General features: G+C 40.5%; 3 protein-coding genes across 16 annotated transcripts in view; 2 read left to right on the top strand and 1 right to left on the bottom strand.

The window, feature by feature from the left end:
* LDLRAD4 (low density lipoprotein receptor class A domain containing 4) overlaps positions 1-7600 on the top strand; it is a 276972-nt gene extending 269372 nt beyond the window's left edge. For 3 of the 5 annotated variants that reach the window (XM_027885363.1, XM_027885367.1, XM_027885365.1), the window contains 2 exons: positions 4600-4653; positions 5931-7600. In XM_027885363.1, the coding sequence (XP_027741164.1) occupies positions 4600-4653; positions 5931-6473 (597 nt within the window). In that variant the 3' untranslated portion in view covers positions 6474-7600. The remainder of the gene's footprint in view (positions 1-4599; positions 4654-5930) is intronic. The other 2 variants (XM_027885364.1, XM_027885366.1) reach the window with 1 other exon arrangement.
* Positions 7601-28187: 20587 nt separating this feature from the next.
* Positions 28188-45215, bottom strand: FAM210A (family with sequence similarity 210 member A). 8 transcript variants are annotated; one of them, XM_027885380.1, is made up of 6 exons: positions 45032-45152; positions 33144-33267; positions 31835-32301; positions 29577-29688; positions 28315-28500; positions 28188-28281 (listed from the first exon to the last, which is right to left on the bottom strand). In XM_027885380.1, the coding sequence occupies exons 3-6, from the start codon at positions 32275-32277 to the stop codon at positions 28201-28203; spliced, it is 822 nt and encodes a 273-aa protein (XP_027741181.1). In that variant the 5' UTR covers positions 32278-32301; positions 33144-33267; positions 45032-45152; the 3' UTR covers positions 28188-28200. The 8 variants fall into 8 exon arrangements, with proteins under 8 accessions (XP_027741181.1, XP_027741180.1, XP_027741179.1 ...); XM_027885379.1 differs by having other exon boundaries at positions 28188-28347; positions 28381-28500; XM_027885378.1 differs by lacking the exon at positions 45032-45152 and adding an exon at positions 45197-45215 and having other exon boundaries at positions 28188-28500.
* A 500-nt stretch (positions 45216-45715) lies between these two features.
* RNMT (RNA guanine-7 methyltransferase) lies at positions 45716-62058 on the top strand. 3 transcript variants are annotated; one of them, XM_027885370.1, is made up of 11 exons: positions 45716-45831; positions 47194-47476; positions 49613-49745; positions 51220-51342; positions 52228-52343; positions 53729-53910; positions 54498-54662; positions 55768-55885; positions 56890-56991; positions 58393-58426; positions 60261-62058. In XM_027885370.1, exons 2-11 carry the CDS (start codon positions 47237-47239, stop codon positions 60296-60298), a joined length of 1251 nt encoding a protein of 416 aa, XP_027741171.1. In that variant the 5' UTR covers positions 45716-45831; positions 47194-47236; the 3' UTR covers positions 60299-62058. The 3 variants fall into 3 exon arrangements, with proteins under 3 accessions (XP_027741171.1, XP_027741172.1, XP_027741170.1); XM_027885371.1 differs by lacking the exon at positions 45716-45831 and adding an exon at positions 46025-46270; XM_027885369.1 differs by lacking the exon at positions 45716-45831 and adding an exon at positions 46025-46299.
* The last annotated feature ends 8773 nt before the right edge of the window (positions 62059-70831 follow it).

The following is a 70831-nucleotide window of genomic DNA, read 5'->3' as shown; positions in this document are numbered from 1 at the left end:
TTTTTAACAAGGCAGTGCTTAAACGTGGTGTACTGTACCACCTAGGGCCAAAATAGGAAACTACACTGCTGTCTGAAACATTTCATTTGCAAAAGAAGCATGTATATTTGTGTGTGTACATTAATATATGAAAAAACCAATAAAATAAAAATCTGAGGGAGAAAAGAGGGACCTTCTTAATGATTTTTAATGCATTTTAAACAATGGAAAATTTACTTTTGTTTCTCAGGAAACATAATTTCAGGCAGACTTCTGTTTCTCAGGAACTTTAAAGTGCAGAAAGCCTGAAAATCTCCTTAACAGTCAGTAAAAAAAAAAAAAAAGTTTGCATTATATGGAATTGTCATGGTTTAACCTCAGGTGACAACTAAGCACCACATAGCCATTTGCTCCCAGCAAGAATCAGGAAGGTAAAAATGAGAAAATCTGTGGGTTAAGATAAAGGCAGTTTAATGGGTAAAGCAAAAGCTGTGTACACAAGCAAAGCAGAACAAGGACTTTGTTCACCATCTCCCATGTGCAGGCCAGTGTTTGTCCACCTCCAGGACAGCAAGGCTCCATGATGTGTAGTGGTGACTTGGGAAGACAAATGCTATTAGTCAGAGTCCTCCCCTTCCTTCTTCTTCTCCCATTTCTGTATGCTCAGCATGATGCCATATGGTGTGGAATGTCCCTTTGGTCAGTTTGGGTCAGCTGTCCTGGCTGTGTCCCCTCCCAACTCCTAGTGTACTCCCAGCCCTCCTCGCTGGCGGGTCGGGGTGGGGTGGTGAGCAGAAAAAGCCTTCACACTGTGTAAGTGCAGACACATCCCTGTGTTATCAGCATAATTTTTCTCACAAATCCAAAGCATGGCCTCACACTACTGTGAAGAAAGTTATCCCTGCTGAAATAAGGGATCCTTTTACTTTATTATAGTTTGAGAAAATTTTCTTTCTAAGTGTAAATTTTTAGCTATAATGTCTCAAGAGTTAAAAATTGTTCTTCTGTTAAGTGTCTTTCCTGCTCAGCTGAGGCAGTTAGGTGTGTGCTCCAGTGTTTAAAAATGTCCTCAAAAAGTCATCTTCCTAGACTGTTTAATTCTAGAGGCTCTGAACCTCTGTAAAATACAACATAGCAAATTATCTTAGGCTTATGCAGTCTCCTAAGCTCTATATACTGAGCTAAATAATCATCACCATAAGATAATTCTCCATAATTAACTAATCACTCAGCTGGATTTATTAAATGATGCTGTTACTTAAAACCTAATCACAAAATTAATTTCTGTAAATTGTTATGAAACCCAAAAATGGCAAAGGTCAGCAGAAGACATAGGTGGATCCCTAAGATTGTTCTTGCTCGGTGTTATTTGTAGGTGCTAGGATTTTCATTCCAAAGCCTAACAATGTTAAATATTAATATGGTATAGATAATAAATGTATAAGCTTTCTTTCCCTGTTACTTCTAAATATTGAAGCTCATGCCTGAAGACTTTTAGTCTCTTTAAGAAGGAGCAAGTTGAGGCAGCTAGCTACTGAGTAACTATAAGAAGCAGGTAAATGAGGTACTGCCCACATCAAAAAATGGGTAAATTGCTTTTGCTCAGGTTTAGTCTTTATTTGTGCAAACCTGAGAGCTACTTGTACAAATCTCTGGGCATTTGGTGTGAGGAGAACTGCCAGCAACTGAATGTGGGAGCTGGGAAGTGCCTTGTCGGCACAATGCTGGGTGGTGTGGTACTGGGGCTGGAAGTGTGTGCCAGGCCTGATGGCTGGTTAGCTGTGGTGCCAATCCATATTGCTTGTGCCTGCTTTTGTCTTGCTCACAGGGCGAGAAGTAGGATGAGAAAACGGGGGAAAGAAGTTGAAAGTAGTTTTTTTAATCGTTAGACCATTCTACCTTGGTATTTTGAGACGGAAAGAGAGAAACAATATGAGGAAATATAAGTACAAATGCTGTCAGTTCTCATATGATTTTCACTGATCTGAATGCAGGGAAGTATTTTAGCTGTCAAATGAAGGTTTGTAAGTAAAGAGACAAGGAAAAAGCAAGAAATAGCACTTACCCTCAGTGTAAGTCACCCCAGATTGTTCATGGTAGGTGCATCACATTATTTCTTAAATCTGCATCTTGGGAGAAAAAAGGGCAGGCATATATTTTCCTTCTGCAACACTTTCTTCTCCTCTCAGCCCCTCTACATCACCCCAAGAATAGTGGAGTAGATGGGTGCCTGCCTTTGGGTTAGATTGTATCTACCCAGTGCAGAGGAGGAAGGATTTCCCTGAAATCCTTTAAGGTAGGTAGTAAGTCTCATGTGGGAGATGCAGCAATTTCAAGAGGACAGAGATTCCTATGTTGGGTCAATTAGTCTGGACTTAGTGATGAGCAAATGCTGTACTGTGGCACTGGACCGACCATGTATGCATGGTGAGGTTGGTCTGCATGTGCTGTGTGAGCCTGGTATTTTTGAAGTGTGGGCATGCCAAGCACATGTTATCCAGCCATCTGCCTGGGGAGTTCTGGCTCCTGGGATAAGATTTTACTGGGGGTTGGCTACTGCCAAATGATCTGCTGCTCTATGCAGAGGAAACCTTAAGGAAGGGGGTAGATACAGGTAGTCTGTGTGACATACTGTCACAGAAACCATGTTGTTACACATCCTTGCCATCCTAGGGATCTCACAGCCTTGGAGTTCAGCTGCATCCCAAGCTGCCTTCTCAAGTAGTTATCCCAGAGTGGGAGTAGTCTCAGGCTCCTTTGGTCTGATACTCTTCGTGTGACTATCCCAGTGCCCTGGACACACTCTGTGAGGTCCTTATACCAGCTGCAGTGCCTCCTCTACTGGGATTCAGGCATCAGCAGTAGAAATAACAGACAACTCCTCACTTCCAGCAAGTTGTTTCTGTTAGGCATGTCTGGTACCAGATCTGAGTGCCTTGGCTCAGCGAGCAGATCCCCATTCCAATCACCACGCAAGGAGTTTTTCTCCATATGCTGCACCCTCTCCCTTGGCTCTTCTTACTCTCCTGTCTTTGGGGAGATGGGCCCTAGGATGGGAGTTGTCATTTCCACATCAGGAACTGCTTTTCGTAAGGGAATTTAACTAATGTGAGTGGTGGAGGTAGATCTTATTTCATTCTGGGTTGGGTCATTGATTTTGCGTTTTTTTTTTCCTCTCTTCTGAGCTTGAACACATTAAAGGTGAGACTAAGACCGTTGCACTAAGCATAATGCTACACACTGTCATAGTTTTCAAACCATCCCTGAGGAATCTGCTCTTGGGCTGTGTATGGCCTGGAATTCAGTGGCAGTTAATTGAGAACTTCAGCTTTGACTAATATGTCTTACTAATAGTTGCAACAGGCTTGAAGCCTGTTGGGTCAACTGCTGATAACCTGATTGTCTTTACTTGTGCAGACATACCCTCAGATATTTCAAAACGAGGGCATCTGGGTGATGGAGAAATGGAAAAGAAGGTGGGTAGAAGTATATATATATATACTTTCGTACCAGGCCCTTTGCAAAGGAGAATACTTGGGGAAGTTGCAAATAATTGCAATTGTCAGCCTCCCTCTACCTCTGCTCTCTAAAGCTACAGAAGAGGAGTGTACCAGTTTTGTTATTCAGAGCATTTCCCTTAACAGCTGAATCCTGTGGGAGATTCCTCTTAGAGCAGCTTTCCTCTTTGGTGGACTCTCCTGACAAGATCACAGACGGCTTTTGGTCTCTGAGTGTCATGATGAACATCTAGTTGGGTCTATTTTTATGTCTGAAATATGTTGAAAGATGGTATGGTGAGAAGCAGCAGTACAGTACTCTATACATGGTAATGCTTTTGGGGACAGTATGCATCTTCCTTCCAGTTCTTGAAATTTCTTTTATCTGTAAAACTTGAATTAGCATTAAGAAAATAGTCATGACCGTACATTATTTTGATTTTCTCTTTGTGCACCAAGATTGGAGTTCTGGGCTTTATAGTTGCTCTGATGTGTCCTTTTCAGCTTCAAAATTTTCCAATAATACATTCTTTGCAGGAGTTACTGCTACTCTAAACAATTAATTAAGAAAAAAAATGGTACACCTTAAGCTGTTTTCCCTTATTGACATACTGTTCTTCACCCTTTTATTCTACCCTGAGCGCTGGTATGATGTCAAAACACCATTCTGAGGCATGAGAGAGAAAATACTTTGCCTGAGAAGGTAGAGAAGTTGTTGAAGAGGGGAAATGGTGGCTGAAACCTCAGCTGCTTAACTATCCTTTGTCATGGGAATTGAGCAACTGACAGTGTTACCAGATGATACCTGGGTTTAGCATGACTGTCACTTCCCCTAAGATTAGAGACACCAGGTTTTGTTGTGAACTGTTTTGCCCCTGGTGTGTAATTGGGATCCTGGCTGGCAGGTCAGCTTTGTCAGACCTGCCAGCCTTGCTGACGTGGCCTCATCATGGGTTGGAGGTGACAGGTACCTGCTCAGCATGTAAGTGCTGAAGTATCTCCTGTCATCTCCGCTTGTTGCCACGTTCTTCTAGCTGTGACCAGCTTGCTGCATTCATATTGGGGCAAGATGGTGATGTGATATATTAATTTTCCTCTTTTGTTGTTTTCTTCCACATTTCAGGAAGGGTGCTTGTGGCCTTCAGAAAGCTCGGTTTCGCGCCAGGGTGCTTCAGAGGTACTGACAGATTTCTGACTATCTTCACCAATGTGCTTTCCCTTTCTCCTGTAATGTGTATTTGGTTCCTTTCAAAAATATGCACCTGCTTTTTAAAGAAAGCTTTTTCAGTGCAGTTCATGTAGTCGTGTGAGCCTTTCTTAGCTCACATTTCATAAATACCTGAGACCTTTTCATTAAAACAGTGAAATTCTGCCTGCCTGACACCTCATTTCCATCAACAGCTACCTGTGTCATAGTAGGTATTCCCAAGTAAGTGATGGAGGTGTGTCTCTTTTATGCAGTGGCTCAGCAATTTGAGATCCATTGGAAGCTGGGAGACTAGTTGCTCTTGTCCCAGAATTTTTCTTAGATTTACAACACATATTCAATCACCAGTGTCTCCCATCTTCCAGCTACTATAGATCCCTGGTCTGTGTAATAATTTGTGGGTGTGTTTTGCTCTGAGTGATCCAGTGTCCTGTGACAAACAGCAGAACTTTCTGATGGTTGACCCTTCATCGGAGAGGGTCATGGGCTGAGAACCAACTTGGATCCAAAAAAGAGAAGAGCAGTTTGGTAGATCTGGCTCTGAGAAGCTGATGTGTGTGTGGATCTGGGACAGAGCAAGTGAGGAGCAGTAGCACCTCACAGAAGTCTTGAATTCTTCCTTTTGTAAAGCCTGATCTTCTCCAGGGTTTAATATACATAGGGCATTTTTTGCATTCACAGTGCAGAGGCTTTGTAGGTCCTCTCCAGGGGCTGAGTTCTGGCTGAGAACTGAGGGGAAGAAGGACACCTGATATACTCTGGTAGTGAAGGCGTGAGATATGCTGGGCCTTTACAAAATGTACTGAAATGACCATCTGAATTCTTTGCTAATGTGTAGGGTATTACATTAACTCTGAGTAGGAGATGGAGGCTCAGACTGCAGCTGAAATTCAGTACTGGGACATGGTTGTAGAACTAGTCAATTGTCAAGACTAGAGAGAGTTTATTTCCTTTGTTTAGAAGCAGAATAACTTGCTTTCGCTCTGGATGTTTTAATGTCAGAAGGTGTGTTGGGTCTTGGTCTTCCTTCGTGAAGCTGTTCTCAAGTGTGTTAGCTCCTTCCTGCACCTCCTACCTGTTCTCATGCATGCATGTGGCAGCACGTGTGCACAGTATCTGCTGGGTTTGATCTCTAAGACGGGTGGCAAAGAGAAGCATTCTGCGTTTTATTGGTTCTTTGTAAATATGGAGCAGCCACAGCGCTTTGCTCAGATGCGGAGTCACGTGTGTCTCTCTTCCCATTTCAGATCATGTATGCTCCAAGGTCCAGGGACAGGTTTACCACCCCATCTTTTATTCAGCGGGACCGTTTCAGTCACTTCCAGCCCACTTACCCGTACATGCAGCATGAGATTGACCTCCCTCCAACCATCTCCCTCTCTGATGGGGAAGAGCCACCACCATACCAAGGCCCATGCACCCTGCAGCTCCGGGACCCAGAACAGCAGATGGAGCTCAACCGGGAATCCGTCAGGGCACCACCCAACCGAACCATTTTTGATAGCGACTTGATAGACATCTCGATGTACAATGGGGGCCCCTGCCCACCGAGCAGCAATTCGGGCATAAGTGCAACCAACTATAGCAGTAATGGAAGGATGGAGGGACCACCCCCGACATACAGCGAGGTCATGGGGCATTACCCAGGCTCCTCTTTTTTCCATCACCAGCACAGCAACGTGCCTCCTTCCTCGCAGAGGGGGAGCAGACTTCAGTTTCAGCAGAACAATTCAGAGAGCACAATAGTCCCCAGCAAAGGCCAAGACCGGAAACCAGGAAACCTGGTCTAAAGTTACTCGCCCAGGTGCATTTGAGCTGAAGACAGGAGATCCAAGCAGGGTGGTGGAGGAAGACCCCCCATGCTCCGGTGCACAATGTTGTTACGTTTCACGTGGTACAACTTAGTAAAACCAAACGTGCAAACCAGTTCTTTGTTTCTGATTCCTTTCAGGGGAATTGCATGCAAAGCAGATTGAAAGAAATACAAACTTCCATTCAGTTTGTCTATGAGCAGTGTTTCGGGGGAGAGGGGGGGATATATTATTTTTTTTTAATAAACTATTTCAATTATTTAATTCTAAAAGTTAACTTAGCACAGAAATGAGGCTTGTACAGCCTGTTTTATACTCACTGAATGGCTGAAGGAAGAAGGTGGTTTTGCTAGATAAATGGGGGAAGAATTGGCCAGTTTGCTTTTTTTTTTTTTTCTCCCATGGTGTGGATTTTTTTTAATATGAAACAAAATTCCTGTTCTGTGTGCCAAGGTATAAAGTTGAGAACTTAGATGAATGCAAGGAATTAATTTGTGTTGTGATAAATGTGTTTTAAAAGGTTGCACTATCTTAATGTTTTAAAAAAATATATTATGAGGGAACTGTTTTATGTGAAGTTCTTCTATATGTTGTCTTTTCACCTGTGGAATAATGATAGAGCTCCAGAAGTAATCTGGAGGAGTTTCCCCCCGCCCTATCCCCGGGTTTGTTAGAAAATGGGGACAGGACTTAGCCTAACATCTCTTGACTTTTACAAATCAAGAAATACAGGGACAGTTGTCTTTGCAATAATTTGCGTTCAAATAACAGTGCATCAGTGAAGTGTCTTGGAAACTTTTGGATGGAAGAAGACAAATATGAAATCCCAGCATTTTCCATCACTTAAGGTTTAGCTATTTTGCAGTGTAAACTATTTCTTTTGTAAATGGCAAAACAAAAAATCCCAGATGTGTTAATTTGTATTGATTCTAACTAAGTGCTGCCATTCTATTCCTTTTCATAATGCAGTATCACCAGTACTTAACCGTTTTAGAAATTTTTGTCCTCACTGTAGCCTGAAATGTATTTAGTTACATATCATGACATTATGCAATAAATTGTTTGAAAATGCAGGGTGGGTTTTTTCCCCTGCAACGCTGTTAAAATACGTGAGACTGTTGTGCTTTTCGCTCTCCATTTCATCCTTTTAGATGCTGACGTTCAGTTCTGGAGATCCATCCTGTTGAAGTGAAGGGGGACTTTGTATCTAAAACTCCCCGTGCTGTTTCTGCAGCAGCACCGAGAGCCTCCATGACAGTGTTACCGACTTCTGTGGCATCCCTGGCAGTGATGTGGGAGCGCCAGTTATTTCTCACTGCAGACTCGTTTGCTCTGGGCCCTGTTGCAGAAACCCTTCTCCGTGCGTGTCATCTGTCTGACGCCAGCAGGACTGCACTCGTGGGTAAAGATGACTCACATGTTAACCAAGTGTCTGTAAGCCCTGATTTTGCTATAACTGGTCTGAAGAGTAGTTGGAAAATGTTACCTTGCCTGTATCGTGGCGTCTGGGGTATTCCTCCACCGGCTGTTTCCATGTGGAAGCACACACGATGCCGGAAGGCGGTTGACAAATGGTGATAGTGGTGTGACAAGCACATGAAAAAGCACAAATTGCACTTAAAATGCATTTCGGAAATGGATTTAAAGTAAGAATCTTTAGAGTCTTAGCTTGAATAGTTTCTAATACATAGGTGTATGTGTGTCATAGACCTTTCCACTTTGAGATCTTTCACTTTTTTCTAATTTCCTGAGCCTTGTGCTTGGTTTCGGGCAGCAGCTGCTGAGTGCCCAGAGGGCACCGTGGAGGAGTGGAGGAGTATTGTGCCCTGGTCCCATGGCTGGAGGCTGAATTTCTGTGGGACTTCTGTACACCGGGGGCTCTGATAACTGAAGTGCATCTTTGATCTATGCAGAGTTTTAATGCCAAAACAGTGTGTGTGTCTGTGTGTGTGTGTGTTTTATGGGCCTCAGTGTAGATTTGTTTTCTTCATAAGATAATTTGGTTTTATTCTAGTTTAGAAAATGTTTGTGTAACTGAGTATGCAGCTCCATTTGTCTCTGTAATTGTTATTTTGGTCTGAGTCATGCTGGTAATGCAGAGTAAAGCTGCCTTTTAATGTGTGTATTATTTGAAGGGAGAGATAGAGATCATGTGATGGGGTTCACGTATTTTTTTTTTTCCACTCAGACCCACAGGACAGGTGATGGTCAGTCAGCTGGGGCTCTCATCGTGTCTGGTTCCTGGGAATAAAAGCTGTGAAATTAGATTTTTGCAAACAACCTATAAGCATAGTTCTTAGTTAAAAACAAACAAAAGAAACCAAACAAAAAAAACAACAACAACAAAAAAAAACTGAACAGAAGACAAAAGCAGCAAATGTTGGTTTTGGTCTTCAGTGACTTTTGTCACTTCGGGAGCGAGCCTTTAAGCCAGAGAATGTGTGTGCCTACACAGATTCTGTGCTGTTGCCTAAATGAGGATTATTTAGCCGAGAAGCCTTCAGGTGAAAACAGCTGGAACTCAGTTGTCATGGCAGAGCACACCTGGACTGGGCCCTGGGCTTGGGCTGGTTGAGTATACCAACTTTTCCCCATGTGCAAATCTCAGCAAGGTGAGCCTTGAAGTTCCTTCAAAGTCACCTCTTGGAAATGTACTTTCTTTGAAGATAGCCCTTTGCCCTCCTTTGCCATCTCTGCATGCCAGTGGTTTTATGCACTTCCCATTAACATTGTCCAGTATGCTGTCTCTTTATTTTTCTTGGCTGAGAAAATTTTTCTTTGCATGAAAAATGTAACCTGTTTCAGTTCCGTAGAAAAGATTAGTTTAAAAATAACTTAGTATTTGCTCACCTAATAGTTGCATTTCCTCTTGCATCATCTCATTCTCATCATAGAATATGCTGGGTTGGAAGGGACATCCATCAGGATCATTGAATCCAACTCCTGGCCCTGCATAGGGCACCTCGAGAATCCCACCATGTGCCTGAGGGCGTTGTCCAAACGCTTCTTGAACTCTGTGAGGCTTGTTGCTGTGACCACTGCCCCGGGGAGCCCTTTCCAGTGCTCAACCACCCTCTGGGTGAAAAACCTTTCCTTGATATCCAACCTAAGCCTCCCCTGACTCAGTTTCATGCCATTTCATCAGGTCCTGTCACTGGTCACAAGAGTGAAGAGTGCCTGCCCTTCTGCATCCCCTCATGAGGATGCTGAAGACTGCAATTGAGGTCTCCCCTCAGTTTCCTCCAGGCTGAGCAGCCGCTCCTCATACGGCTTCCCCTCAAGACCCTTCACCGTCTTTGTGGCCCTCCTTTGAATACTCTCTAATAGCTTAATGTCATATTCTGCTTTTCCAGATGTAATGTACAGACAGGATACCTCTCAGCTCTGGAAGTGTAGTCACATGTTGACTTGCTGTAAGTGAGCTTGCAACCTGCTACTTCTGTTCTGGGGCCTCTTGTATTATAGGATTAAATATGCTATTTTCTGATGAATATTAGTGCTCTCCAGTAGGAGGGCTGTCAATAATGTAACATTGAATCAGTCTTTTTCTATAATTTTTTCTGTTGCAGTGGGAGAGAATCTGCCCTTGCTAACAGAACAGAATGGTAAAAGGAATACCAGAATTAGATAGCACCATCGATCTTTACAGGCTTAGAAATTGGAGAGCTCTGAAGATGGGTAATTCTATGAAGCATTTATGGAAGATGCCCTTTGAAAATATGCAGAATTAATAGATAGTATTCCAGAGCAACTCAAATGAAACTTTGTATAAATTATAAAGATTTCTGCAAACACTGTAGTATTAATTGTGTAGATTTTACCTCCATACAGGTGTTTTGATTAATGTATCTCATGCACAAAACCTACATTATATGTGTGGAGTTTTCTATGTGATAGATAATACTTGCCTGAATTCTGGTTGAACCTTCTAACTTTTGCCCAGTAACCCGTGTTCCCAAAATTCAGAACAATGATGTCCCTACTTCAGAAATTTTCAGGTTAAAAGATTCTTTCTTCTTTAAAATGTACTTTTATGAAATAAAGCATTGTGACCTCTATCCTACTGTAAAGGTTAATTTTTCTCTTAACGTGGCTTGGCATGGCTCCCTCCTTGGTGCTAAATATGCCCCATCTTTGGTGTTTTCTTACAATCTATCAGGGCTAGAAAAGGCAGGAGGTTTAGCAACAGAACAAAAAGGTTTCTCTCCCAGTTTACCAATGGAGCACTCAGCACTTAGCTCTAATTCTGTATATACATTTAGCACAGTTGTGGTTGGGTTTGTCTCAGTGCTGTACAAGCAGGCCATGTGTATGTGATGCTGCTTAAAAGGTATGAGTGAGGGTTGTGGAAAGTGGTACCCAGCCAACAGTGCAGTGTTCAGATCCCTTTCCTCTAGTGTGTGGCATGTGCAGAATTCATGGTGCTTTGCACAGTAGGTTGTTTTTGTCAGGGAGGATCTAAAGTTACTCCTGGTCTTGTCACTGATGAACTCTGCACTTAACCCAGTCTCAGTCTGATAGGACTTTATTACAGTATGATTTTTCCTTTTAAGTATGTAAAGTCAAACACATGCCCCATGTACAAGTTCTTGATGGCTACTGAGGAAGATATCTGCATTCCTGCAGTTGTGGAATCTGCAGGAACCATGGGGTCAAGCTGTGTTTCATTTGGCTCTCTATTATTGCTTGTCCACTTCTCCCACCAGTTTTTCCCAGCTCGAAGCTGCTTCTCTTATGCCAAATTTCTGAATGTTCATGTTGCAGACTTGACATTTTTTAAAAAACTGTCACTGAGATTTTATTTTTTTCTTATGTGAATGTGGTGCGAGGAAGGGTAAGGAGCAAAATTACATTGTTTATCAGATATTGCACTTTCTTTGCAATAGGGAAGAAAGCCTTGTCCTGCTGGAGAGTCCCATGTGTAAGTGTCTGAAACGGCGCTGTCTGAAGCAGCTGTTTCTAACCCTGCCAGGTATTGAGAAATTGGACCTTAAAAGTGATGCTCTGATCTGAAAGAAATGTTTGAATGGTTTGGAGAAGATTGATTGCTAACCTTTTTCTGACGCTTGAGTCCTGAATGTTCATGTAACTAAGGTAACTCGATTTTGTAGGCAAAGAAAAAAGTATGCTGTTAAAAATAGATATACTCCAGAATTTTTCTTTGCCTTTTTTTTTTTTTTTCCTCCTCTCGCTTTCCCCGAGGATAAACAATAGGCTTGCTGGTACATTTGAAAGTATTTAACGTATTTGGGATTATTCACAAGTTCTGTTTTTTACCTTTAAATCATGTCCGTGCACATGTGTGTGTTTACATACATATATGCATGCAAACTTGCCCCCTGGATGGTCTCTGTGCTAGTTGCTGTTCCATAATCACCTTCCAGAAGTGCTTAATGGCTATATAGTGTGCTCTCAGGAGTGTGTCTTCATCAGTGGGGGAGTTTCTTGCTGTACCAGTTCTTTCCTGTCACCTGGTGCACCAGTGCAACTTCTACCCAACAGCTCTTTGCTTTTGGGTGAGCTTCAAAAGCTCCTCGTGCTTTGTGATAACCCTAATGTAGACCTCGTGTATTGATGTACAGGAAGGAAATGCACTTAATGTAGTCTAAATCTCAGAAGCATGTTTTTTCAAGCCTAGCTGATGCTGAGAACTGAGTGATCCTTCTGTACAGTGGGTTCAGAGGAAGGCTGGCTTTTGATTACATGTTTGCTTTTTAGATAAAGGCTGTTGCACATAATTTAATTACACATATCTGGTCTTTTCCTGCACTGTGTTGCCTGCTTGCCAACCAGTGCAATTACAGCTTTTCTCCTAAACTAGCCCCAAATGTATCAATTGTTTCAGTCCCTGGAAAGAGAGACTCTTACTGAGTTCTCCGAGACGTGTTGAGGCCTTTTAGAGCATGGAGAAGTCACTTGTGAGGATGTGTTGAACTTAGAGAGTTTTCCTATCTGAAGATTGTTCCACATGTTTTGTTAGGAAATTCAAGTTTTGAGACTCTGCCCACTGAAAATATTGGTTGGTAAGATATTTCTTTTTATGTATACTTAATATATTGTTTGCCAGCCTGTGCTCAGTAATCAGGGGTGAAAATTACCTTTTGAGCCACCTCTGATTGCCATTGTTGCGCTGGCAAAAGTCCCATTGGGCACTCTTGCACCAGCAAGAAAAGAGTAATGTTCTTGGTACAGCTCTGGGGAATTAACAGAAGCTGCACCACTAAGTTCATCCTCCAAAACTAACATCAGACCTGCATTGCCTCCTCCCAACGAGCTGTAGCTGTAGGTGTTTCAATGAAATGCTTTGCCACACTAGTGAGTACCACAGACACACAGTGGAGGAGCCTGCTTGGTTGGTCCTTGAAATCACAACCACTGGCATCAAAAATATTTCAGGGCTGCTTGAAAAGGAAAACCAAGGATGATTTTGTATTGAGAAGTGTTGCAAACTCTCCTGGCTTTTCCTTCTGCCTTGCTGGTATCCCTCCCATTTTTAGACTGAACACAAACAACCTGGATATTGCTAGCATTGCTTTCCTGCTATAAAAGAGCTTGCCTTTTTATGTTGGTTAACAATAAAAAAGCAAAACTGTAACCTAGATATACTTCCCCTTTCCTCTGACAGCTGTGTGCTCTGACTGCCAGAGGTGACGCTGTCACTTCTTTGCTATATTGCTGCTGCTGCTGTTTTAAGTGGTTTGGTGTGTGAGCTTTCTGAAACAACATGGTGTGTGTAGGATCTCGTGGGTGACAAAGCTGTCTCTCTTCTTCTTCCCTTCCCTCCTTGATTTGTGCTTGTCTGTCTGCTGTGGTAGGTTTATTAATAAATTATATATATCCTTATTAGATATAATTTTGAGGAGGTTTGCATGTCTGTAGTTTGTAAGCAACTAAGGTGCCTCATGTTCAGGTCTGAGCAGATAGGAATCCCCTTGCACTTGAGAGGGCCTGATGCAAAGCTGGCTGAAGTTGGTAGGAAGACTTGCCAACTTCAGGGGGCTTTGGATTAGGCCTTATGCTCCCACCTTTGTTGTGCCTCACTTAAAATGGTGCTTTTTTAGTTGTCTGTCTTTTTTCTGTTTTGTTTTTTTTTTTTTTTCCTTGTATGGTGCTGTGTATAACTTGAATATATTATGCACATATCCTACCCAATGGGTAGAACAAACATACAAAAATAGATGTTGTTAATACTGTAAAATAATGTATAGATTATACCAATTTTAACACAAAAAAATGGCATAAACTTTGTGAATGCCAACTTCTGGGCTTGGTTCTTTTTTTGTAAGAAAATCTGCAAATGAATGCATACAAATGACAAAAAGTCTATGTATTTTATTTTCCTATTAAATATCAATATAATATCATAAGGTAAAAAGGTTGAACAAATCCTTTTTGACTAGCCTGTGTATAGTGATTGGTTGTTTGATGCATCTTTGCTGTGAAGATTTGTTCTTTTTTTTTTTTTTTTAATGTGTCACTTTAAAAAAAAAAGGAAAAAACACAAAACAAACAAAACCTCCACAGCTTTAACCTTGCAACTAGATGCTTCTTGTATTGGTTGTCGCCTTGCTATTGCTGAGTTGGATCAATATTAGTTACTACTTCTCCAGCAGACATCTTATTTATTACTATCCATGATTACATTTTTTTATTTTGGTTTTTAACTTAGAAATGGAGTAAAACCTTTCAAATCTTTTTATCCACATCCTAGATTTGAAGTGAAGCTCATATAAGTGGGAACTGACCCAAACCATCCCTGCAAAATCAAAAGTAGGCCAATGAGAGTTCTGTGACAACAGCCAGCCCTTGCTCTGTGCCCATGACTGGTGTGTGATCCTGCCACTACAGACTGTCTTCAGGCTTGGTGTGTAGCTGTGAATTGTACTGCTGCAGGGTGTGAGCCTTAAGGGTGGACAAGAACAGCCACAGTCGGTAGCGAGCTGAATGCAGGGTTTGAGTGTGAGCTTCGAGTCAGCAGCTCTGCTGCTCTCTTGGCCTCTGACAGCAATGGCTTATCCCAGGTTCATATTTAAGATTAAAGAGAAATGCTTAGACCTGTTCAAACCCAACCCAGGAGGTGGTGTGGAAAGCAATTTTACACTTTAGCTTTCTGCCAGGCTCCCTTGGCAATTTTGTGCTCCCCCGGCATCTCCCTGCATTTGGCTGTCCATCCCTGTGTCCCCTCACGCTCTTCAATAAAGCAAATACCTCAGGAAAACTCAACATGAAGTTCTAGTGTAGAGACTTGCAGATGCTGTACTTATTTTTCTAAACTGTTTGTTCTAACTATCCCAGGACAGTAGTTGATATAAAAGTTTATTGGTCCGAGACAGACTAGTCCTCTCACAGATGGATACTGACAAATCTTTCATAGATACTCATGTCTGTATGTAGCTTTTTTATACTTGTCAGGCTTTAACCACAGACATAAGGTAGCAGCATCTTGGATTATGTTTGAGATGCTGTTTTTGTTTGGTTTTTCAGATGACTAGCTAAATGCTAAATGCTGTGCTAAAACTCAGGGGGCCCTGCCTGGGCCCAGTGAAGTCAGTAGTGAGGCTTCCTCTGGTTTGAGTGGGCTTTCAGTCCAGTCCATCACCCTGGAGGATGGTGCCTTGGAGCACAGTCCTTCACTGCTTCCCTGTCCACCTGAGACATCAGCTACACCTTTGTCTGTAAATATCTTTTTAAAAGCCCTCACAGGAGTCCTGTATCTGAATGTTGAGCATGGTTGTTTTGGTTTGTTTGGTTTATTTTTTTTTCAAATGTCCAAGTTTTTTATGGCCAGTTCTGCATCATCAAGCTCTTACAGGTAGCTTGTATCCACCCCTCTGTGTGTTGAGCTGTTCTGTCAATGTACCATAGGTAAATATGCATATTTCATTATTGTCACTTGTTAATTCATTTATTGTTTGTCAGGACATGGAGTAATTGTTTTGGAAGTATGCCTTGCCTGGCCACCTTCACGTTTCTGTTTGCACTGCAGTACCACTTCTGTGCATGAAGGAAATAAAACAAACTAAAAACCCCCAGCCTTGACTAGGAAGACTGTACAGAGCAAACCTCCTGCTGGAGGAATCTAGCGTAGGATTTATCATAACAAAACTTGCATATTGAGTGGACCAAACATGAGCATGTCTCCTTTTAGAGGCACTAATTTGCTTTGAAGCTGCAGTGGAAAGAGCAGACTATTATGTGTATTCACAGCTGTGTTCACGCTTTTCCATTTACCACAAAGCATAGCAGGCAGCCAAGATTTTAAAAGAACTATAAGCAGAAGTTAAGAGAGCCTCAGGCATCATAGACATGGACAGCAAAAAATAATAATAATAATAATAATTTTAAAAAGTCTCTTTACTATTCTTTAACTAAGCTTTTCTACTTAATAGTATAAAGACTATACATAAGCATTGATAGGGGGTTTATCTTTGTATAACTATCAACTGCCCAATGCTGTTGTGCTCAGAGCATTTCATGAGGGTATGTACATCAGTCAGGCTGTTACACTCAAAATTAACCATCAGATGCCTGTTTTTAGAGTGTTACCCTTTCTTTGTTGTTTCTTGCTAGTTATTTTACAGTGTAAAATGCTTTATTGCTGTATGGATTTTTTTTTTTTTCTATCTCCAACCTTGTGGCTTTCAAGATCACATTTTCAACACATCTCTTATTTTTGTCCATTTTCTTTCAAGCTATTCTGAAATATGTACAGCACTATCAAAAATATTTAATCTTTCTTTAAAATTTTATTGTAAAAACAAAGCTGTTAAAAACAGTCTTTTTACAACTGTGTTGGAATTTCTCAATAGCTGTTCATGTGATGCTATGACAAACCTGGCTTGCTTTGTTTTTATTTTTTAAAAAAATTATTTTCTGTTTAACACAATTAATTTGTTGCTTATTTTCCACTGTAACTCCCAGTTATATACAGGAAAAGATTTCAACTGTTGTGTATCTGACTCTTTTAATTGAGCAAATGGTGATGTCCTAGTTTTTAGACCTAAGGTCTGTTCATTGCAATACTTTTAAAGGAAGATGTTGCTCTAAGTGCTGTTGTTAGTTTTAAATACAGATTTTATGCTTGTTCTTAATATGCTGTGGTTAAACCATGGCACAAAGTTATTAAAAATTATTAAATGCATTTGTCTCCTGTTGAATTTGTTTTCTCCTTGAAGTGAAAAAACAAAAAGGTTGAAACACTAGGGTGGCCTTCTGTAAAATTAGTGCTCGTCTTTTTCCCTTGCTAGTTTGCTGCTGGCAACCAGGTAGCTGATAATTAAGGAATCAGAGGGTGGACTCAGTCCTTGATGCCTGATGAAGGTTTTGGATCAGTGTTCTGCCCCTCAAAGTTTGGTGATTAATGCTGGGATGGTTTCAGGCATTTCTGCCCTACCTCTCTGCCATAGGATGGGCCGCAGCAGGAGACAGACAGCCTGTCAGCTGTTGTGGTTCAGTCTAGGCACTTAATCTAAGCCACTCGTGATTTCAGTTCCTTTAAGATAACAATTCCACCTCAATGTCATTTAAAGTCCTGGCTGTTGGTGGCTGCCTCTGGCACAGCAGTGCTGACTGACCAGCTGGGGGATAAGTGGTGGCCCCAAATCATTCGAGTTGCAAAAATTCATTAAGAAATGAAGATGCAAAATATGTTTTGTGGGAGGGGGATTTACAACCTGGTTTAAGAAACCTGGGGCAGGCTTTGGCCAGTGCTTAAAATAAGAGCAGTTGTGGTCCAGTAATGGGAGGAAGAGAGGGATGATAAGGTTAGAAGGAAACTAGATGAAAGGGTCCTGTGAAACATCCAAAGACTTGTCTTTGGTAATACAGGTAGATCAAATTATCCTTGGCTGCTACCTGTCACTTTGCCATAATAAAGCCTAACAAAACTGGGAAAGAGCAGGTAATTTCTGTTTGTAAGTGTAAAGTGATGCTTTATTTGGCATGATTATTAAGGAAATAATTACCTTGTTTTATGTTTTATACCTGCACTTGCTGGAGTTTGATCTCTTGGTTGCTGAGATGTGATGCTGAGTGGGATGCTGGAGCTTTCTTGCAGTTCTTTTCCGGGAAGAGATCTGCTGTGGGAACTGTGTCCCAGCCCACTTCTGATACCCTGCTATGGAGCAGCCTCTGTAATACACTCTGGAACCGGGGAGGGTGGGGGGTGGGTTTCTCTTTGCTGCTGTTCTTTTTAAACACCTTAGTTCTTTAAATGTTACAGTACTTATTTTTGGTTCAGAAGAAACCATTCTTTTTCGTGTAACCACCCTGAGCTCGTTCTTCTCAATCTACAGCATTTTAATTCTTTAATATTTAGAAAATTGTTAGTTCCTTAGTCCTCAGAAGTGCTCCAAATCTCCAAGCTTCTGCTCCTCCTCTACTGTCTGAACCCTGAACTCCCTGGAAACTGCATTTTTTGAACCTGCTTTGATCTTTTACTTAATCTGGTTTTAATTGTATTTATATTTGGTTTATAATATGCCATTCTGTTTGATTGTGTTTTAATATCTCTGCCAGTGGTTGCAACTCGGAGCTCAGTTATAAATGGGATGTCTTATCTCAGTAGGGTTACTTTTTTCTGCTAAAAGATTAATACAGTGGCTGCTGCAGTCCTGTGAAACCTCTAGGTCTGCCTTCCAGGCTCCCAGCAGTATCGCGTCTCATTACAAACACCCTGTTTTTAACATCCCAAACCCTTTTCTTCCGAAGACCCCTCTGTAATGAGACTTCGTTTCTTAGACAAAAATTAATTAGGCTTCTCTCATTATCACTGTTTTGATCGGTTGTGCTTTAAATGAGTTCTAATTAAAATGCACATTTTAAAACCCTTACTGCTGAACTCTAATAGCTCGCTTCTACTGCAGTGATGCCCTGCTTTTGTGCAGTTTGCATTGTGCTGCTTTTGCAGAAGTCTAGCACTGACTAAGAAAAAAACTTGCATGGTTTTTTTCTTACTTGTTTTCTACATTTTTTTTTTCCAGACTGACTGCCAAATGATTGCTCCTGAGAGCCTGAGAATGGGGATTAGAGCTGAAATACTGAATTCCTTGCATGTGGTAAAATTGATGAGCTGAGTTTCTCAGTGTCCTGTGTAGTCAGTAACACTACTTGACCCCAGAACGTTCCAAAACATAAGGGAGAAGCCAAATGCTGTATTTGCTACTATTTAACTGCAAATTTCTGCCTGCCTTAGGTGTTCCAAGTTGCCTTTAATACATTATTTAAGTTGGCAGGACTGCATGATCCATCCCAGTGATAACTGCCACATGCTGAGCTGGGGGCAGCTTTACTGGAATGCCACTGGATGTGCTACCACGGCTAGAGGGGGACATGTTGAAGGCTGGCTGTCCCTAATAAAGGGACTGACGTGTAAGCCGGGAAATGCTGACAGTAAAATATTGTGTATCCTGTAATGGTTTCCACTACGAAGTGTGTTGCAGAACAGCAGCAGAAATGTGCTAAAACTGCTTCAAAGATGAGGAAACGCGCGTTGAGAAGTACGTGCCAGATCTCAGTGCAGCCTATGACCGTGCTAGGAATACCCTTTCTGTCGCCACTGTTCTCAGTCCCTCCTCCACCTGTGAGGTGCAGTTTTCCTCTGCTCACTTCTAGCATGCACATACACCTGCCTCATACAGAGCTGTTTTTCTGTTTGGCCGATAGTCTCAGGGCTTAGAGCCAGCATCCAGGACAGAGCCACCCCTTGACCTGAGAAAGAGGGCACCTTTTTCATGGAGGCCAAAATGCCACCCTTGAGCCCCGGGAGCTCTCATCAATGCCAACACCAGATCACTCCAGATTAATTTAACATTTGCAGACATTAGAGTGATTGACAGTCGAGTTGAGTGGAAAATTCCAGTTTAATCCTACTCTCTCTGTGTGCCACAGACATGGGCTCAGACAGCTTGACCTACATTTAACCCTGGGCAGCAAGAACTCTTACGGGAAAAGAAATAAAGTCGTTTTCATCTCAAAGCAGTGAGAATATTACTGCTTTTTACATGTCCCTGTGTATATGCATACACATGTGATTGTGTTACAATGCTGTGAATATTTCATAAGCTGACCCAAGTTTGCCCTAGTTGACTTTACTTGGTGAAGAAGACATAAAAGTCAGATTAAAAGCATGAATGTGCTTGCATAGCCTTTTGGCAAGGTTTATGGCAACAGCAAAATGTATAGGAGCTAGTTTTTTCCTGACAATTTGGTTAGGATTGCAAGTGCTATAAAATTTGCTTACAGCTGCAAACTTCATAGCTCGCAGGGAAAAAGCTGATGAGCTGGTAACTTCCACTAATGTTTTGTCAGGAAAAGCCTAACAGGTAAGGCTTGACTGACGCACTGCAAAGTCAGTCTGCTTCCTTTGGCCCCGCTGCTTCTGCAGATCAAAATGCTGATAGCAACTTCTGTATTTGTTTTGGGAAGTCACTGGTGCAGTATTGTGTGTCACAGGCTTTCAGTGAGAGGTGCATTGGCAAACATTAAAAGCCGTTTGACTGAGTGATAACTACATTAACTACTCAACGTGCAAGCCCACTCACCTTTTACAATTATGCTGTATATTCTGCTGATATTATGCCTTTAGATAAGATAATATGCATGCTAGCTCCAGGCTCTTCACTGTTAAATTGTGCTCTGTCAGGAAAATGGTATCAGGTATGCTAAAATCGCAATCTGACAGTAGCACAGGAGAAGTAAAGTGCCTGTCTGCAGTAAAACTGTACTGGAGAGTAAATCGTGCAGCTGTAGTTAGAGTGCTGCTTGTACACTGACAGTTTGACTTTTTTTTTTGAAGGAAAGTGGCTGGTTTTGGGTACATTCTGTGCAGAGGTGTGCAAATCACTTAAAGAGAGGATTAGTGCACAACAATCCAGCAATAGAAAATATACTTTTAGTGACATTGGGCAGAACTTTGAGTACTCCTTGTATAAAATATACTGCTTTATCTTTATTTTCATGGCTTTTCTAATCTGATCAGGATAAAAATTAAATGCAGGTCTTTGGTGAACTGAATCATTAGTCAGCCAAGGCAGAGAAATTTCCCTTCCTCCACTCAAATTCATCCAAAGTGTCTCCTCCTGCATTAAAACACAGCTGCCACATTTGGGCTGAAGGCCACAGCTGTGTGCAGGCACCTGCTTTTGGGGGAAAGGTGCTCCAAGCCGGCACTCAGGGAGCTCCTGGATAAAGGACAGCGCTGTTGGTACAAATGCGCTGGTGGGAGGTGCTTGTCAGTGCCAGCTGAGGGTACTTGGTGCCGCTTACTGCAGAGTCTATTAAGCCTGAAGGGCAAGTGAAGCATCACTTCTCATCTCTAACTTCTCTCATGTTGTTTCAGATCCACATCCTTACGAGCTCTCTGGCAACTCTTTTGGCATTTATGGACAAATCCATATGAAATAACAAAAAAAACCCCCCCTGGTAAACTTGCAGCTTGTGTATTTAGAACCTAGTGGTAGATCTGCATTTTGTCTCCCTCTGCTTTGAGATCCCAAAGGGGTGGTCATCAGTAAGCACGAGGGCCAGGCCAAGGCAGAGTTCATAAAGAGCCTGCGCTGTCTCTCTGTGCCCGCTTTAGGTCACAGAGGCTGCCCAGACACCCCGCCACAATCCCTAGTGCTGGATCTGTTCCACTACTAGTCACCCAGCAGTACAGTTTTGATTCACATTATATGTAGGAGCACAACTGCATTCCAGATGGATTCAAGCACAGCATCTCAAGTGGAACTGCATCCGTTTTATGACTTTAGTCTGATTTCAAGAGTATATAAGATCCTTGATTCAGGATGAGATTAAAGGTAAGGAGTACACAGACTATTTGATACTGTAATGATTCAGTCTGACAATGGAGTTGTCTCAAAAACTGTAGCATGTTCAAGCATTTTGAGACCATACTGCATCGTACACATTAGGAAGCCATGGCACATGTAATCTGGTACTAAGTATGCTAAACCTGGATTTACCCCCTTGGGGGACAAACTTTATCAAAACAGTGTTTAGCATCAGTCTAGCCCTTCAGCTACTCCAGTCACCTAACACAGCAATATCAAAATACAGTTCATGAGTTACCCCTAGAATCACAGAATTGTAGAATAGTTTGGAAGAGACCTCTGAGATTATCAAGTCCAACTATTGCCACTGCCAAGTCCACCACTAAACTGTGCCCCTGAACGCCACATCTACACATTGTTTAAACAATACCTTCAGGCATGGTGACTTGACCACTTCCTGGGCATCCTGTTTCATCCTAGGGAAAGCTGGAGCCCAGAGGTTACAAATGAGATTGCCTGCATCACCCATTGTTATCTCCTTGAGCACTGGGACGCAGGGGATTGCCTGAACCTTTGTTTTCCTATATTGGACTGTTCTTTATGGCAGGGACAAGATTTAGAGAAGTGGGGTTCCACCTCCAGAGGTGGGAATTGTCACAACCACTGTTACCCTTGGGCAGAGAGAGCTGCACTTGCTGCTGTGTCAATGAGGAGCAAGTGCTGTCTGAGCTCAGAGGAGCTCATGACTCATGTCACGAGGATGTCTCCTGTCTGGCACCTCCAAAGCACAGAGCAGTTTCAGTTATACCAATTCTGCACAGAAAAAGCAGCAGATTTGCAGAATGATTTTTTTTTTTTTACAGTACCTTAAAAACAAAACCACAACCTTAAGAATTTTTTTTTTAAACAGTGCTGGAGAATTTAAAAGACCTACAGTCTCCTCTGCTTGGCAGTTTAGTCTCTTTCTGGCCACTTGGCCAGACCCAGAAGCAGCTAGAAATCTTTAATTATGTCTCTTTATGAAACTCTTCTCCTGTTGTATTAAGTCTGGGATTTTTGTTTGGTTTTTTGTGGTTTTTTTGGTGTTTTGTTTTTTTTTTTGTTCCTAAACAAGCCTGAGTATCCTCCCTTGTGTTCCCTCCTCTGTGATTGTCCAATCAATACATCAAACTCAAGCCCAAACTTGACACTACATGTTGCCCTGCAGGCTTATGAAATCAAGGTATATCCTTTCTACTTAAGAAGATCATAAAAACAGCAGCTAATTGTCAGGGGATAATTACAATTCCCTAATTATTATTGTTGCTGATGGTAAGTGATGAATAAGGATGGATGCGGTGCAATGCTCTAAGCTGACACCCTGAAGGGGACACAATCAAAAGAATGTGCTTCACCTTTGGCTGCAGCCCCATCTTGGGCCACTATTTTGGCTCTGGCCTGATACTGGGTCACAGCTTTGTTTCCAGCCATCCTCAGGAGGCTTGACTGCACCTTCAGCTTGGTATTTAATTTCAGCTGTGGTTGGCTCTGTTCAGGCCATTATTTTGACTGGCCCCATTTTCACCTTCAGCTCCAGCCATTGCTCAGGCCAAACTTTCAGCTCATGTTGGGCAGAAACTTCAACTCCAGCCTGATGCCAGGCCATGACTTTGGCACCATCCCCCTGTCAGGCTGTGACTTTGATTTTGATCCTATCATCTCAGGCCATTATTTTGACTCTGTGTCTGCCAGGTTGTAAATTCAGCTCCAGCCCAATATTGGGCTGCAGTTTCCACTCAGCTCCATCTTTGTCTGCAACTTTTGCTCCTGCCTGTTTCAGGCCAGTACTTGGGCTTCAGCTTTGGCTCTGGCTGCATAACATGCTGTGAGTTCAGCTCCAGCTCCAGCTCCTGCTCCAGCCCTATCATCTTGGGCCACAGCTTCATTTCCAAGTTCTGTAACTTCAGCTCTGGCTCCTTGTTGGATGGTGATCTTGGCTCTGGTCCCATCTCAGGCTGTGACTTCAGGTCTGATCTCTGTTGTGAGTTGTGAGTAAAGATCAGGAGCCATCTTGGGCCATCACCATGTTTCCTACCCCATCTTCAGCAATCATCACAGCTCCAGCCCCCATCCTGAGTCACAACTTTGATTCTGGCCCCATCTTGGGTCATGAACTTGTCCCCAGTCTGATATTAGGCTGTGACTTCGGCTTCAGCTCAAGCTCCCGTGTCTCCTCTGCCCCGGTTGGTCTTTGACTCTGCTCTGCCTTGTCTTGATCTGTGACTTTGGGTCCAGCCTGATATTGGGCAGCAGCTTTGGCTCTGCCCCCTGCTTGGGCTGTGACTTCAGCACTCATGTCAAATTGAGCTGTTGACCTCAGCTTTGTAGAGATACTGGAGTGAGACTTTACCTCCTGCCCCATCTCTGGCAGCAGTTTCAGCTCAGGCTGCAACTGCAGCTCTGGCTCAATATTGGGCCAAGATTTTTGGTTAGCCCAATCTGGGACTGAAACTCGGCTTCAGCCCCATGTGTGGCCAAACTTTGGCTTTGGCCATTGCTCTGCTGTGCTGCGTTCTTCTTTGGCTCTGTTCGGCTATTGTTTAGGCCATGGCTTTGGCTCTCTCCCCATCTTGGCTTGTGACTTCATCTCCAGCTACATCTTCATCCACAACTTTGGCTTTATCTATTGCTCAGGCCACAAATTTGGCTTCATTCCCATCTCAGGTTGCCGCTTTGGCTCCAGCCTGATACCTGATTGCAGTTTTGTTTCTGGCCCTGTATTGGGCTGTGACTTAAGCTCTGGCCTGATATTGACCAGGTACTTTGCCAACAACTTGATTACAACTTTGGCTCTGGCCTTGCTTGAAAGGCTATTGGAGCTCTTACCTTGGCTGCTACTTCAGTTCCCGTCTCATATCAGTCTGTGTCTTTGACTCTGGCTACCTTCCGATCCGCATCTTTGTCTCTGGTTCAATACTGGGTTGCAACTTTGGCTTTGATCCCTGCTTGGTTCATGACTTCTGCTTTATCCCGCTTCAGGCAGCAGCTTTGGCTCTGACCTCTTACTGGGCAGCGATTTCAGCACTGTTCCATGTGCAACCAGTGGCAGATATTTTTGAGCCACATCTTCTTCTTCTGACCAACGTGAGGCCACGACTTAGGCTCTGATCCAGTTTTTGGGTCATGACTTCAGCTCCAGTCCCATACAGGGCTGTGAATTCTACTCCAATCCCATCTTGAGATGCAACATCAGTGGTGGTGCCTTTTATGCTGAATCTTTGGCTCTGGTTCAATCTCAGACCGTGTCTTTGGCTCCGACCCCTATATGGGTTGTTAATTCATCCCTTGTCATATCTTGGGCTGTTACTTTGCCTTTAGCTGAAGTCTTGGGTCACGGCTTCATTTCTGGCTCCATCTCAAGATGTGACTTCAGCTCCTCCAATTTCAGCTCCAGACCCATCTCAGGCCTCTGAGACAAGTCTGGCTTAACAACAGGTTGCTACTTCAGTTCCAGTGCCTGTTTGGTTTGTGACTTTGGCTCTAGGCCCACGTCAGTCTATTCTTCATTTAAGTAACATCTCTGGTCATGATTTCGGCTCTGGCCCAATAATTGTCTGTGACTTCAGTTCCTGCCCTACTTTGGGCCACCACAGCCTTGGGCTGTGGTTTCTGTCTCTCACCATCTTGAGCCACAGCTTAGGCTCCAGTCATACAGTGAGTTGTGGGACTGTAGGCTCTGGCTCTGCATTGGTTTGCAACTTCAGCTCCAGCCTCTTTCGGCATGTAATTTCAGATCTGGCCTCTGCTTGGACCTCGACATCTACTCTAGTTCCATCTTGGGGCCCCAGTTTTGGCACTGATTCCCTGCTCTGATCACAGCATGTACTCTCACCTTGGGTTGTGATTCTGACTCTAGCCCAATTGTGGGCCCAGCCTGCTCAGGCTTACACTTGAGTGCTGTTCCAATTTCAGGTCCAGCTCCATCGCAGGCTGCAACTTTGTCAGCTCTCAGGCCATAACTTTGGTTCCAGGTCCTGCTTGGGCACTGCTTCAGCTTCTACTTGGGCTGTGACTTTGTTTCCAGCTTCTGCTCTGGCAGGCACTCAGTGCCTTCATGTACCTATAGCAAAGGTAAACAAGGTGATGCTCTACAGCAGTTTGTGTGTGAGACAGGGAGCAGACAGAAGTGAGGTAAGTTGCCAAAGCAGCTATTTCTCTGCTGTACACGAGGTGACAGATACTTTAGTCCTGGTCTCAGCAGATTGCTGAAGTTTTGCAGAGGTGGAGGGACCCCAACCCCCACCCACCCCTCCAGAGCCTTAAGGACAGGTATAAAGAGCCCTGAGGATGCTGAGCTGCCTGGGGAAAAGGGCAACCCCTGATAACACTGACTGAATGGTCCTGTGGGCAATGGAAGGTGCTGATGGGCTTCTACCTGGGCTTTCCACCTCATCAAGGACTCTTGGCACTCTGCTGGGCACTCCCTGGCTCAGGTCCCTTGTGGGCTGCCTCAGTGCCAGCTCTGGGTGCTGCAGCCAAAAAGTGTTTGCTTTTCCAGGCCACAGCACCTGCTCCTCCGTTCCTCCTGTGCTGCCAAAGACACTTAGTGATGCTGGTCCCCCTTGAGGCACAAGTGTGCCAACTTTGCTGGCTTGGGCACCAGTAAGAGAAGATCCTGTGTTGTCCCCAGGTTCCCCCTTCCTGGCCCCAGCCTGTCAGCACAGCCTGGGCACACAGCCCCTCCAAAGCAGGGTGGACCACAGCTTCCAGCCATGCAGAGTCACGCTGAGTCTTAATCACTAACAAGAACTGCACCGTAGTATTGTGGCAAGACCTATGGAAATTAATTTATAAGAGAGATACAGGATGAAAGTCAACTTTATGCAATAGTTACATTTGCAGTGTAGCTGGGTACCTGCTTGGCATCCAGTGGATCAACATTCATTTACTGTAGCACACCAAGGCGCCCCTGTGCAATCCCTGCCATGTGCAAAGAAGAGATGGATCCTGAGAGATGCACCAAGAAGGCCCCACATCTGGCCTCAGACTGAGAATGGCCATGCAGTATTACTGAGGCAGACTTCAGGCTTTGCAGGATTCTGCAGGACACAGATAACACTGCCCCCAGAAGCAGAAAAACAGAAAAAATGCCAACATCAGAAGAACGTGTGCACGGGGACAGTAAGGAAAAGTACACTAAAATCAAAAAACAAAATAGTATCTCTTAAGTTTAACCCTACAGTAGTAATCAGCAGCGTAAGAGTTCACAGAAATATTTTTTTAATAATGTTTATCAGAAACATGGCACTTTACATCTCTAGGTCACTGAATATACAATGATTATTCCTCACAACATCCCTGTGAGGTGGGCATTAGATCGCAGTTACTATTTGACATGTGGGCAGAGGCAGAGAAGTATGTAATCAATTCTGCACAATTAAGTTAATGAAGCTCAACTCACTTAAACACGGAAAGGCCCTCAGTGACTTGAATGAAAACAGGACAGTGGGACAGAGTTGATGCTTCATCAGCTATATTCTTTTACTCTAGTCAATCACAATGCTCAGGGTCCAACTCTGTTCCTTCCCCCTACTCCCCTGCAAAAAAGCACTTTTGATAAACAACATACACATGCAGAGTTGCTACCAAGTGAGATTTGTAGTAGAAACAGGAAAAAACACTTTCAATTTAGCCTTATTTGAGTAAGACCGAGAGAAGTCTGCCTGCCCAGTCAAATAGAACAGTTTCAACTTTAGTCCTTTATGACATCTCTGAGGCAGTATTTCAGCCTTCAGCTATGAGTAAGTGTTTGCTTGACTTAAGAAAATCTAGGGGGAAAAAAGTTTGGTAGACTGTGATCACTGTCTCAAAAATCATGCTTATTTTACTCAAATTGTTCTACTGAAGTCTGAGGGATTTCTGAATAGTAGCAGGAACTCTTGGGTTTAACTCTAAGTTTCTGTGTGTTTTAAAAGCCCCTTAGTACAGCAATTTCTCAAATAAACTTATCTTTCAAGTTTTTTATTTGTTTCAAAAATGAAATAGAGCAGGTTTGTAAACTTTAACACAATAAACAAATCCTAGTTTTTAATATACAATTATTGATTAATTTCATTTAGTGACTTTCTATTGTAAATCATCTTTAGGAAACAAAGTATACTTGACAGTATGGCTACTGTGATTAACTTATCTTCCTAAAGCTTTCAGTTGAGATTTCTGAAAACATGCACTGTCCAAGAAAGATTCATAGTCTCAACCTGTAAACTATGGCAGCCCAGCTGAAGTCAGTGTAGCCATTGTGATTCACTCTGGCTACCCCAGTACCTAATCCATCGATTCCTTCATGTGCAGTATCAATGCAGTGACAATGGTCTGTCTCCAACTTGAGAGATGATCACGATTGAAGAGGCTTGGGTCCACATACTCTAAAAACCTAAACATGTCGCCTTTCCCAGCAGAGAAATCTTCATTCTCATTTAATGGAAGGTTCAGAGACTAGTGGAATAATGGCTGTGCACGACAATGGAAGAAGAATAAAGCAGTGGCTTTTGGCAGAAACCATCTCCATTTTGAGAAGGAGGGTGTGGAAAAAAAAAAAAAAAAAAGAGGGAAGAGTAACTGTTAACACTGTGACCAATGGACATATTAACTTCTAGCACGAGATTCACTTTTCCTTCTGTAAACTGAGATTTTGTCACAATTCTCCCCCAGGGAACTTTAACCTTTAAATCCCCATAGCAATTGTTGTCTCCAGACAAAGTGAAAAAACCCAAAAAGAACAAAAAAGAAAAAAAAAAAAAAAAAAAAAAAAAAAAAAAAAAAAAAAAAAAAAAAAAAAAAAAAAAAAAAAAAAAAAAAAAAAAAGAAAAGAAGAAAGCTCAGAAGTGCACTTTGCATATCCTGCCTCACAAAGGGTTAAAGTGCTGTTTGATATATCCAAAAATTAAGCATCTCTCCTACTCCTTTATTTTTTTAAATGAGACTTTATCTTTGGTTTCTTGTATCTTCTCCGTAATTTTATCCTTTGTTTCCTCCATCTTCTCCGTAATTTTATCCTTTGTTTCCCCCATCTTCTCCGTAATTTTATCCTTTGTTTCCTCCATCTTCTCCGTAATTTTATCCTTTGTTTCCTCCATCCTGTCTTGCAGATATTCCTTTACTGGTGGTGGTGTGGATATGTAGCCACTCTTACGTAGATATTTAACGGTGATGGATGTTCCTCCCAAAGTCACAGTGTATCTGGCAGGAGTTGCAATCTTAAAGAAATCAAAGAACACACTGCATAAATAAAACAGGACAATAACATACAGCAAAAGGTATTTTTAATGCTGAACATTTATTTTGACCAGTGTCAAATTTTAAAGATATCTTCAATTTATATGGAAATAAACCAACTTACAGAGCATCCTCTAGAATGCATACCTTCTACTTTAAGTATCATTTTGACAGAGACAGCAAGGGCATTAGACTTCCATTAAAAAAAAAAAAAACAAACACAAAAAACATCACCACACAAACCCTCCATGTGCAGATTGTGGGACAAGCATTAGGCATCTCAGAACGCAACTCAGAACAAACAGTACCTGAACACTGAGTTTCTTCCAACACTGCCAGATCTCTCAGCTATAACAACACCTTTATATTTTACCACTTTTATTTACTGGTCTTTTTTTAGGCACAGGAATAATTGTGAAGAGTAGTACTTCCACATTTTGTTTGGAAAAGTAACTCCTTTAAATTAAACACATAAGAAGCACATCACATTTGTAAACAAAAAAAATACTGGCATGTTCAGCAAATGTAATACCTTATTTTCGCATGGTCTGACATGATTTAAGTTTCCCAAACACAGACTGTGCACATATAAAGCAATAAAAAGAAACCCAAACCTGAATGTAACTAATTGATTCAAACAGACAATGAAAATACTTGACAGTGACGAGTAACTAAGGTAGAAACACAAACTAGAGAATCCTCTAGGGTAAAAATAACTGTACTTCTATCTGGAATTCAACGAGGTGTTTAGACTTTACCTCTTTGTCCGTGTTAATTATGTCAGGGATACAGAAGAATAACTTAGTTTTAATTAGATCTCAGAGGGCAGACAATAGTCCTGCAGTGAAGAAGTTATTTTAGAAATATATATAGACTCCTTGAAGGACACACACCACATATCAACTTGCACGTGAATATTTTTACTACAAAAATGAATGCTCAAGTACATGTAATTATCAAAGAAAGTTAATGAATTCTTTCTGCTATAAACGAGCCAACCCTGTGTAGTTTACCAGGCAAGATTTGGAGCTTATAAACAAACCAAATTTATACTTACTTTATACAATGCATACGCAGTTAGTGCATTTCCGCTCTGGGAATTTTTCAGGATGTTTGTTACGCTGTCTGGTAAGCCAATCAACTCTAGGAATGGAACAACATTCACCCCACTACAAAAGAGAAAAAAATTGGTAACTTGATTTGGAATTTGAAACCTGAACAGTTATTTAGAGCAGTATTTCCATTCTTTATTACACAAACTTTGTAATTTGAGAGCAAAGAATTTTTTTCATCTAAGCAATATACTTACAGGATTTATCTTTCTGAACAAGTGGGCAAATTAATGTTTGGAACATCTGTTCAATGTTCCAGAAGGTGACCCCTTTATATTATCCTTGTTGGGTTGAGTAGCTTTTAACTCACCTGTGTCCCAGTTTATGTTTGAAGGTAAGTATATATAAAGGTGGTAAGACAGCTACTTAGGCTCCAGCCGTGCAGGCTCAATTTCATGTTCTGTTTTGCCTAAAATTACTTTTTTTCCTTTTAAAATTTCAGACAATGTTCTCCATTGATTTCCAAATATATCAAACAAATGCAGTGTGGCAAAGGAAGAGGAAATAAGGTGTTATATGGACAAGAGTTACGGGGCTTTGTGTTCAGTTGCTATACCTTGTCAACATAAGGTGTTAGGATGGGTGCAGGGAGCTCTTATCACAATTTCTTTCTGTGTGAAAGCCAGGGAAGCTAACATCAGCACCAAAGGAAAAAAGAAAGTCCATCTTTATATTACACTAGAAACTGTATGGAGCAGTTATAGAAGACCTGAGTTTCAAACACTCAGAGATGCTGTATTATTAGTATCATTTTCCATTTCTATCTAATCATTTAAGCATTCTTCTGAACATGCAGTCACTTTAGCATCAGGAACAATAACAGGCAGTAATTTACTAACAGTTACTAGAACCTACAATCTGAAGACCCATTGCCAGAGTAGAAAATGGAGACCTAGTAAGATCTGACAGACAGCACTAACCGTGCTGTTTCATAAACTGCCACTGTTTAGTCTCGTATCATGAGCAGTCATTCTGAAAGTTATTTTTCCACTTCCAGAGGGTGCTGCTCGTCTGGCATGACAAACTGAAGCTTTGTTATAATTAGTTTCTAGTTAAATATTTGTTTTCCTCTGCCAAATACCTACTTTAGCAGCTAGTTTTAAAGTTTCAAGAAAAGTAATCTTCACTCAATCTGAAACGTCTGGATATAAGCATCAACCTGCATTCATCCAAAGCAAATATTTTTATAGCTCAAGACCTTTATTCCTCTGACATGAGTTAAATTTAGAATGACATTTGGATCTATAGCTCCCAGAAAGGGCAATTATGCCAGCTGGTTAGAGTAACTAAAACAAACACTTGTGCAGTAAGGCATTCTGATGTAAGAGTCCCATCCTTGCCACCAGGAACTGTCCTTGTTTCATGCTTTCTATTATTAAATATACAACATGAGGAGTCCAGAGACAAACATTTGCTCATATTTAGCAAATTTAGCAAAACTATTTGCAGATAAATAAAACCTCTTTCATCTGAACTAGCAAACTAGCAGCTCATAGTTGATGTAGTAGTTTTTTTCTATTAAATGCCATTTTCCAGAACAGTATCTGGCCCATGCTATAACTAAAAGAAACTAAAATTAGAATACTTAATTTATATATATATATTTTTTAACCACACAAATATTTCATTTCAAATTAAAAAGTCTGGCCCACAGTAGCGATTTTTTCACTGGATGGTAGCAAAGACAGGAAACAGAAATAAAAAAGGAAAGGATACAGATAGCTTGTGAGCAGCTAAGTGAGGCAAATGATATGAAAATATAAGGATGAGGGAAGACTGGGGATGAAGCAGGGAAGAAGTGGTAAAATACCCTGAAGTCTAACAGCAGAGAAAGAAAAGGTCTATAAAGATCTCACCTAATCAGGATTCCAAATCCCTCTCTTTACCTTTTAAGAGGCTACTAATAATTTTAGTGCTGTTTATATCCATGCATAATTCTGGGGAGATGAACATTCCTTCAAACATTAGCAACAGACTTGGTACACAGCAATAACTGGATGACAGCAATATGTACATGACACTCTCATGAACCCTAAATACTTTCAATATTAACCTTATACTTCAGTTAAAATGTAGATGCATTTCTCCATTACATATTAAGGCACTTTTTAACATGCAAGAATAATTTATATGCCCTTTCATCCGTGAAAGTCAGTCTCAATTCAACCGTGGTATTGGGCACTGCAACAAAATATCAACTTACTTCATGGCTGCATAGTAAAAGGATCCAAACCATACGGTGGAAGTCAGAAGATGCACTGGAATCATGACTTTTCCATACTGTTTAAAAGTTTTCTTGAATCTCTGAGCGAGGCTAATTGATTTGTCTTGTAATGGATCAGAATCTAAGGGATCTGACTCCGCAGGGCTCTGCTTGGGTGTATCAGTGGCCGAAGGCGAAGGATTTCTCTCTTCTTTGTGAGGAGTGTCTGCTGTCTGTGATGGAAAAGCAGTTTTCTTTGAGGCAAAGTGTGCTGCACCTGCATGAAGACATCGCTTAGGGGGGTCCAGTGCTAAAATCACTTTGCATCCCACATTAGACAACATGGACTGTCCTTTTAAGCACTGAAAGACAGTAGTGTGAGGAAAAAACCAACACGTCCCATGCGTCAGCTGAGATGCACCATGTAATAGATTCCGTTGCATTTTGACGAACTGTGGATGAAGTTTCTAGAGAGAAGAAACAAGAGTAAGCATGCTGCATTTCAATAATCTGATTTCTATTTGCTCCAAAGCCACTTGAAATTCTCAAATTTTAAATGGTTTTCTCCTCTTCTACTTTAAAAAGGATTTCCTTGACTTTCTTTGAAGAAATTGTTACCTTCCAGAGTCAAGGAAATAATTTTATATCTCATTTCTTCAGCATTCTTAACTAAAAAGGGGCCCTTCACTTGACGTACTCCTCACTGCTAAGATGCTAATTCTACTCTCTAAAAACACTTTTAGGTGTTTAGTGCTACCTACTGCTTCTATCTATAGAATCTTGCACAGTTATGAAAAAGTCACCCTTGAAACTTCACTTAGAGTACCAACTGATAGCTTGAGTGATACTTTGAGCCTATATAAATGCAGTACAAACTCACTGAAGTGAGTGCAATCAAAATTAATTTTTGGTGTCAATACATTCTTAGTTTTGGTACAATTTTTCACGTTCCATACTATTTTGAAGTAAAAGTTCATACAATTAAAAAAAAACAATGAAAGTAACTATTAATGATCAACCAATAACTTAAATAGTAACAAAACCTAACTGTAACAACCTGCCATATACATCTATCAAGAAGGGGGAAGGTACAAATGCAAGTTAGTTGAATTTTCTATTTTTACTTGTCATAACATTCAAATCCTTCAAATTTAATTAAACCTTCATATCTGCTTCCCCTTCACTTGTAGCCTTAGGTATGTTTCAGTCAGGTGCTTTGATAGTGAATTCGTCTATGCTGCTGAAAATGATCAATACTTTATAATATAGGCAGAAGTTTAGAAAACCCCAAACCTGAAATGATACATACCCTTTATGATTTTCCAGGTATGTAACAAGAAAAGTACAGAAAGGTTTGTATCTTCAAAAAGTTGCAATTCTTCCACTAATTCCCCACCTTTCAAATATATGTCTTCAACACATTGATGACTCTGCTGAAGTAAAAAAAAAAAAAAAAGGCACATTTAGAGAAATAGCAACAAGGGCAAACTAACAGCATGAAGATTTTTGGTCAGCCTGAAACCTTGCTTACTGAAGAAGTTATGGTATAGATTTGCCTTTGAATACTGACATGCAAATGGGAGATTTTTTCTGCGCAACTTAGAAGTTCCTCAGCAGTGAATTACTGCTCTCTTCCAAGAGAGGAAAGTTTCATAATACAAATGCATCTGTTGGAACATTCCTGACTGTACATTTTCTAGGTATTTTTATGTTATTGTTGCGCTTAAATGAACTGCAATTACTATAATTACAATGTTTGATGTGAGGAAAGGAGGAATGGTTTCAAACTCCCTGGGCACCTTTACCTTGTTTGTGCAGGACAGACTCCCACTTTTGTTGAACTCTTACTAACAGGAGGTACTGCATCAATAGGGGAAAAAGGAACTTGTGTCTCTATGTAAGGAACTGCTACTCAGTCCTGTTATGAACTCAGTGGGAATCAGGAAGTGCTGCTGCTTATGGAGCAGTAAATCAGCTATAGGTACTTGCTCTTGATGAGTCAAGTCTTCTGTAGGGCTTTACTGGAAGCAGCAACTGCTTGTAGTATCTCTTGTTTGACAAGAAGCAGAGATTCTTACTGACTTCTTAAATCCAAATGCAATTGCTTCTCCAAACAAGATGTAGTGAAAACACTCAGCAAACCCCAAGCGTTCAGATGGCACTCTGTCATATGCCAACTACTTTTGTTGTTATAATTTCTATAACTCAGTAAGCCTGAAGATGACAACTACATTCCTAGCCTATTGCCACTCACACTTCTTTCTTGCGGGCTAACACTCTCCAGAGAGAACTGTTTTCCCTCTCAGTAATAGTACACAACACTGAGCATCTGCCCTAACTAGATTTTCAGAATATCCAGCCAGCAGACTCAGCAAAGGATACCCATCTATGGGAACCTGGGAGCTCTTAAGTCAGACTTTCACTATTCACCTACTTTCAGTGGATGGTACCTCATTGAAAAATACCTGTTCTAAACAAGCTTTGAGAATGGACACCATACATACAGCATGGGGGAAACCACGGTGAGCAATCTGATTTCGAATTATTAAAAGGACACTGCATTCCAGCAGCCTTGGCAGAACATCATTCTTCTGTACAGGGCCAAGAAGCTGAAAAGCATTTTTTCCATTCTATGTAGTGTATATACAGTAGCACATCTCAAAGCACCATTTCTAGGCTTTGTTGTCCAGCACCTATTGAGAGCAGAAAATTAACACTGTGTAACACCTCTGACTCATTGCAGTGGCTGCAGATCACTGGGGTATGAAATGGTTTCCATTCTTCTTCGTGTGAAGGAGCAATGGGTCACCACTATGTGTTCAATGCTCACTGGTCAGTACTAACACAGCTGTGATTAGTAAATGAATTTCAAGGCCTTTGCTCACAGAGTTACATGAACCACATAAAACTTAAAAACAGAACAACACCTGCACCTTGTACGCAGAGATAGTACAGTTCCAGCTAATATTCTGAGCTACAGTTTACTTTAAAAGTGTGGAGAAGAAAAACACCTCGATGTATAAGAAAAGGCTAAGATATGATAGTGCTTGTGTTTGAGAGAATAAAAGAAAACGTTTTTTGAACCAAGGTTAGAAATTTCCTAATGATCTTAATGTGATTCATAGGTACGTGCTTTGCTTATCCAAATTAACAAAGGAGAGAACTTTTGAAGTTCATGTCAATACATTGAGGATTACACTGCCATCCAGAATCACTACAAGACTAAAGGAGGGAAGTATTCTAATGGTTACAGGAAAGGCACAGGAACAAAACAATATATTAATGTAGTGCATACTCTGTAAATTGATTTTAAAGAAACAAATGTTTTTAAAGGGGTGATGGGTGCCGCTGCTCAATTGTAATATTTTAATTAGTTGGCTCAACAATGCAAACAAATCTTAAAGAGGACAGAAAAACTGCACAATAAATGTGGTTGGAGGTCAAAATAAATATGAAACTAGCTGTTTCACCGCTCTAAAACATGAAAATAGAAGCTCCAGACACCAAGGTAGAAAAGCATCTTGTCTATGGCATGAGAATTTGGGGGGGACAAAGGGAGTGCAAGGAGAATGGTGCTTCAAAGCCTCTTAGATTTCTATTATTAGTTTTGTCTTAAAAATGCCACAGAGGAAAAAAAATTATGTCTAAGGACAAATATAGCTTTTCTCTGCTTCTGAATAGATACTAGGTAGCCAAACCATGAAACAATATACAAACACTTGTGGGATAAGGTCTCCTCTTCAGCACTGTCATATCCCTGCTAACTATTTAGTAGTATCTCCAGCTGGCTGTAAACTGAGCTGTAAAAATCTTGGCTGTTCAGGCCAAACTCCTGGTTGGGATTCTTGGACGTCCATTTAGTTCCTGAAGGTACCTCTGTCTCATGGCAAGCTGATTACAAGGCCCCTGAGGGAAAGGGAGTGCTTCAGTGACCTCTTAAGGAAAAGTACAGATCAACTTCTCATTACAGTGCTGAAGGTTTCATTTAGCAACCTTTGATACTTCTGTTTTAATTTAGATCAGTTTTGGCATAAATCTGATTGATATACTGCAGGAGCACCCTAGCTCTTGCTACCTTTACTCTACTTTCCAATTATAACTAGGAAATAGATATAAGACTCGCTTTTTGTTCCTGAGGACAAGAAAAGTTCAGGATCTTTTAACGTCACAGAGCTTGCCTATGTGACTATCACAGTCATTGGCTCTGGATGTGTTGGTAACATTTTATCCAAAAAGAAACAGGGGATCTTTGGAAAACACCTAACTAACAAGCCTAGCCCATATAGGTACAGCAAAGGCTGCTGTGGATTTGCTGTTGGAAAGAGGAATCATACCAGAGATGCTGTCAGATGAAATTTTCATCAGGATAATTTGCATAATAACAGTTACCCTGTCACAATTAACATTTTTTGAGCTACCAGAGACACTAAAATACGAGAATGGGGGTGGATATAAGATGGCAAAAACCTTAGTGTAAGTTCTTTTCTGAAAGAGGTCAGAAAGCATCTGAGGGAATTGAGGGTATAGTACATATAGAGAACACTGGTTTATATTCTCAGTTATACCAGAAACACTCTGGACACAATATGTAAATATGGATGACTTTAAAGCATTTTCACTTGTTTTGTTACTATTTAAAAAAAGAACATTAATTATACCACAGGAGAGTTCCCAATGAAAATCCACGAGCTTTTTCCACTCCCAAGGCACCTTTCTATGAAACCAGGAAACTAATTTACATTCTTGTCATTTTTAGTGTAAAATCAAGAAAACTTTGAGGGTTATTGGTGGCAGACAGAGAAGAATTTTGAAAGGAAACAAACCAAGTTTTCAGAAATCCTTTTCAACTCATTTTTCAGATTGCATAAAAAGCAAATACAGAGATCTCATCCATGCAGCAAAGTTTAATAAATAACCCCACAGTAAACCTTATTTTTTTACTAAATATAATAGGAAAAATCAAAGTTTGTTTTCAGATTTAAATTGTTCTTTCCAAGAACTTATTGATAGTATATTAAGAAAAAAAAAGCATCTTGCCAAGCTTATAAACCAAAATAAGAAAACCACGATGGAACTGAAAACACACATGGTTTGCCTAAAAATCTGGGAACACATTTAAAATCACTGTAATACTAGTGCAACACATGCGGAGCATAATTTTTCTTAAGCTCAATGTAAAATATGTATATAAAGCTCTCGGTAACTGCAGTGTGTCGGCATAGCATGCAGTCATTAACCATGGACAGGAAAATGGCAGCGTATAGAGACTTCTTTGGCTTCATAGTAGTACTTTGAGCGTATGAATGAATGTGATTTGGAATTTGTATTTTGACCTCTACTACTTTTGCAGGGTCTGTTATTCATTCTAAACTAAGAAACTTGCCTAATTTGAAGTTTGGGCATCACTACTGTGTAGTTTTGTCTACCATTCAGAACTGTCTAAAATATATAACACCACATTTCAGGTTAAAGGGAGTAATGCTAAATAAATCATGGTGAAATTTATTTAAATCTTGGTAAAAAATCACGTTAAAACAAATGTACAGTAAACTCTCCCAGACAAATTACCCTAAAACAATAGCTCCACCCTACCTCTATCATATCTAACCTCTATAATATCTTCACTTAGTAAATGCTATAATTTTTTAAGTTGATCATACTACTACAATTCAATAGTGATATAAGTGGAGAGAAGCCAACAACTTTTTTACCCTAATTTTATCTAAACTGCTATTGATCTTGTTAAAACAAACTTACCAAAGTCAAGAAAGTAGAAAAAACCCTCATAAGGTACTTGCACACAGAACAATCTTTACTACTACAGTCTTCTGACACTCAAGTATTAAAACGGACAAGAGGAAGTAGCGTTAGGAAGAATGAAAGATCTTGTAGACATGTATAAAGTCTGAACACTGGATTCAGAAGACAAATCAGGAGAACCTAATGCAATGCCTGTGTGTTGAATTATACATCTGGAATGCTAAACAGGAGCCTTAATAGCTGATCCGCATCCAGTTAATATGCCAGGAAACTCTGTTTTCCTCTGTGTTGGAAAGCATTAGATCTTAAGCTTGCATGCAGCTAATTGTATGAAAGTGTGAATGCTCTCTCAGATGCTTTTAAAAGAAAGTATCTCAATCATTTCATTTGTAGTACTTTCTGCTCTTCAGAACTATATTTTTAATAACGGTGCTATTACATCTGTTAACTCTGATCTCCCTGCTTTGCAGTGCTATGTGGGCTCATTGGTTCACAAGTTTCATTCTGCCCTCTACTGAATTTTTATGTAAGTACAACTCATAGTGGTACTACAAAAGGTCTCTACTCTCTCTGATTTCTTCCAACAAGTGTAAATTTGTTGGCTCATCCTCAAAATGTAAGTACAGGTCAAGGAAAGGGGAAAAAATTGCTTTCTAAAGTGCTATATGATTCGGATTTTTTTGTCCATTTGTCACTCTACAGATATGTTTGCAATAAGCAAGTTAGAGAAGTTACATCTATAGATTTTAACTAAGCTTAAAAATAGGCATATATATCTATGATAAAACAGGGTAAAAAAACCCTTTTGTTAGTTCAAAGCAGGGACTGTATTCATGCGCTTCTTCACACAACCTTTCGCTTCAGGCTAATGATCCAACTAAGATCCAGTTCTCTCTCCTTTCTACTCCACTCCTGGGTAATAACTCTCAATCCTAACAGCCTCTTTCATCCTTGTATCTTCCAAGGTGTCACTAGTTCATTACCCTCAAAACACTTGTGTTTCTCTGTCAGAGGGTTTTCAACCGCAGAGGCCTTGGTGTGGGGGCATGTGTATAATGCTGTGGTTTCCAAAGCAGTGGGAAGTTTCTACTAAATAACTAAAGGGAGCTGCAAAACGTACTTCATATAAGCAAGCCTCAGGTCTGCAGTTTCCTGCATACGGCTCTGAACTCCCTCAGAAAAAAACCCAAACAACCCACAACTGAACTGATGAGGGGTTAGACACTAAAAGACAAACAAATACACGTATGAGTTTTCTATACTTCTCCAAAACTCTGTTTGAGAATCTCTTAGGATCCTCCCTTGCAATAGTACATTGAATTTGACAGATTCCTCACCTGTTTCAGCTTTTATTGAGCATCTCAAGAGTTCTGACCCTACATTTTAACACATGCTGAAACACGTTAGAAATATGGTTATTAGTTCTATGTTCAGAGTTCAGATACTTCTTTTATCAAGTTCTGCTCTCTCTCGTTACAGAGTTCAGAGCTGCTGTGCACATCTCTTTTCACTCACAGAGCCATCGACTGATAACCAAGTCAAAAGGTTACAGACAAAAACTGAACTCCAGCTTGCTCAAGACTTCCTGCTACTCACTACAAGCTCATTTTTCAATTCATAATTTTTCCAGTCACTCAGCACTTCACTGACGTATACAATTTAAATTACAATATTTAATTTAAACAGCTTCTGTAATTATAATATTTATTCCTGAGGCGTGTAATAAAACAATTGGAGACCCACTGCAGATACAGTGACTTTCAGTAAAACACATTGTACTAACCCAAATCAAGTTCAGCCTTTTTAACCAGGGTTTGTGCAGCAAGGTTCTGGTAGAGAGGTGGCTACAGGGATTGCTTCTCTCAGAAGCTTTCCCCTGTTTAATAGAGCCAATGCCAGCCAGCTCCAAGACAGACTCGCTGCTGGTCAAGGTTGAGCCCATCGGTGATGGTGGAAGTGCCTCTGGGATAACATAGTTAAGAATGAAAAAAAAAATTGTTGCACAGATGTAACTGTGGCCAGAGAAGAGAGGAGTGACAATACGAAAGAGAAACAGCCCTGCAGGCACCAAGGTCAGTGAAGAAGGAGGGGCAGGAGGTGCTCCAGATGCACGAGCTAAAATTCCCCTGCAGCCCATAGTGCAGATGGATGCCTGAAGGAGGCAGTGACCCTGTGGGGAGCCATGCTGGAGCATATTTACTGGCAGGAATTGTGACCCTGTAGGGGATCCATGCTGGAGCAACCTGTTCCTGAAGGACAGCAACCCATGGGAAGGGACCCACACTGGAGCAGTTCATGAAGAACTCTTGGGAAGGATTCACTCTGGAGAAGTTTGTAGAGGACTGTTTCCCATGGGAGGCACCCCATGCTGTGGCAGAGAAAGGAGTCCTCCCCATGCAGAGGAAGCAGTAGCATGGGGATGTAGCAGGGAATGTGTGATGAACTGACCATAACCCCCATTCCCTGTCCTCCTGCGCTGCTGGGAGGGGGAGGAGATAGACAGAGGGTCGTAAAGTTAAGCCTGGCAAGGAAAGAATGGTGGTGGAAAGGTATTTTTAAGATTTGTTTTACTTCTCATTATCATACTCTGATTTGATTGGTACTAAATTCAATTACCTTCCCCAAGTTGAGTCCGTGACAGTAACTGGTGAGTGATCTCTCCCTGTCCTTAACTCACCAGGCTTTTATTGTATTTTCTGCCCTCTGCCCAGGTGAGGAGGGGAGTGATAGAGCAGCTTTGGTGGGCACCTGGTATTCATAGAATAAGATCTTAGGTATTCAAATACTTTATCTTGATTAATTATAAACGGCATTTATTAGGAATATCCTTAAACTTAGATCTTAGAATCAGCTTTGTAGAGCCTTCTGCCTCACCTTCCATGGTAATGACCAAAACTGTTTCTTTTCTAGCCTTGATAAATGCCATTTTTGCCACCTTGGATCATTACAGGTCTTGTCTCATTGTGTTTTTTCCCCTTCATAACCCAACAGCAATCAACAGTATTGTCCGTAATAATACATTAAATGCAAATTATATTATGTAATAATTGTATAAAACACTTAAAACAACAACCTCCATCAAGTGCCAAGTCTTTTACTCATCAAATTCACCTAAAATGCTTTTAAGACTTCCAGAAGACATTCTTGAGGAAAAACTACGAACCCTTACAATTAGAAACAAAGCAGGAATAAGAGTAAACCAGCACGAAACTGGTAAAAACATCCCAGCTTTCACAAGAACAGAGCTCACAGTGGAAGCAATAGGTTCAAGATTTTTTTCTTTTATTCTCACACCACATTTATTTCACATTTTCAAACACTGAAAAGCTGTCATTTTTCCCAGAAAAAAATACAGAACGTTCATCTTTCAGCAGAATTACTGTTGGCAGACATTCACTTCTAGTATAAATCTTTTCTAAATATTCAAAGTAAGTGTTGAATTCTCTGTTGTGAATTCAAAGTTCTCCATATGGGGAAATATGTGCAGTATCAATCAGAATATCTTGAAAAATTATGTGTGAAGAGGCTGATCATAACATTTACAGAACACACACACACACACATGCTCAAAACTACTCTCTTCATCTAATTTTCAGTAAATGCTATTCCAAGATGTCTACAAATGGATGTGAAGAGTTCTTACGAAAGAAGGATTACTTTTGTTAAGGTCTTGATCCCTGAGTGGCTACACCTTCTTGCCTGCTATTCAGTTGACTGCCTTACACAGCAGCTTTTGAATAGAGGACTTGCAAAGAACCAAATGACAGCATCTCCAAGTGTCCGAAAGCGCATCAGACTCAGAGAGCTGTGTCTTTACACGAGAAGGAGCTCTGATGGGACTTCACTAATGGAACCCTAATAACATTCCTACTCATAGTCTGAAGTAGCAGCTTTACTACACTGCCGTATTCAGACTGAAAAAAGAATACCGTTTCTGCAACACTGCAACTTTTGAAACTAGATTGCATTCTGCCAGATGTCATCAACAAAACCCAAGGCTTGTGTTTCATTAGTACATCCCTCATCAGAATGTACAATCCTATGGCCTGAGACAGCAGGAAGCAAAAGATGCCAGCTATTTTAACATCAGCAAAGCCAATATTTAAATCCACAAAATATTAAGAGCAAGTAGTTAACTGACTGGCACATGTAGGGGCTAAGCACTACCATTGCAGTTAAAAGGTAAGTGCCACCATGTCCTACTAAAACCTTCCACCAGCCACTTTTGGGAGACTCACAGAACTGCTGTGGAGAGCCTCACATATTTTTATTCATAACCAGCAAAATTCATTCATTGGAAAAAAAGCTACTGGTTTGTTTTATAATTTGTTCATGAGCACCTGACTGTCTTAAGCACCATTCCCTTCCCTCATCCTCCCTTCAAGGACAGACTATGCAAGTCCCAAAGAGCTGCAGGGGATTGTCTGCTGCAACGCTAGACGAAGCCACAATCACAGCCACACAACTTCTTGTTTTGTTCATATAAGAACTGTCACACATGGTCAAGGTCTGTTCTCGGACAAGACACAATAGCAGATCCACGTAATTAAAATTTATAGCCCACCTAAGAGTCACTTTCATTTTCTGATGTGCACAAACAGAATAGGACCTAATTTTATGATTCAGATGAATTTGTTTAAAAGAAGCAGTATCACATCTGGAAACAAAACAAAATATTTTCATTTTTTTCTGTTGAATCATACACTGGGTAGCTACTTTGAAGAGGATGAGGGGAAAACTGAGTGCTGGAAGGCACTGGGGTAGAAAGGATTGGAGATATTTAGAGGAAACACAAAGTTCCAACCAGAGTGAAGTTCTATTGTAAAATCCCAGTGCCTAAAAGGAGACAGGGCTTCTGTCCTTAACAGACAAAAAGCGGGGGGGGGGACAGACATAAATAGGCAGACCAATCTTGCCTGCTAACACCTGGTTAAAACATAATTTTCCTGACAGTCTGAAGTGATATATTCTTGACTTAACATGGATAAAATATGTTGGACTTAACACACCTATACTCGTACCTTCAAGACTGAACCTAATTTAGGAAGGCAGAATCACAACAGATCCTATGGATTTTTTTAACTGAATAGTAGCTTTTTACTCTCACTGGAATTTTTGTATAGTGACAGGGTCATGAAGAATGATCTTTGTTTTTTAGAGGTATCATGACTCAAGAATTAAGAAAAAGTCCTGTAATTTCAGCAGTTCTTTTGTTGTTGTTGTTATTGCCATACTGCACAATCCATTAATTTCAAGTCAAAGAATCTACTACAGGTATATCACAGTCATTAAGAATCCCTGATCCCAAGTTTGACTCTTGATCTAAACTGGTGGAACTAGGTAGTTACCTATCAGAATATCAAGGTAAAATCCTTTTGATCTATTCTAATGACACCTGACTGTCCAGGGAGATTTCAATCGTGTTTTGGGCCCAGGTCTCAGTTCTTTCAGTGATTTTATTCCATTACTAATTCTGAAATATGGATGATTGATGCTGAATTTGCTTCACCATCTAAATTTCAAAATAAGTTCATCTGAACTATCTGGGTTCATAGTGTATCAACACCTTAAAGAACTATTGTATCATCTTCCTAAACTGCAAGACTAACTGACTGAAAGGAACTTGTTGGATTCAACTAGAAGTTTGACATTCTAAAAATCAGTGATTTCCCTGCTTTTGTCATTGAATTCGTTGGGACCATATCTTTAAGACCAGACAGAACTCCCTACAGATCCAGAAGTGTGACAAGATACAAACTGAGGGCTCTTATCTGAGATTAGGGGACACTGAGAATTCCCTGTCCTGCAAAAACAGACTTCAGTTTCTTAGTGATACCTACAGAGCTAGGTCTACAGTTTATCTGCAGAAAGGAATCATCAATAGTAGAAGAATTACACAGAACCTTTTAACAACCAGAACCGATCAAACCTTTTCTCACCAGCTGCCACAGCCTGTGAAGCAGGCCTGCAGACAGTCACATTAGACAAATCTTTAACTTCTTACATTCCTTACATGAATTTGCCTACTCAGTTTTTGCCATGTGTTAGCCACCTGATATCCACCTAACCAAATTATCAATTGTTTTTTTTTTTTCACTCCCTGATGGAAGTGCTGCTCAGACAGCAAATGCTGCCACAGAGGCCACTTTTTACCTCAAACAGCCCTTGGACAGAAAAGGAGATAAACACCTGCTGTCCAGCCCATGGGAGATGGATGGTGGGGACATGTTATCCTCTGTGCATGCAATTGCCACACAGGAGCAGCTGCAAGTCATATAAGCTAGTAGCATAGGCAGCAAAACACATTCCAAACGAGGAACCTGCTCCCTATCTCTTCCCAATGCAGCAACACTTTGAAAATCATTTTACATTTATACTTGTAACAGGAATGACATCTTGGGGATTAGGTAAATTGAGGAACACTTTCAGTTTAAGAGCTGACTTCGGTAAGGAATTCTAGGATACTTCATGTACTACTGTCCAAAGTAATGTTTTCTCTTTTGGGACATTTCAGAAATGAACATAAGTCAGGCTGAACATGTAGTCTGTAATACCTGACATAAACCCACTTAACAGCCTTAACAAAAATTCTGATGACTTCTCAGCCCAACTCCCTAGATGCAGTTAATTATCAGAAGCAGATTACTAACAAGAACCATAACTAACATTAGACAATAAAACACTTATACAACCACTTCAAGCAGTCTAAAAAGCCAAGACATAGACAGATCGTGGGAGAGAACCCCTCTATAAGGCACAACCCCCCTGCTGCCCTTCAGTGGTAGCACAGAATCATGGAGTATGGGACCTACAAGGATCATAGAGGTCCAACTCCTGGCCCTGCACAGGACACCCCAAAAATCACTCCACGTGCCTGAGAGCACTGTCCAAACACTTGTTGAACTCTGGCGGGCATAGGGCCGTGACCCGTTCCCTGAGGAGCTTGTTCCAGTGCCCAACCACCCTACGGGCAAAGAGCCTTTTCCTGCTATCCAGCCTAAACCTCCCCTGACACAGGTCCAGCCGTTCCCTCGCGTTCTGCCACTGGAAAGCCGAGAATGGTGCCGCCCCTCCGCTGCCCTTCGTGAGGAAATCCCGTAACAGCCCGAGATCCCACTCCCCAAACCCACTCCTGCCCGCCCTGATGCCACAGCAGCCCAGCACGGAACTCCCAAGGCCCCTCGGCTCCGTGTTTACAGCTTCATCTTCCTATCGACAAACAAACCTCCCACCCCGCTCCTAGTGTCGCGGACAAGACATAATAAGACACAGTCGGTAGAGGGAAAGCAGTCAGGAGGGAGGCCAGGCCAGCACAACTCCCCCCATCAGCCGGGGCGGGGGGCGGGGGGGGGGGGTTCGCCGAGTCCCGCCGCTCGCTCCCTCTCTCCCCACCCGTTCCCGTTCCCGTTCCCGTTCCCGTCCCCGCCGCGCGGGTACCTTGTGCGGGGCCCCCGCTGCTCCTCATGGGCCCCGTGACGGTTCCACGGCGGCCGCTGCCGTCACACACACACAGACACACACAACACCCCTCCCGGGCAGCCCCCCCCTCCGCCCGCCCGCCCGCCCCGCGCAACGTGCAGCAGCGCCCGTCCCCACCGTCACCTTCAGGCCCCGCGGCGGCCCCGCCTGCGCAGGCGCCGGGCCCGCCCCCTCCCGCACGGCCCCCTGGGGCCCGTAGTCCCCGTGAGCCGGCGCGGATCCCCTCCCGGGACTGCCGAGGCTGGAAGAGACTTTCGGGATCGCCCAGCCGGACCGTCCGCCCAGCGCTGCCAATATAGCCCCTAAACCATCGCACAGCGCCACAATCCAAACGCCTCTTACGGCATCTCCAGGGATGGCGATTCCACCACCTCCGTGACCGATGCCTGACCACGCTAACAGCGATACTTTTTTTTTTTTTTCCCCTAATATCAAATCTGAATCTCCCCTGTCCCAGCTTATGGCCATTTCCTCTGGGCCTCTCCGTGCAGGCAGAGAGCAGGCCGGCCCCCGTCTCCCTGCACCCCTCTCTCAGGGAGTTGTAGAGAGCGGCGAGGTGCCCCCCGAGCCTCCTTTCCCGCGGGCCAAACACCCTCCCGCTCCCTCAGCCGCCCCTCACAAGACACGTGTTCGCCAGGGAACACTGCGCGCGCAGCGCCCTGTTTTCCCACTCCTTCCTTTCATCCCTTCCCCCGCTCCATCCCCCGGACGTGACGCTCGTCACTTCCTCAAACAGGGATGGCGGAGCGCTGGGACGGGTGAGTGCTGGGCTTCCCTCCCTCCCTCCCTGCCCGCCCGTCCGTCCCCGGGCGGACCCGCGGCGGTGCCCGGGGCGGGCGCGGCGAGCGGGGCCGGGCGGGCGCTGGGAGGCGTCGGCGCTGCAGTTAACGGGCGAGGAGGCCCCGAGGGCTCCCGGCCGAGTCACGGGGGAAGGAAGGGAGGGAGGGAGGGGAGGGAAGGGAAGGGAAAGAGGGGGCTCGTCTCGAGGCCGGCGGACCCGTTCCTCTACTTTTCTCTCCCCCCTCCTCTCCTCCCCCCCTCCCCTTCCCCACGCTCCCCCAGGCATTTTTTGCTTCCCGGCTGTTCCCGCGAAGGAGCTGCTGCTCCCCCTGGGCGCTTGGTTGTGAAAGTCGGATCGTTTCACAATTCAGCCCTTTAAACCATCTGCTTGGAATAGCCGCGTGAGCATAAGGAAGGGTGTGCTGCTGCTTTGGAAACTGAGTCAGGTGCTGCGGCGTAGTGGAGAGATTGGTTCTACGAGTTGCACTCTGAGGCCATCTGTTTTGAGGAGAGCTGCTCTGGTGTTTCTGTATAGTGGCCCCCTTAATGGATGTGTTCAGGCTTTAAGAGGCGAGCCTGGATACGGTGGCCTGTGCATGGTTTTTGTTAAGGAGTTGCCAAATTGCCTGGTCCTGTGCCTTATTTAAAAAGTAGGTGCCCCGCGCCCTGATGCTGATGTAAAAAAGATCAGGTATAAAGAAGGCTAGGTTGTCCTGCAGACCAAATGAGCTTTGTGGCGGTGGTTTTCAGCCCTATGGGCTGTGTGGGTATTTGTGAAGTGGAGATGTGGGAATGCATTTGAAGTTGAATATTCCAGGTTAGGCTGGGAGCATAGTGGGTATTCTTGACAAACTGGAAAATCTGCAACTGATATGAAAATTTGCTCGTAAGAAAACATTTTGATATTTTATTTAAGGACTTATATTTCAAAGCATATCAGGTTAAATAATGAATTTAGTAATTTGAGAGAAGCTGTGTCTCTACACAAAAAATTACTTTTAGGTTACCTTTTACAGGTAGGGAAAGAGGGAGATTACAGTCTCAAAACCAATAACACACTGCAGTTGAATCAATAAAGATGCCTAGGAAAGACTCAAACATGAATAGTAAAGATTATCTTAATTTGATCTTATTATAATGAGAGTACTTTGAAATTCCATATATTTTATTGTGCTGTCTTTTTGAAATAGCTAGTCATACTTGAAGTCTATATGTTGTCTAGGGCAAAAGCATGTTATTCTTTTATAATGCCAGTGTTATGTTTGAAAGTCATGATTGCAACCACCAGTAAGTGAAATTCAACACTGAAAATCTTTGGTGGTTTTCTTTCCCCTCTCTAGATTTCCATTCTGAGCAGTGGACAAGGAGACTAACTAGTCAAAAATGGCTGATGCAACCAAGACAGAAGAACAGGAATTAGAGAAGAGTTTGGCTGAAGAAGTGGAAAAAACACCTAGTACTTCCGAGTCAGATTCATGTGTGGGGTGTGGGGGTGAAGGTGACAGTTCCACCTCAGGTACAGTGCAGCCCACTGAAAATGAAAAAGAAGTTGGTCATGGTGATCAGGACAGCAGAGCAAAGAGGAAGAATTTAGATTCTGCAGGTGAACCTCCAAAGAAAATAGTGAGTATCGTTTATTTTGAGTTGTTTTCAGATCTTTTTCTCAAAACCTTAGCTCAAGAAAAGATTGAAAATATTTATGCTAAGCATATGTGAACCAGCATGAAACACCAAATATCAAAGTATGTGGGTAGCTTGCTAGCAAAATAACAGGTGCACAAATTATGTTGTCTTCACAGAAGAGAAAGAGGGCTGGTAATTAGAATGTTAGTCTCAGCACATGCCTTGTCTAATTCTAAGACTGTCCTTCCATCATCTGTGTGGTAGCAATCTGGTAGTGTAGGGTTTACTGGCATTAGTCCAAGTCCTGTATCTTGAACTCAGATCTCGTGTATGTTGTTATGCTGTGTGGTGGAGTAGTTATCTGTGCTTGGGAGGTTCTTCCACAAGGTGATTTTGTCCTTTCGTTTCATTGGTAAGGTATTGTATAGTTTACAAAACTCTTCAAACTGCATCCTGTTTGATATAACTTAAGTGTAATTTGTTTGCAAAGTGAAGTACTGAAAGATTTAAGACTTTTAAGACTACAAAAGTAGCAGAAAATATCTGCCTTTTTAAAGGGGAGGGTGAAAAGGGTAATGTTTTATACGATGCTGTCTTTTGCTGTGTATGAGCTTGTAGAAACAGATGCTTTAATATCCAGTCTAATTTTGACTTTTTGGGATGTTTAAGTGTCGTTCGAAAATGTCTTTGACCTAACGTTTTGTTTCTCTGTCCAGAATTTTCCCAGGATGTTAATTTATGGCTTAGCAGTCTGGTAAAATAAAGGGTGTCCTTTGCTGTGGTAGAAACATTATTAACCCTTTAATCTTTTTAACGATGTGGGATAAGGCTTAGATAAACAAGAAATATGTTGGTTTTGCGTAGCTTAAGGGTGGAGGGAGGTGTTTGAACATATCTGCCGGCATGTAGATGTTATTGCTGATGGCTGTTTGCAGCTGAGATGTTGTTAATGGTTTGTATGAGTATGTCCCCCACACTTGTCTAAGCCGTTCTAGCTCATGTCACCTTCAGTTGCCATTCAGAGAGCCATCTGTGCTTACCCTAAAAAAAAGAATAGAAGTGGTCAAAATATTTGTTAGTATCAGTCAGCCCGGTTTGGTAATAAACAGATGATGGAGATGGAGATTCCAGACAAATATGTCTGTATTCATCCTAAAAGTTAGCAAATGTATATGAAACACTGAAGAATTCACTTGTTATCGTAAAGTCAGTTAAATCTTCTTTTCCCTTGAGGAACAGCTATTTCCCAGATGCTGGGATATTGGCTTTTGTAGTCAACTGTGGAGAATGTTTTTAATGGTTGTGGGGATTCATACTGGCTTTATAGCACATTTGTGGGTTTTAACTGAGAATCCTTCACTCTGGTTTGTACTGTTATTTCAAATGCTTTTGTGCCTCACAGAATTTGTGTTGGTTCTCTGTGTTCTGTTGCTTTATTTATTTATAACTTATTTTCATTTCATGTATATAGTTGAAGATTATTTTCAAGGTGAAGAAATGTTGGGAGCATAGTATCTGGGTGTAGACTGCTTCTCTTTGTAACATGGGACAGAAATCTTTTGGAGTAAAGTTAAGGCTGAATCAGAGACATTTCTGTAGCTAACTGTTAAGCATTAGTTGGAATATATTGTTAAGTGATTCCTCATTCCTTACCATGGTCTGCTGTAAGCTCTGGCAGTGGGGTCCATCCACTTTGGGCTTTATGCAACATTGGCTAGTTGGCATTTTGATTAAATTGGCAATTTATACACTTCTGTCAATGAAAACACTGAATTTCTGAAACAAGCTTGAAGCTTGTTTCTGAAGAGGCTTGAAGTTCTTGGAGAAGGAACATTCTTTTCTTCAGTCCCAGGCTTAAGGGGAGTGCAACTGATTTTTTGAGAGCAGTGAGAGTATTAGAGAACTGAAAGTATTTCTCTGAGGGAAAGATGCTGGGTATTATCCCTTAGAAATTACTTGGATGAACTGAAAAAGGGACAGATATGGGAAATCTCTTTATAATGATGGTGCTCTTCATAGTATTGCTTGTTTGCTTTCTTAAATTCTTGAAGTGAACATGTATGTCTTTTGGTTAAATTAAAAAGTAATAAAAAAAAATTCACTCCTTGAGTCTATTCCTTCCTGTCATTTCTGCAGTCTGAGATAGGCCACGGGCAAGCTGTAGCTGCACATTATAATGAACTTCAAGAAGTTGGATTGGAAAAACGTAGCCAGTCTCGCATATTCTACCTCCGAAACTTTAATAATTGGACAAAGAGTGTCCTTATTGGTAAGCTTCTTTGATTGATCGCTTAGACTTGAGTAAAATGTAACCAGTTTTTGGATCAAAATGTAAATTTTTTGTTTCTGTACTTGATTGACGTCTCATAATACATAGTTTTTCAACTGCAGTGAAGTGTTTATATTTAATTTGAATCTCTGTGATAGTGTTTTATATTGTTGGAGTGTCAAATGTATGCTAAAGTTTTGAAGATTAACCAACTTAAAAAGTAGAATAAGTTCATACTAAATACTGTTCTTTGTGACATTTTTGCAGAGAAAAGTACAGCTTTACATCATAAAGAATTGAGCTGTTCTTAGATTGGGCTGTTCTTATTATTTAAGTCTAGCTCAAATAATTCCTTAGCCATTTTCCCAAAGCAGTCTGTGCTCTCTGGTCTTGGTTAAACAGTTCTGCAGGAAACTTAAACACATAAATATTTTCTCTGTCACCCATAGTCACTGGTTTAATAGATAAAAAAAACTAGAGGATGTAATTCTCTAAGAATCAGCAGGTTTTATTAGAAGGCAAAATCTGCTGTCCCACAGAGTGATTCCTAAGGGAGAAAACAAAACCCATCAGATATCTGCCAACAAAGAAAAGAATTACCAGCACAGCAACACAGGTTCATGAAGAGGGATCTGTGCCAGGAGATGTTGGCACCATTTGTCTCAGCATGCTGCTTTTTGTTGTGTTGTATCAGAGCAGTTAGAAGCAATATTTAGATTTATATAAAGCTGTTCCTGAAGCCTGTGTTGAAGCCTTTCTGTCATGAGGAATTTCAGCAGTGTGGCTTTATAGCAGTTGTATCAAAACATATTTCACGTCTCTTACTGTGAAGAAAAGTTGCTAGCATGCTGATATGTTTTACATAATATGCCAACATCAGTCAGAGCAGAGAGAATCTAGACAGAGTGGAGATAGAAGAGAAAATGAAACTGGTGTATGTAGAGTAAAAAGGCAGTGAACAAATAGGTAATGTTATTGCAAAGCCTTGGAGAGGGAGTGGAAAACATTATTCATTTTTGTAAAGTGACCAGGAAGAGATGTTGTTGTGGCTGATGCGTTTAATTGGCTTTTACTCTTCTGCAAAAGGTTTTCCCATACTTTCAAATAACAGCTGCCTTCATTATAATTGTAATGAAAGGGAACCCTGTTTCCCTGCCCATTCACAGGGTGGTTGTTTAGCCATGTGCAGTTTTGCCTCAGCCAGGGAAACAGTTCAGAGCTTCTGTCACGTTGCAGACAGAGCACAATAAGCACAGAAAATATTCATTGTCTTCTCCATAGTTTTAAAAGTTTGTGGTTCCTTTCATCATTCTAGACATTTAAGTCTAGACTTAAATATTAAGGGGACTTGTAGGCAAAGTAAGGTCTGAGGTGTTTTAAAATTCTCAAACCCTTTTGATCCTTTAGGCTTCTATGTGCAATACATGTGCAGTACAGAGATGTGTATATATGTTTCCTCTTTTTATTCTTCTAGGTGAATTCATAGACCGGGTAAGACAGAAAAAGAGTGATATAACTGTTCTGGATTTAGGATGTGGCAAAGGGGGAGACTTACTGAAATGGAAAAAAGGCAGAATTAAAAAACTCGTCTGTACTGGTAAGGAGACATAACTTTCTAGTGAAAGTACATCACGGTTTTATGGGAAGACAGAGTACATCTCCGGTATTTTTTTTTTTTTCCAGTAAGCCCAAGAATGCAGTGAATGTCTTTCTTTTGTCAAAAAAATATTTTGTCTTTTAACCTGAAGACATTGACTTGATTGCCAGCAGAAATACAAGAATAATTGGTTTTCTGTGTATTTAGCTTTCAATTCAAAAACAGTTAAAAACAGTTAAAAAACAAATAAACCCCACAATGTTGTGACAAAAAGTAGTCTTGGGTGTTAAAATTTTCAGACTCAGAAAGGGGGGAAAGCTCAAAACGAAATAAAAAAATCTTGTTTGAATAATCTACTTAGATATTGAGAGGCAGATACCATCTTCATTTTCCCCAAAAAGTATCCCAAGGATAATCAGAGGAAGTATTACTGTACTTCAAATTTAATTAGATGCTAAAAATCCATAAAATTCCCATAAGTTATGGGAATTATTCTGGGTATTCTACATTTTGCAGTGCTTTCTTGCACATTTTTCAGTGGGGCAGTATTCAGATACAGTTAATTCATTTACTTAAAAAAGTTCTTATGTAAATTCACTGTATATTGTCAGAAGCTTGATGCCTGAGAAAGGAACAGTCTAGAATTTAAAAAGATATCCTGTGATGTAACATATCAGAAATAATTGCATTTCAACAACTTTTATATTTGTAAGAACACTTAAGAATTAGAATCCCTGGGACCTGAACTGTTTTAACGGAACTGAAGATCATTTTTTTATCTCTGCCATATTGTACCTTCTGTGTTCCTGTAATCATTCAATTTTTCTTGTCTGGAGAGCAGTTTATACACCTTTTCTATTTTTTAAATTATCTTTTCATACATAGATATTGCTGACATTTCTGTGCAGCAGTGCAAGCACCGATATGAAGAAATGAAAGCCCGATGTCGATATAATGAACACATTTTTGATGCAGAATTCATACAAGCAGATAGTACCAAGGTACAGTTTCTATGCTTTGTAATATTTTGGAGATTTAACATTCTTTTGTTAAGTAAGTATAGGAAGTTGATGGTAGCGCTATAGGGTTTTGGGCATATATTTGTTTAAAATCAGATTATTGTATTACCAGGAGAATCAGCCATGTGAGTTACTGGAAGGTTGCTTAACATGTAGTTAGATGCATTTTGCTGCTGTTGTGCAGTGTAATATTTGTGAAGCTTAAATGTCTTTTTCATATAATCAGTCTGGTACTTTCAGTCTCTTAACTTGACTAGGGGAACACAGTGACTTCTCACCTCTGGAGTTTCTGTGAGCCAGCATGGGATGTTGGAAACAATCTTGGTGAATGTGTTTTTAATAGTGGAATAAATAAGGGGCTTTTTCTGATTTGATTTGTACATTTTGCTTATCCTATTTTTTTCCCTAGCTGCATTTTAGTTACTTGTATCTTCAAAGCTTGCATGATAGAGCATACACTGTTGGGAGGCAATGGTGAATGTGTTGCTGAGGCTTAGGAGACAGTCTTGTAGCCAGAACTACTTTTGCTTCCTAGAAATGCAGGCTGAGAGCAGCCTGCTGATTGTAAGCTGAAGGACAGAACCTGCCTGTTTTCAGCATGTATGTCGAAAAGCTGAACCTGTTCTCAGCTTTGCAGGAAGGGTTGTTTGCTGAATTCTTGGTTGTCTTTCCTTCTTCTGAGTATTGTGTAAAAGAAGTCTGACAAGAAGAGTTAGAGAAGTGCTGAGTACAGGGTCAAACTTTGACAGGCTTTATTTAACCTGACAAATTTCAAGGGCTTCAAGTTCTTCAGATTTTAGTTACCTAGGTCTGGAGTGGGTAGGAGTGTGTTAGTACATGTGTATGTACGCAAGAATACAGACAAATACAACTTGGTGGGCAGAGCAAATCACTGTATTTAAAACAACTCCTTCTTTCAAGTATATGCCTAATGGGTCAATTCTCATTCTCTGAGAGACTTTGTAAACTGAAAATTCATTTTATTACAGTTTTTTTTCCCCAGTTAAACGGTGGCCAGTTATAGACCCTCAGCAGTAAAGAACCTGTGGAAACTACTAGGTAACTAACGTTGGGTTTTGGCCTTTCAGGTGCAGAGCTGTTACTTGACAACATGAAAAGAATTTGAGGACATGATAACTTTGAAATTGTGTGTATTCTTGGTGTTCCTAAATATTGTGTATGGCTTTCTGTGTAGCAGAGAACTTTTTCTTACTCTTACCTTTTTCATCTTGTCCATGTTGAACTTGTGAAGGAATGAGCACTGAAAGGGAAAGCTTCAAAGGATTATGGGTGTAGTGTATTTATTGGAAGATCTACATGAATCATGCGTGTTTCTGTAGCTTTTGTTTCTTTTAAATCTATTTCAGGATCTCTTGTCTTCCAAATATAATGATCCAGATATGCGCTTTGACATTTGCAGCTGTCAATTTGTTTACCATTACTCATTTGAGACATATGAGCAGGCTGACATGATGCTTAAAAACGCTTGTGGGAACCTCTCTCCTGGAGGTTATTTCATTGGCACAACTCCAAATAGCTTTGAACTTGTGTAAGTACTGTTATATTCTATTAGTCTTTCAGAAGTCTGTGAAGCCTTGTTAAGTGATAATTGTTCTTTCAGTACTCCAATACATTTGGGGAAACAAAAGTGAGGTTTTTTGCAAAAATTTTGGATTCTAGTAAAAAAAATCTCACTCATGAACCTGACTCAAACAGGTAAATCAATCCTAATCCATGTCTCTTGCACCCGGGCTCTTCTGGTATAGACAATAGGTCTTCACACACTCTAGCCCTCTGTAGTGACTTACATAGTGGCAAAATGACTACAGCCCAGAGAAAAACTGTCAGGGTTTTGTGGTTGTTCCAAAAAGCCTGTCTTGCCCACGTAGACTTTCTGAGCTAAAGGTCAATCTTCTAGGTCCATTAAGTCCTTGTTGTATAGGAATGATAAACTGTTCAAACCTAGCATGTGGCTTCATTTCATTGTTTCATTTCCTTATTAGGTAAGGAAGGTGGGAAACTAGAGAGATAATTGAATACTCTAGCACGGTGAGAAACTTTCAGGCCTCTTAAGTGTAGCTTTCGTTGCCAGTTAAATACTGGTCAATTAATGTTTGTTTATATCTCATTTTATAGGAAGAGACTTGAAGCTTCAGAAACAAATTCATTTGGGAATGACGTGTACAATGTAAAATTTGAAAAGAAGGGAGACTATCCTTTATTTGGCTGCAAGTATGATTTCCACTTGGAAGAAGTGGTTGATGTCCCTGAGTTCTTGGTTTACTTTCCATTACTGGAAGAGTAAGTTAAGTTTTAAATTGATTATACAATGAAAGCTCTGGAACATAATAAACATTTTTTTAGTTTATACGTCATTGCATAACACTTGCAGAAAATAATGTTTTGGTTTTCTTATTATATTTTTTAGTTCTTAGGGTTTTTTTGTTGCTCCAAATGCAGAGGTTTCTTGCATTTCCATCCAACCCTGTAATCTGTCCATTGCACACAATTGAGGGTGCTCTAGTCAGAAACTGTGAAGACTTAAACTAGGTCTCAGACAAGAACATGTGTATCTGATACGTTGGATCTGTCAGCAAATTTTTACTGCTGTCAGCTTTTTCTTCTTTGATCTTAACTTCTTGAGGGGTTTCTTTCTGTGCTTTTTCTAGTCCTTCAGGAAGCTTTCTTGTGTGTCCTCTTCATCGTGGTGCCTCTTTCTTGTCTTCTACAATTTTCTTTGAATGTTCTTAGGATTTTTCCCATGACTTATTTTTTCTTGATCTTTGAGCATATATTTTGCTGTTACCTCTGTGTGAACTCAGATTTACCTTTCCCAGCCTGTGTTCTGAGGTACAGGCAAATGTTTCCATGTTGGGGTTTTTCCTGCTGTTCAAGCTCAGGATGCTGAAACAATATTAAACTTTCCCATCAAGCCCATATATTCTCACACCCTTTGTTTGTAGTTCTCTATGAAAAATACCAGCATCTGTCCCTGACAGCTGTAACTGCAGTGTTGCATGTCCACAGTGTCTACGTATAATTAAGACACTAAATCTAGCAGAAATAAGTTCTCTAAATATATCCCTAATTTCTGACATGACAGATACTGCAGGGAAAAGAGCGTAGTGTGCCTGGAAGTTCTGTATTTTGGGAGAAGAGTAATTTTTCTATTAAAATGTTTGTAAATCACTTCTGTCTAGATTTTTTTTGTCCTAATTAAAAAAAAGTACCGTTTGTAGTGGTGCTGCAGCTTTTTTCATTTAATGTCTTAACTAAAAAAAAAAAAACTCTAAAAAAAGTGTAATCCTAATGAATACCATAAGATGTCACTGTGGCTTAAAATAGTTCCTTTGAAAAGAAAGCTACAATAATTTTGGGGCTTCCCTAATCAAATTTATTTTGACAGAATGGCAAAGAAGCATGGTATGAAATTAGTCTACAAAATGACATTTCGGGAATTCTATGAAGAAAAAATCAAGAATGATGAGCATAAAATGCTGTTAAGGAGAATGCAGGCCTTGGAGGTAAATTTGAAGTTGACTTGTTTCATTTTAATAGCGCTTTACTTCTTGTTAATTATTTGTGCAATAATTGAAATTCTCGTTGCGAACATTTTGCAACTAGTTAGGAGCTACCAATAGAAAGAATTTAACTCCTGGAACTGAAAGTGTGACTGTGGTGGGTTGACCTTGACTGGCTGCTGGACACCCACCAACCCTCTCTCTTATTCCCTTTTCCCAACTGAAATAGGAGAGAAAATAGGAAAATAGGGAGAAAATAGGAAAAAAAACACCTGAGACTGAAAGCTGTGTTTTTGTGCAAGAAAGATTGAGTGAAAAGACAAAAAGGAATCTTTGTGGGAATAAAAGGCTGTGTTTGTAAAAGGAAATGGTACTTCACTGTAACTGAGTTTATGTTTTTGCCCGATGTTTTTGCATTTTTTATCCTCATTTATCCTGGATCACTGTAGCAGCTTCAGAGAAGTTTTTCCATGCCACCTCTGAGACTTTGGCTTTACTTGCAGTTCTCTGTGCTTCCCTTCTCCCTCAAACATTAGAATTCTTCAGCATAAAACTATCAAGTATCTGGTGACTTACTAAATTGAGTCACATGGGCTGCAAGTGAACTTGACTGTCCTTCTTGACTCTGAAAGTGCTGGTGCTGTGTGTGGGCTCACATTGTCAGTGGCATGGTGACACAGCCTTTGACCTTCTTAGAAAAGTGAGAGTTATCTTAAAGTAGTGGCCACTTACAATTGAGGACTGAATTGTTACACGCAGATTGCTTGTAACTGGCATCCTTACTAAATATATCTTAGTTTTGAAGAATCAGTTGTATACTAATTTCCTGGTAAGTAGGGAGTATCAAACCTGTTCCTGAGGGTGCTATAAAGGAGACACTTAAATTTAAAATCTTCTTCAAGAATTACCTGTTTTCTGGACTGTGTTGTGACAAACTCATGACTGATGTGATTAGGGTATCTTACTATGCAATTAATGGGTTTTCTTATGATTTTGATGTTCTCCAGCCATATTCTACATTTGGTGATTCCAGGCATGTTTCTGATAAACCTGATGATTATGACCATGCAAAAGAGTTCATCAAAGATGGCAAGGCAAAGTTACCATTGGTAAGTTTCTTCATACTTCACTAGAGCAAGTGGTGTCTAAAATTGGGGTCCTGTTTTTTTGGATGTGTGGTGCCTTCATTTCAACTGCAATAGAATTAGTATGAATGTCTCTTTGCATGTGAAAAATTGTAGAGCTACAGGACTGAGGAGTTAATTTTATCTGTATCCCATACTCAGAGAATCAAATTCACTTGATTTAGTAACTATTAAGAAATTTTGTAATATTGTGAAAGGGAAAGGATATTTCTCCATCTTACTTGTTCTAACTGCTTTTAATTTGAAAACTATTCTTATGTTTCTGCACCTCCACACTACATTTAAAGTGACTCCAGTCCTCTGATAGGAAAGTTGAAAATTTTGTTCATGACACTGTATATATTTGAAATCGTCCTTTTCACTGTCACAGATTCAACATGGGGCTGGTCACCTTTTCAAGTTTTTCCACTTGAATGTTTCTTTTTTTAATCATTGGTTCATCTACTGTTTGTGCTCTGAATTCTTGACAATATAGTCCTTTTATTGTATATATGGAAATATATAAAAGTCCTACATCAAGAAGGAAAAGAAACCTGCTTTCAATATTTGAAATCTAAAAACTTTAAAAAGCAAACTGCTTCTTTTAAGACACAGGCTTAAGAACATGAGAATGACCAAGTCAGACCAAAAGACCTCTCTTGCCAGGTGCTTCTTTTTTGGTCAGGGTCGGTGAATGGGTAGCATATGGACTGAACTGTGCCCCCCAGTGAGAACTCCTGGGAAGGAGGTGGAGTGGGCAGAGCAAAAAAACCCCCTTGTTTCTTAATTGATGGGGTAAATGGCAGCAGCTTTTCACTTGTGGACTTGCCCTGATTTCATCTGGTCAGCTGAGCTGGGAGTAGATTTCCTAGGTTGGTTGTCAGGCTGTTGTTTTTCCAGAATGTGTGAGTTGGGTTGGGAGTCAGTATCTTGCAAACAGAGTTTCTGTGGGCTGTGGGGAAGTACTAGGTGGAGGGCAGGCAGTGTTCCTGGGCAAGGTGGCAGCACCGAGATACGGGGCCTTTTCTTGACTCCTGCACAAGTGTTGAGTGTATCAGGGTGGAAACAGCAGCTTCAGCCAGGTCAAGTCACCCTGATGTGTGGTGATGCACCCAGCATGCTCTCTGCATTCCAGAGGCATCCAGACCAACAGACTGCTGGCCCATTTTCCTATACCTGTGTGATTTAGATGTGTTGTATTGTCTGGCACGTTCCAGTTCACTCCCATCCTAGTTATTGGAGTTTTAAGTATCTGTGGTCTACAGTAATGCTCTTCTTGTCCCTAAATAGCCAGTCAATGTGAAAGATTGATTATCCTGAGTTAAATCAGTGTTTTATTGCTCCTTCATTTTTGTTGAAACTGTGTTTTCCTTTGTCACCTTCTAGGGAACCTTGAGTAAATCTGAATGGGAAGCAACAAGTAAGTAATATTTTGAAAACTCAGTATTGATTGAATAACTGCTATGGAAAGTGTATAAAATAGCCTGTTGGTTATAGAAGAAAATACCAATTTTAAATGTAACAAGATGTTATTATTTGTGTAATTCACATGCCTATGGATGCATTATGAAGTGCACACATTGCAAGAAATTGGGAGGAAAATGCGTAAAATAGGTTAGAATTTTGTTTTTTTTAAATGCCTTCTAATACACAGAATTTTGGGCTAAAATAGTTTTGGGACTATCCCTTACTTGGGATGTATGAAAAAATGATGCCAGTGTTAAAGAATTATTTTGCTAATGTTAGAGGATTAAATACTACCCTTCTGTATGGTACACTCAGATATTATACCGTTATCAGTCAATTAGAAAACAAACTCCAGTTGGGACATACATTCACCAAAAATAATACAAACCTGTTTGGGAAAGACAGGAACCAGAGCTTTACTCTTTTCCTGTAGTGATACATATATCAGGAAGAAGCAATTAAAACATGAATAGTGAAGAGGTATTTGAATTTTCTATAAAGGGAAGAGAAAAATTCAGTGCCTCAGACACTGCAAAGGCATTAAATAGGTTTTGAAATTATGTGAGCACATGCCATGGAAATCTTCTGATATTGGATTTTTCCAATGTTTAGATCAATAAAAACTCAATTATAAGGGACTGAGAATCTAAGGATAAAAATTGATTCCTGGAGAGATTTTTACTTAATTCTGTGTAAGTGCAGCCAAGCAGAATTTGCATTTTTGTAGGTCATTGTTCTGGTTGCTTTAGGGATTTGAAAGCAAATAAAAATTGCTATTTAATTCACAAATGAAAAAATCTTCAATCTGCTTTTTTAAATTATTATCGAATTTTTAAAAGGCATGAATCATAAGGAAGACATTAATTCCAGCAATGGAGAAGTATTATGTAAGCTATTAATTGAATTGAGAGGAGCTTTTTATACCTTTAGAAGTTCAGTGATTACTGTGTTTCCTAAGTAGTCTTGTTTTCCAGAGAGATTTGGAATACAGAGCTTCTGATAACTTGCTCATTGCCTGGAACTTTGCTTTGTTGCTGAGGAATAGATAGACTTGTCTTGAAAGATTTACAATGTAGCTATGGCACCTCATCCATTAAAATAAAAGTTAAGTGGAAATCCATAAATGTTTATTAGACTCATGGCCTTCCGGTAACTGGTTTAATGTATCTGTCTGGTGTGGAGCACAAGAACATCCAGCTTAGCTGGCATTGATTATATGCCAAGTAAGAGTTTTCCAGAGGTGCTGGTGTGGACTTTAGGAATATCCATTACTAAAATCATACTGTTCTGGACTTATAATTTCTTCTTTGTTCATCAAAATTTTAAAAAGGAAAATTAGTATGTGTCATGAGTTTATTCACTTTTCATTTGAAAATGAAGGTGATAATTTCACCCCTAATTGTCCATTGCTGTGTGTATGAAGGAGTCTTAACTTACTTGCATATGACTTTTTATGTGCTAGTGAATGTTAATTATGTGTAGAATGGCATAGTACTCTATGAATTCCATTCACATTTCACTAGTATCATTAACTGAATTACTGTTGCATTTACCTTATCTGCAGTACTTAAAATATTTTGCTTTTGTGCATTCTGTGCTCTATTGTGAAAAAAAGTATGCTAGACTTGAGTGCTAGAGTTACTCATTGGGAAACCATAACATTTTTTATCATTTCAGTAATCTGCTAACAGGTTGTTTGGACAGAATATCAACCTGATAACATGCTCAGAACTTAACTGAGTTGCCAAGGAAGCTGAAACTTTAAATACTCGCATTTTCTTTTTTAGGTATTTACTTGGTATTTGCATTTGAGAAGCAGCTGTGAAACTTCACATACTGGATGCAGCAAGAAGAGATCATATCCATGTGCAAGTTGGAATGGTCAGAAATCCATTGTGGCAACTATTTTTTTATTTTTTATTTTTAATTATCAGAAGTGTGCAGGACACTACCAAAAACTAGGGCAGCTCGTTATTCAGAGTTACATTGCCTGTCTGTGACAGATGGACTTGTGTGTGTATATATAAGAAAGATTCTGAACCAGTCTTTTTAAGCGTTTGTAAGCAATCTGCATGCTCTCAAAACTTGTGTTTGAACTGACACAACTTTGTTAGACACAAAGGTTTTGTTAGTAGATGTATGTTTGTGATTACAAGCCTGACCCTACACTTTCTGAAGTTGATGGAAAGATGACTGTTGACTTTGATGGTGCAGAATGAGGGCCTAAATACTGTACTTCAGAGCTCAGTTCATAATGAGATCTATTCAGACATAGAGGGTATGTCTACATTGCATGCAGAGCAAAAAATACCTTAGTCAGTTTGAGTACCTCCATGCTGTGCTCGAGCCTGCAGTGTAAATCTACCTTAGTGGTATTCACGGTGTAGTTTACATGGTAAAATCACATGATGTTCTTGTTTTTCCTGCTTGCTGATACATAGTGTCACTTCATGGTGCTTTTAAGATTAAACAAGTTTGTTCTGTACAAAACTGCTCTGAACGTACTCAATTTCTAACGATTTAAATCTCTGCTTCGTTTTTCCAAACATGACTATGTGGTAATCAGTAACAGCTGCTGAACCTAAATTACTGAACATTTTCTGTTGTTAATACAGAAAAGACTCTCCTGACTTTTTGATAGTTTTAATGTTTCTTGAACTTACTAGGCAGATCTTAACATGCATTTCTTTCTTTTTCATAAAATTCCGAGTGGGCTTGGCAGTTATGGTAGTGATGGGGACCTCACTGCAGTCCTTAAGGCATTAGAAACGGAGTCATGTCACGGATCACGAACCAGAAGGGGAGCCTGTGAAACATTTGAGGATAACAGCAGTTCACTCTGGAAGGGAGGGCTGTATATATGTGTACTCACCCTGGTACATGTGGGTAACAATCCCCAAATTAGAGCCAAATATTTTGTTTGGGAATATAACGTAGTGATACCAGTAGACAGAACTGTGCCTAAGTACCATCTTAACTGCTTGTTAGTCTTTTAGAGCTGGCTTAGAGATTTCTGGGGCAGTGTTTGCCCAGCTTTCCAGTGGTTGTAGCCACCAATTACTGAGAAGGCCTGAATACTTCATGTTTTTTCTCTCTATATTTGGGCTAACAGTAGCTGATGGCTGCTGTTAGCTGCTATAGTTTATGTAGAGAAGAAATGATGAAATTCTGATGGTACATGAGTATTTTGAAAAGTAATGATAAACCTAGAAAAGAATGTTTCCATTAGAGTTAAGTATTCAAATTGAGTTTGTAGTTGTTTTGCCTTCTCCCTGTAATTAGGTTATATTCTTTCTTCCATGACTCATTTTTTTAACTGTATAAAAGAACTAGTATAACCTTCACTGAAGCAGTAGAATTAGTCAGTTCTGCTGCTGAAATTAAGAAAACAAGACTTTCTTGTCTGCTAGAATTAGTACTCATGAAACTAGCTGAAAATGCTGACTTTAGAAGTGCTGAAATGTTTCCTTGAAAACTGTGTGCGTCAAAGCTGGTTTTGTTAGATTTCTTGTATCAAATTTCATTTGAAAGTACATTGTTATGCTATTTTTGGAAGAAATAAGAATAATAAAAACAAGGGGAATATGGTGGAGTGTCGTTCCTCTGTTAAGCAAATCTCAACATACCACATAGTCACGTAATAGTTGAGATTGGAAGTGAATTCTGGAGGTCATTTGATCCAAACTCTCTGCTCAAGCAGGTTCACTCAGAGCTGGTCGCCCAGGACCATGTCCAGACAGCTTTTGAATAGCTCCAAGAATGGACTCAACAGCCTCACTGGACATCCTGTGCCAGGGCTTGGTCAACCTCACAGTAAAAATGTCTCCTGACATTCAGAGGGAACTTGCTGTGTTTCAGTGTGTGCCTGTTGCCTCTTACCCTGTCACTGGGACTTTACATCCCCCCTTGGGGTATTTGTGCACATTGATAAGATTACTCCCCTGACTTAAGAATCTAGACTTAGAATCAAAGAATAGCCTAGGTTGGAAGAGACCTTAAATATTTCATTCCAACCCCCTGGCTGTGGGCAGGGACACCTTTCACTAGACCAGGTTGCTCAGAGCTCCATCCAGTTTGGCCTTGAACACTTCCAGGAATGGGGCATCCACAACTTCTCTGGGAAACATGTTCCAGTGCCTCACCACCCTCACAGTAAAGAATTTCTTCCTAATATCTAATCCAAATCTGCTGTCTTTTAGTTTGAAGCCATTCCCTGTTGTCCTGTCATTACATGCTCTAGTAAAAAGTCCCTCTCCATTTTTTTTTGTATGCTCCCTTTGGATCCTGGAAGGCTGCTCTAAGGTGTCCTGGTTTTAGCTAGGGTAGAGTTAATTTCTCCTCAGCAGCTGGTACAGTGCTGTGTTTTAGATTCAGAATGAGAATGGTGTTGATAACACACTGATGTTCTGGTTTTTGCTAAGTTGTGTTTATTCTAAATCAAGGACTTTTTTTTTTCCCTTGTCACATGCCCTACTAGTGGGAGGGAGCATAGCTGGGACAGGTGGCCCAAACTGACCAAAGGCATATTCCACACCATAGAATGTTGTGCCTGTATGTAAACCATGGGGAGTTACCTGGACAAGGGACCTGGCTGCATTCAGAAAGGGGGGTCTGGCATTGGTCAGAGAGTGGTGAAGCAATTGTATTGTGCATCACTTGTTTGTTTCCTTTTAAATATTATTATTATTATTATTACCATTATTATTATATTTTACTTTATTTTCAATTATTAAACTGTTCTTATCTCAACACACAAGTTTTACTTTGATTCTCCTCTCCATTCCACCACAAGGGGGGGAAAGAAGAGAGGTTGAACAAGTGACTGCATGATGCTTCATCTTCAGCTGGGCTTAAACCATGACATGAGGTCACCTCTAAGCTTTCTCTTTTCCACACTGAACAATCCCAATTCTCTTACCCTTTCCTCATAGGAGAGGTGCTCCATCCCTCTAATCACCTGGGTGGCCCTCCTCTGGAATCACTCCAACAGGACAGTTTCCTTCCCGTGTTGAGGACCCCAGAGTTGGACACAGCACTTCTGGTGAGGTCTCACCAGAGCAGAGTGGAGGGACAGAATCACCTCTCTTGCCCTGCTGGCCACGCTGCTTTTGATGCAGTCCAGGACACAATTGGCTTTCTGGGCTGTGAGCGCACATTGCCAGCTCATGTCCGGCCTCTCATCCATCAGCACCCCCAAGTCCTTCTTGGCAGGGCTGCTCTCAATCTCTTCATCCCACAGCCTGTGTTATACTGGAGGTTGCCCTCACCCACATGCAGCACCTTGCACTCGGTCTTATTAAACCTTATGAGATTCCCATGGGCCCACTTGAGCTTGTCCAGGTCCCTCTGGATGGCATAACATCCCTCAAGTGTGCTGCAAATCTTACATGTTCTCCTGTTAAAACACCTGAATAGGTTAATTTACATAATGAACATCTCAGTCCTTCGACTATGAGTGTTTTCCTTTTGAGTCAGTCTATTTAATAAAACACTCTCTTGTCTAATACCTATTTTTATGAAAATAAGTAATTATATGCTGTATACTAATTACTAAACTGTGGTTTTTAAATAATTTAAAAACCGTTAATTTAGGGAATGTTAAACTGGGTAGCAACAAATTCAAAACATCTGTGGAGTATTCAAGGGGCTGATAATAAATCCAATTTTGCAATCCACTTATTACCAAAGTAATAGTGCTTCTGGAGAAAGAAATGGCTCATCTAATATCAAGCAGGATTAATAGTAGTCCTGTAATCTCAGTCCTTGATGTTCCTTGTATGCCACAAATAAGAACTTCCTTGTATGGAAGTGAGGGAATGAACACCTATATTGTATATTATGAATGTAAATAAGCGTCCTGAGTTTTCATAAGTGTGAAGCACAAAAATCAGGTAATTTAAGTGACAAAAGATGTGGAGACAAGTGTTTGGGTGGTTTTTGGACAAGAAACCTCACTGGAGATTTAAAGAGGAAAGTCTGAAATCTGAATCCTTGCACTGATGACATTATGAATGCTGCATACTGAACTAACTGCTATAACTCAACTATTTCAATGACTGTTAATATAGTTTATTTCTTTGCAGCTTCAGTGTGCAGCGTTTTACGTGGATGTGGTAGTACTGGTGAAATGGCTTTCCTTCAACCTCCCTTATAGCATACCCCTGTAATACATCACTATCACAGATTTATGTACTGCCTTGAATGTTTCTGTTACTTAGAGAACAGATGTAAGGCAGAACAAAGCTAACTTGATCAATTAGGTTTTGTTAAGTTAAAAGGTTTGTGATGCTGTTTTAATGGAAGCAGTCATCCTTTCTTCATCTTATAAAAGCTGGTTCTCAACATTGTTGTCTTTTTATTTGCATTAATGTGTCTCCCAGCAACTGAAATCCGTTTTCAGGGCAGGGTATTTGAGCATTTAAGGTCTTACTGATCTGTGCTGTTAATAGTTGAAGACCAAACAAAGAATATTTTTTTAGTTCATAGGCCATATTGTTTCAGTGGCCGGTTCATAAGGGTTGTGCTCTCTCCCTCTTAGTCTCACAGTCCATTCTGCACAGTCCATCCTCTGCATTCATTCAAGTTGTGTTTCTGACAGTCTGATTTGATCACTAATTGCAATTAAACTGCAATTTTACTCTCTTAGCAGTGGAGTGAACATCACCATGGGATTTAGAGTAACAATGCTCACATTGCTGGAGTCATACTTTCTCAGTCCCGCCTTTGGTGCTTGACTCTTCTTTTGCAGCTTTTTCATAGACTATTCAGCTGGTGACTTACTAGCTCCCAACTAGTAACATCTTCCTGCTCAGTTTGTGCTCACTTCTAACTGGACAGTCATGGAATTGTTCTGACTTTAGACACAAGACTAATCTTTGTTTGTAGGTTTTTAACTCAAAAAGCTACATCAAATAATAAACACAAAGAAAACCTTGGTTTATATATATAAAATACAGCTTTAAAATATCTAATTTTTATAGTCCTAGGAAACTTCTCTGTGGAACAGTAATTTTCTGGTAGCAGAATTATTCTGAATTTTTTAGTCCAAGTAGTCCTTTTCTTTCTTTGGTTCACTTTGACTCCTACAGTGCACGTCTGTGCAACAGACAGCTAGAACTGAAGCCTGCTTTACAAAAGAGCTGTGCGCTGAACAAATAACAATAATTACAGGGTTGGAAATTGTTGGCTTCCTTGTGTAATTTATAAAAGAATTAAATGTTTCTTCAGCTAGAAGCAAATCACTGCTTCCTCTTAACAACACCCTCAAGTTAAAATTGGGCTTCTTAACAAGTATGTAGGAGTGTAATGGTAGAAATGGGAGGATCTGGTCTGACTACCGAGAATCTGAGCCCACAGGTGGCTTTTAGGCAAAACCATGGAACCTCAACTGTGGTAACCAAGGGACTGATTACATAGTGTACAATTTGTCTAATGCCTGTTTAAGCTAAAAATCATGTAAAATTTAACACAAGATGAGAAAAAGACATAGTCCTAAGCTTCCCTAAAGACATACCTGTCAGTGATTAGGTTAAATATGTATTTTTGCTTATGGGTTGTATCCCTAGCTTGTGGTGTGATAGCACTTGCATGTTTAATTCTGTACAGACAGGTGAAAGAATAGTTTATCCTCTGAAGACCAGTCTTTAAATCAGAAGACAATGGTTTTCTGTGTTACTCTACCTGGATTAACATTGCCTTCACTAGTACTATGGTTTTGTGCCTAAATAAAGACAAACTTATGTTTCATTTTAATTCTGTAAGAATATTTTGGCTCTTTAATAGAATCATAGATAGGTTCATGTTGGAAGGGACCCATAAGATCACCTATTCCAACCCTTCTGCTGTGGCCAGGCACAGGTTGAAAATTTCCAGGGATGGAGCATCCACAGTGTCTCTGGAAAATCTGTCCAGTGCTTCACCCCCTCACAGTAAAAAGTTTCTTCCTCATATCTAATCTAAATCTACCTTCTTTTAGCTTAAAACTGTTACACCTTGTCCTTTCACTTCAGGCCCTTGTGAAAAGACTCTCATCATCCATCTTATAAGCCCCCTTTAAGTATTAAAAGGCCTCAATAAGGTCTCCCTGGAACCTTCTCCAAGGTAAAGAATTTTGAGCAAAGCAGAAATACTTTATTGTATGTTTGTGATGAGTTGATCCTGACGGGATGCCAGGTGCCCACCAAAACCTCTCTAGCACTTACCACCTCAGCTGGGCAGGGGAGAGAAAATATAATGCAAGGTTCCTGGATGAAGAGAAGGACAGGGAGAGATCACTCACCAGTTACTGTCATGGGCAAAACAGACTCGACTTGAGGAAATCAACTGAATTTATTACCAATGAAATCAGAGTCAGATAATGAGAAAAACTAAACCTTAAAAGAACCTCCCCCCACACCTTGCTTCTTCTCAGGCTCAACTTCACTCCCAAATTCTCTGCCTCCTCACCTCCAGCAGTACAGGGGAATGGGGAATAGAAGTATATAGAAATACAAATTATGAAATTACTGTTGTTTTATGAAATTCTGCTGATGAAGATGGGGTTGCTGTTCTACTAATCACTAGCAACATATTACAAAAAAAAAAAAAGCAAAAAAAAGCACAAGTTTTATGTTTTTCTTCTTCAGAGGTTTCAGTTGACTCCTGAGGTTAATGGGAATGAAATACATAATTTGACTGCTGCCTTCAGTTTTTATATGCCAAGCAATTTCATGCCCCTCTTTCCTAACAAGTGAAGAGAAGAAAGATATCCTGCTGGTAGAAGTCCATTAATTTTGCAGCATTGTCACCTGTCATTCTCATGGCATTACTTAGAGATCTCAAGACAAAACAATGGAGTTTTATAGGGGCACCGCTTTTAAAAGACTATCTAAAATGTTGGATTATTATTAGACTTTCATCTACAAACAGCCTGACAGAAGAAGTCAGTGTATTAAACGACTTTCCTCTATTCTGACATTACTTTTGTATTACAGATTTTAATTTTAGTCATCATTCCTATTGTTAATTTTTGCTAACTTCAAAGATGACTTAGGTGCTCTGATGAAGAGCATCTGCAGTGTCTGTGCATCTGCAAATGAGTCACAGCTGGAGCCTGCTGTAGAATTTTTGTCTCAACAATTGATTTCATTAGATTTTGCCTTAAAAATGGTTTGTGCATGGTAGGGCAGTACACCTTACAATAAATAGAAGAGCAGATAAAAGGATTTTTTTTTTTAAATTTTCTGTGTTTCCTTTTTCCCCCTCATTCTCTATTCTGCTGTCAAATGCAATGCTGAGTGTTTTTCAAGTTTCCTTTGGGAGTCGATCAGTTCAGTTATTGTAACTGAGACTTTTATAGTGAGAATATTTGGGGGACGAAAACATTTATTAATATAATGTATTTTCCAGCTTTGCAGGAGTTCCTTCCAACTGTAGTGCAGAATAATCAGTGCCTGTTTCTTTGTTGAACTTGGAATGAGTTTCAGTCTTTGGTGGTCACTGCCTTAAATAATCAATTGCTGTTGTATGAAACACATCCATTTCATAGGGGAAAAGACAGTGGATTCTCCAGCACAAATAAGATTTTGATGAAAATATGCATTACAAAACAATGTAAACCTTCTGGGTCTAGCAGGCAAGGAATTTTCCAATAAATTTTCCACAGTGGGGAAAATATGACATTCTGCTTGCAGATTCAAGGCCAGAAACAGTTCATGGAACAGAGAACATGACCTTGTTGTGCTTTGAGTAGCAATTTCTATTTTAAATTAACATCTTAAATCAGGTGAACATTATCTTTTCTCCCTTCTTGAAGATGCACTTGTCTCCAAACAGTATCTGTGGTTTTGTTTATCGTGTTTTCTCCTCTCATAGCTGCCCTTTCTAGTAGCAATCTGGCAGTTATACGCTGTGTTATAAAAAGAAAAATTAATCTTTCACAAGGTCACCTTTCAATCATTTGGTGTGCTGAAACTTCTATGTGGGCATGGAACCAAATCCTGATTGATTGATTGCCCACTTCATCTAGTCAGTATAAAGACGGCTGCCCTCAGTGTGGTGGAGAAAAACTAACTCATAGACTGGATTTCTGTATTCAGCTAGTGGGACTAACCACATTTCCCTCAGCCTAAATGAAAAATGGCATTTACCCACAAGTGGATGTGTTAATTTTAATTTCTTTCAGTAACAAACCAACCTGGCTGATTTTGAATTTGCACTTACACAGTGAAGTATTTGTTTTACTTCTGTCACCTTGAAATTCTTTTTAGATTTAAGCATGTTAGATCTAAAAACATAATTTGCTTTGATCAACTAAGGTGGTGACATTTATGTACAAACCAATGACAAGGTTGCTTGTAAATCATTCACTAAGACCACTAAGACTTTATGTAACTCAACCTTGTGCTGTGGGGCGAAACTTTGTTCTGTTATTGGGCTTGCTTGGCACAGGATTATATAAATAATGGCCAGTCTTCGGGAACGAAGAACCGGGGAAGGTCTTTCCACCTTCCAGCCTGCGCATTGGATTTTTTAGGTGAGACACAGTGTGCGCGGAACTGAGCCCACCCTTTAATCCTGAGGTTCATCTGCTGGGGCCAAGCACGCTTGGACGGTGGCAGTGAGGTCCTCAGGACGTAGATGGATTGCCTTACAGGGCTAACGAGCTCCATCTGCCCGGGGAATGGCCCCAATCGGGAATCGAACCTGGGCCTCGGCGGTGACAGCGCCACGTCCTTAACCTCTAGACCGCCAGGGGCTCCCATAGGATTATACAGGATTATACAAAGGGCTAGTAATACAAAAGTTTTAGATGTCTAAAACTGGATGAGGAGGAGTTTTAAGTATTTGGATTTGAAATTATGATTCACACACACCCTCTCAGCAGACTCCAAATTCCTGTAGAAACCCCTTCCTCTTTTTATCTTTCTACTTTGTCTTGCTTGCCCCAAGTTTTACCTCTTCTGTGGCTGACTTCTTGAGAACCCTTGTCCAGTTGGGTTTACTCAGACTATATTGAGCATAGTAAGTATGGCCTAATAGAGTCTTTTTTTTTTTTTTTTTTGAGAGTGACTTCCTTGCCATCACTTTCTGCAAACAGAAAGGACAGCAAGAGAGTTAGGGTAGAGGAGGCAACGTGTTAGGGAACAGAACATGTTAGTTTATGTTTATATGACTAAACTTACCTAATTCCATCTAAAATGCAATTTTTCTTTTGGTCACTAGAATCAGCTACTAGGAATTAAGACAGAGAGTAGCTCAAGTTAGTGTGAACATTTCCTAACTAGTCAAATAAAGAATAAAAGAATTTCCCAGACTCTTGTTTACTTATGCTTAATAAAGTGTGAGATAATGAATTAGGACAAATTGCTTATTAACAGGCAACAGCTTAGTCAAGGCAATGTGTTGTCATGAACTATCAGAATGAGGTATAGATGTCTATATAAATGTCAGGTCCAAGTTGAAGCCAAAGCTTAGAGATTAGTTTATAATCACTTTTGTATTATACAGTGAATAGTTTTTACAAGTAACTGACATGCCATTCAGTCCTGATGTAATTAAAGAATGCTAATGAGACATGCCAGGCAGTGCTCTGCTGGGCAATTATACCAATTCATAAAATGACGTATGGCAGGCAGCAGAATGAATGCAAGGTAGACACACAGACCACCAGCAAAAGCTCGGGAGTCTGGGAAACGCTGAGTTAATACAACTACATGAATAAGTAATTGAATTCTGATATCTATTGATATACTGATAAAGACAGAAAAATGTGACTCAGCAAAGGCTCTGTGAGATGTTGCACACAAGAATATTTCTCCTCTCCTGTTTGGATGACTGATTTGGTGAGCAACAAGTTTATAGAAAGCAATAGAAGGAACTCTGTAGTGTTTTAGCACTGTCAAAGGATCACTTAAAGGCCATTTTCAGCTTTAGCTGCTGGTTGTCATCTTCCATGTATATAATAAAGCATTTTTTCTGCCTTTACTAAGCATCTAGTTATTTAGTCCGGGTTGGTTCTTGTCTTTCGGTCCTATTCCCATGCATTCAATTGCATTTGTACACAGTACTGATCTCATAGTGTGTAAAATTTCCTGTTACTTCTCTGCTAGAATGAGTTTCTCTCAGATTCAGCTCTTCATGGAATATAGTTGCAGCATGCCTTTGTTCTCATTTTTCCAAGGCCATAGATTTTTTACTTAGTTCTTTGTATAATGCCTAGATAGAGAGTCAGGCCAAATACTTCTTCAGCCCAAATACTGTAGCCTTTAAACAGAGCCTTCCTTGCTAAAATCTGCATTAAAAAGAGCTGCCAAACCCTGTTCTGTGTAGGTACTAAATAATAGGAGCAGGGCAGGAATGGGAAAAATGAAGTCACCAA

This window comes from Empidonax traillii, unplaced genomic scaffold (assembly GCF_003031625.1).
Source record: "Empidonax traillii isolate 1590-97213 ecotype Southwest subspecies unplaced genomic scaffold, ASM303162v1 scaffold165:size1224784, whole genome shotgun sequence".
Classification (NCBI taxonomy): domain Eukaryota; kingdom Metazoa; phylum Chordata; class Aves; order Passeriformes; family Tyrannidae; genus Empidonax; species Empidonax traillii.
This window is presented reverse-complemented; position numbering and strand designations above follow the sequence as displayed.

Coding starts and splice junctions, on each gene's coding strand:
- FAM210A (XM_027885378.1), bottom strand. CDS start 32,277: ATGCAACGGAATCTATTACATGGTGCATCTCAGCTGACGCATGGGACG. Junction 29,689..31,834: donor TTTTACTATGCAGCCATGAA/GTAAGTTGATAT, acceptor TCTCTTTTGTAG/TGGGGTGAATGTTGTTCCAT. Junction 28,501..29,576: donor CTGCGTATGCATTGTATAAA/GTAAGTATAAAT, acceptor GATTTCTTTAAG/ATTGCAACTCCTGCCAGATA.
- RNMT (XM_027885370.1), top strand. CDS start 47,237: ATGGCTGATGCAACCAAGACAGAAGAACAGGAATTAGAGAAGAGTTTG. Junction 52,344..53,728: donor TACAAGCAGATAGTACCAAG/GTACAGTTTCTA, acceptor AATCTATTTCAG/GATCTCTTGTCTTCCAAATA. Junction 53,911..54,497: donor CCAAATAGCTTTGAACTTGT/GTAAGTACTGTT, acceptor CTCATTTTATAG/GAAGAGACTTGAAGCTTCAG.